The following is a 71,134-nucleotide window of genomic DNA, read 5'->3' as shown; positions in this document are numbered from 1 at the left end:
GCGTTAGGACAGACAATGCACACCCCTCCTTCTCGTGTGTGTAGAGGGAGAATGGTCTGGAGTAATCTGGGGTTCCTAGGACATAGGCCGAACAGAGTGCATCACGTCGCTCTTTAAAGGAAGTTTGACATTCAGGGGTCAAGGGGAGAGGTGAGGGGATATCTTTAGCTAGGAGGAAGAGAAGGGGTTTGACGATGAGGCTGAAGTTCGGCAGCCACTGTCGGCAAAAGGAGATGAGACCTATCAAGGAACGGACCTGCTTCTGACTTCTGGGGACCGAAGTGTCAAGGATTGTTTGTATTCTGTCGGGTGTGAGTTTCCTCCCTTCTTTGGATAAGAGGTGGCCTAGATAGGTTACTTGTGATTTACAAAATTGTAATTTCTTTCGGGAGACCTTGTGATCATTCTTGGCAAGAAAATGGAGCAGTTTGATGGTGGCTGTGACAGCTAGTGGTGTGGTGTCTGCTGCTAGAAGGATGTCATCTACATATTGTATTAGTGTCACACCGTCTGGTAATTGTATAGCGTCAAACTGTCTTTAAAGCGCTTGGCAATAGATGCTCGGGCTCTCTGTGTACCCCTGGGGCACTCTAAATAATCTATATGAGCGAGAATTTAGGGTAAATCCGAATAGATAGCGGCTATCCTGGTGAATAGGGATGAAGAAGAACGCATTTTTTAGGTTGATTACGGTAAAGGTGGTAGCAGTTGAGGGAATTAAGGTCACAACAGTAGTGATGTCCCGCAGGTCAATGATGAAGCGGTAGGCTTTTCCATCTCCCTCTCCCTGTCTCTTTATTATCTGTAGTATGGGGCTGCTACAAACGTTGCTCACTACTTCCTCTACCACCCCTGCCTCCATCAAAGAGTGTATGATGTCCGTCAGTGTCTTATCACCCTCTGGTGAGATTCTGTACTGTGGTACCTTCGGTAGGATTGCGTCTTGTCGTATTGTCACGTGTACTGGGTCAATCATCATTCGTCCTACGTTTGAATCAGCTCTGGCCCATATGTGTGATGGCAAAGTGTCCAGTAGGGATGTGTCAGTCTCAGAGATGGGATACATGTGCTGGGAAGGACTATCTCTATGGTGCTGGCGGTTGTCATATAGGATGACACGTACTCTGTCTGGCGAGCACCTGATTGTCGCATTGAAGTGCTTCAAAAGGTCGAGACCCATAATGGCTTCTGGGGTGTTAGATGAGAGGAGAAATGTTGTTTCAAAGATATTGCTGTCAAGGTTGAAAGGATCGGTCTAGACAAAGGGTTGGTTGAGGGCGTACCATCAAATCCTATTGAGGTCACATGTGAGCCAAACAAGGGTGCCCTTGGAATCAGTCGTTTGGATAGTGCACTACGTGTTGCTCCTGTGTCTACCAAAAAATGGCGACTTTGTGCCCAGGACCTTTGCGGTAACATAAGGGCCTTGCTGATCAACATAGAGCTTGACTGGATCCCTCCCTTGCCCCTGGCTGTCCTATGCAAAGTCATACGTGTTGTCGTAATCTGTCTGTTGATAATGGTTCTGTCTAGGACGGTCAAATGCATTCACTCTTCCTGGCCTTTCTTCGCTTGATTCACTTGCGTACCCTCTCCCACGTCCTCTTCCTCTCTGTTCATTTGCTATTTTCCTTGTCCCTCTGCCCCTACCAGTTACTGATAAGGCCAGGCATTGGGATTTCCAGTGCCCGTATTCCTTGCAGAAAGCGCATTGATCCTGTCCTAAGTCCTGGCGTCGTACATATGGTTTCAACGAGTCATTTCTAGGTGGCTGTACTCTAGAGACATTCTGTTGGTATCCTCCCTTATATTGTTCCCTCCCTGTATTCACCCCTTGGAGTTGGGCTATCATTACTCTTTCCTTCAAGTCCTTCTTTTTCTTTTCTGTAGCCCTGTCATTCTCGTTTTTCTGATGTTCATAGTACTGAGCCATTTGGAGAATGGCCGCCGGTTTTGATGCTGCCCAACTACTTTCGTTAGTTTGGAATTTCTGGGATACCTCCGGCAGCAGTCCCTTGACGTAATTTTGCACAAATAAGTGGTGTCTGGTTGCAGTGGACATGTCCTGTCCACTGTAATCGGAGAACACTGTTTCGAATCTCGAGAAATACTCGGAGAAATCCTCTTGTGGTTTCTGGCGGCACGCAGTTACTATGGACCAGTCTATCTTTTTCTCCGGTATCAGTGTTTTTACCTTCTGAACTATTTTATCAGGGAGGTCCAATATAGCTTTAACCGGTTTTTGACTAGGATTCCGCTGTTTGTCTGATGTGCTGAGTTGTTCCCAGGTATGACCGAGCAATTCTGTGTGGTCTATCTTACTAATCTGCTTCCACACATCGGCTGGCAAACATAACCCGAAGAACAAGTCGATCGCGGCAAGTGTCATTATTGTGGACCACAAAGGCGTTACCTAGTTCTGTGTAATAGGCGGTGGGATTCTTTCGTAAATCGGGCAGAGATTTACGGGACGTCAGGATGTCCTGTCTGTCCCATGGCTGATACACCCAATTGTAGACCACCCTCCCTTTAGCGTCCTGATGGTTTATGTCATCATTAGTCCCTTGTCCCCTAGGGGGAACCCAATACGGGGCGGCTTCCTTTATCGGCATCATGCTATCTAGCTTCTCTAATGGGGGTTTTACTAGCTTCAATGCCCTGTCTGTATCTATCCTCCCTTGTTCTATGAGGTGGCGGAATACTTCTATTGTGGACGAAACGAGTTCTGCTACATCGTTGTCGCTTTCGTCTCCGATGTCAACCTTTCTATAAAGAGCCATTAGTCTCCCGGGCCCTACATCCTGATATTTCTCTTCATAGGCAGTAAGCGCGTGATAACAGAAGCGCACAATAAAGAATCGTTTGTGGCTCTCTACATAAGAATTGCATATATCAGTCACATACTCTTCCGTTTCTCTTCTCTCCAACAGTGTTTTGACTATCTTGTCAATGTTTGCCCGCTCGTGCGTACTTAATCGTGGGACCCTGGGCAACCCTTTTTCTATTGATCCTATTTCTACTAATGCGTTTGTTGATGAGGCACTTGGTGCAAGTGGCTCGACAGGAGCGGAAACGGTTGTGGCGTCTCCGTTGGTACCTTGCTGTTCATGGCGTTGTACTACGGGATGAGTAGGGGCATAAGAAGGTGGCATGTAGATGATCGGGGGACCTAACAAGAGGTCATCATTTATTCTCTGTTTAGCCGGTAACTCGGGGTAAAGAGTTGAAGGCGTTCTAACAGGGTACTTACTTGATATTTTGATTCTTGTTCATTTTTATTGTTTTGCCTTTCTTTTATTTCATCTTCTAACCTTTTACAGGTCTGGTAAGCAGACTTTCGCATTTCTTTATCCTGCCTGGCTTTGTCTCTTTTCTTTCGTTGAGTTGCTTCTTTTCGCCAGAGGCCAAAGTTGTCAAGCATGGCTGGCGTAGCTTTCTTTTTGTGGAGCGCTATTTCTAATGTTTCTATTTTAGCAAGATCAAAAGATATCGTCAGTGGCCACTGATTTACCCGGTCCTTCCTAGTGTATTTGTGCCACCGTTTGCTATAAGCAACGATGGCTACTCCATATTTAACATACATGTCCTTGTTAGGGGTGCCCTCCGGCGGTGCTGGATGACTGACCTCTAACAAACGGTCCGGTCCAAAACAATCAACAATTTTGAGAAGACAGGCATGACGTACAAGCGGTCAATATGAATATCTCAATAGGTTGTGGACAAAGGTCCGCACTACCTGCCCTTCGCTGCCTGCAAAGAGGGAATATTCCTATTCTAAGTTGTTTGCAAGCAGGGAATGTCTCAATTACTACCAATAACTTCAAGAACGGAATACTAGTATTCGACCAAACAATTTCAATACAATCAGACAATCAATTTTGTCGTATTTCACGACCTTACCCGGACCATATGGACAGTACTTCGTCTTCCCCTTCCAGAGCCTGGTTGTCCTCTCACTCCGATATCGATACAGCAATCCTTTAGGGCTCCAGTCAGAACTGCAGCTCACTCGAGAGAGAGGTCCGCTCGGAACTGGTGAAGCTCAGGTTGATCGGCAGCCAGACAAGGGTCCCCTCAAGGTAGGTTAACCCCAATCAGTTAGTTTTTTACTCCGTCGTTGGGACCTCTCTTACTTGGACCGGCGAGTCGCTGATGGGCTCCACGCTTGGGGCGCCAATTATGGAAAAGCAGCGAATCTCCTAAGACCACCAATGCCGCCCAGCACAAAACACCTTTAATTCACCTTATGATTATCTATCAAAATAACAAGGCAGGCGCTGGGAACTGGAAGGCAAGAAACAGGTTTATTTCTCCAGAGGAGAACACATCACATCAGACACCGGAATATCATCAGGAGGTGTTCTAACTTCAACAGGCTACTTTTATACAGTGCTTCGATAATACAATCTTTATGAGCGGTGTCATGTAAGCTTGGTACCCCCGCCCCGGACAAGATGCCATACTGTGAGGGTTTCGTACCCGCACAAGGAACGCCCGACCAACTCAAGATGGCCGCCATAGAAGACGCCACTGGAAGTGCGGTTAGGGGTCTAGCGTAGGGCGGCGAAACCAAAGGAGAAACACCTGAAATAGCCGGACCGGGAGAAGGACGGCGTTCATCGGTGGAAGAGGAAGCGGACTGCGGCGAAACCGAGGAAACCTTCTGGGACACCACGCGAGGCGGAGGACGGAGACCTGACAAACGACGGCGGATCAGGGGAAAGCAGGCAGGACGATGAACCAGCACCCGGACCCGATTTCCACTCTAGGAGCAACGCGCACTGGACTTCAGAACTCCCCAACCGAGAGGAGTCGGATTCTCCCACCGCTACGGCCCAAGGGGGTCGTGGTAGCAGGCAAGTACAGTCTGCATGCCCGGGGATTTTTCGGGGATTGTGGGAGTGGGTTAAGGGCCACTAATTTGTCACCAAAACGTTTCCCTCACTTAGCCACATCACGTTAGGGACCCGGTGAAGGCACTTCCCCTCCCTTATTTCATCCCTATTGTTTGAAGGGCAATAACCTGACCCTTACTTCTTATCTCCTTATTTTTGGGTACCTGCAAGTCTCAAGTGGAAAGAAGACAGAAAAGACAGGAGAAAACCCTTTTTGTGACGTCCACCAGGAAAAGAGACCCTACACGTCCAGTGTTGTATTAGTTTTGTCTTTGTGTTTGGACTCAACCCAAAGTATACCAAGAGACTCAAAAATTCAGGTTTAACAATAAAGAAAATCATGAAGAAAACACTGGAGTTTGGGACCATATTTAGGGTCAGGGACTGGGCTTAACCATCAGGAAGGGAGGGGGTTCAGGAGCGACGCGACCACAGTGGTGTCAGAACTGGCATCTAGTCAGGCAAAGACAGGACCCCACCATGGAAGCCATCATAACCCAACTAGCCGAGGGTCAACGTCACCTGCAGCTAGTGTTCAGAGAACATACTAAACAAGCCCAAAAAGAGAGAGAAGCCGTACAGAATACACTGAAAGAGCAAGCTGCTCTTATGGCTACGAATCAACAAGTCCAAGATACAGCTGTACTACGCCTCACGGACGCCATTTCAAGTGCTAGGGTTCATCCCAATGTACCTGGTTCAGTATTGCAGAAGTTCCAGACAGGGGATGACCCGGACTATTTTTTTGTGAATTTCGAAAGAGTTGCTTCCACCGCCACATGGCCTCCAGAAAGATGGGGACAGTACATTGCGCCTTTATTATCGGGTGAACTTCAGGTCGCTTACCAAGCTGCTAACCCAGCAGGGGTTACCCCCTACACAGATATAAAGAAAGCGATACTAGAGTGGTTGGGTTGTTACCAGGGCTACTATCGGTCTAAGTTTAGAAAGGAAAAATGGACAACAGGGGACAAACCCAGGGCCCTATATTATAGAATCAGAGACATAGGGAACAGATGGCTACAGCCTACGGTATCCTCCGTAGAAGAACTCACGGAGAAGGTACACCTGGAACAATATTTAGAGGCCTTGCCATTTAACACTAGGGCTTGGATAAAGCAGCACCCTAACCTGACGGTTACCATGGCAGTAGATTTGGCCTGTGCGTACCACCGCTCCCCTGAGTTTAAGGCCCCCTCTCATAAACTACCCTCCAGACCTCCTCGGACCCCGATAAGACCCAGTTTGGTTCCAGTAGAACAGAAGGGACAACTAAACATAAAACCCCTAATCCGACCACCTGTACCTACTCCCGCCCTACCAGGACCGCAGTGTTTCCACTGTGCAGAGTGGGGACACATTGCTCGTAACTGCCCCTCCCGCCCTTCCACACAAGAGCCAATGGAAGTAGGGTATACTAGAGGGAGAGTAATGGTGACAGGGGACCCGCCAGAAAGATATAAAAAACTAATTTATGTGAACGGAAAGCCAGTAATAGCCTTCCTAGATACAGGATGCCATCTCACAGTTATAGACCAGTCATTGATCAGAGACTCCCAATTAGCGAAGGGTGAATGTATACAAGTCACCTGTGTTCATGGGGATAAGAAGCTGTATCCCCTGGCTGAAATCCTACTGGATATAGATGGGGAATCCCAGCTTAGGAAGGTGGGGGTGGTTCCAGATCTTCCGGAGACAGTCCTGTTAGGAACAGACCTTCCCAGGTTTCATAATTATTTGCAGTCATATACAACCGCCTCTCTTACATCTCTATGGTTGAATAGTGCCCCTTTCTTTGAAGAAGAGATAGTAGCACCACTAACTAAAACAAAAAAAACACGTAGCAAGAAAAGATACGACAGAGTGAGATATGCTCAAGACAATCCGATCTTACCCACTTGTATCTTTGCTTCCTCAGACCCTTCATAAGAGACAGGACTGAGTTTTCGCGCAGCCCAAAAGGACGACACCACACTCCAACACGCTTGGAACCAGGTTCAAGAAGACCAACCAGACAAGGTAGGCCCCTTCTTTTATATAAAGAAGGACCTTTTATATCGGGTCTCTCAGCAAGGAGATAAAAGGAAGGAACAACTATTGGTTCCCAGATCTTACAGGGAACAAGTCCTGTCCCTAGCCATAGTCAAACCGGGGGTGGACACTATGGCAAAGAGCATACCCTCACTTATTTGTTGCCCAAATTCTATTGGCCAGGGGTGTACCAGGAGGTAGCTAGATACTGTGCCGCCTGTCCTCGCTGTCAATTGATCAATGCTCCCGCTGTTCCTAAAGCACCCTTGCACCCCCTCCCCATCATCGACGTACCATTCAAGAGGGTAGGGATGGACCTGGTAGGTCCTCTCATTCCATCTGCTAGAGAACACCAGTACATTCTTGTATTGGTTGATTATGCTACCAGATATCCTGAAGCCATTCTCTTATCCTCCACTACCACTGCAGGGTATCATACGCAATGGTCACTTTCTTTTCCAGGGTAGGGTTCCCCCAGAAATTGTTAACTGATCAGGGCACCCCCTTTATGTGCCGCTTAATGAGGCAGATTTGCAACATCCTCAAGGTAAAACAGATACGTACATCGGTGTATCATCCCCAAACTGATGGGCTGGTAGAAAGATACAACCGCACCATCAAGACCATCCTACGAAAAAGCATAGACAAGGCATGGAGGGCCTGAGACAGGCAGCTACACCTAGTTTTATTCGCGATCAGAACACATACACAGAAATCAAATGGTTTTTCCCCTTTTGAGCTCCTATTTGGCAGACAACCCAGAACACTTCTGGATATGGCAGTGGAAAGATGGACAGAAGAGGGGGAGGAGGGCCAATCCTTATTGAAATATTCAGCTACCCTTAAAGAAACACTGTCTTCCCTATGGGAAGAGGTACAGGTCAACATAGAGGTAGCTCAAGATAAACAGAAACGCCTATATGACTGTCAGTCTAGACTCAGAGAGTTCAAGGTAGGAGACAAGGTACTTATTCTATCACCCAGCTCCGATAAAAAACTCCTGGCTACCTGGCAAGGTCCCTACAAGGTTATAGACAAGGTAACACCTGTACCTTACAGAATAGACGTTCCCCATAAAAAGAAGGAAAGTCAGATCTACCATGTAAATCTATTAAAAGCTTGAAAAGAACCTTTTACAGGTACTTCACAGGGAGGAGTCCCCATTCATCACATCACGATAGACAAGCCTATAGACGTAACTTTTCTACCTAGGGATAAGAAAGAGAGCTCCCAGGTTCAACTAGAACCTAGGGTAACAACCGAGCAAAAACAACAAATGATCCACCTTTGTGAGAAATATGCTGACGTAGTGTCTGGCAATCCTGGAAGAACCACATTAGTTCAGCATGACATCCTCATAAAAACTGAACACCCTGTAAAACTTAAACCCTATCGCATACCTGAAGCAAGAAGGGAAGCAGTGAACCAAGAGATCCAAGATATGCTAAAAGCAGACATAATTGAACCCTCTAACAGTGCATGGTCGTCTCCGGTGGTGCTCGTCCCAAAACCTGATGGGAGCATCAGGTTTTGCATTGACCCTTCGCCAGGTAAACGCGGTATCAACATTTGATGCATACCCAATGCCCAGGGTAGACGAACTGATCGAACGGTTAGGGGAGGCTAGGATGATAACCACCATAGACCTAACTAAAGGCAGATTCCCTTATCCCCCTCTGCTAAAGAAAAAACAGCCTTTTCAACGCCAACCGGTTTATATCAATTTATGGTCCTACCCTTTGGACTTCATGGGGCTCCAGTTACCTTTCAACGGTTAATGGATACCATACTCAGGCCCCATAACAGATACGCTGTCGCCTATTTGGATGAAATTGTCATACATAGCCCAGACTGGGAAACACACCTTGTACATCGAGAGGCAGTACTCCTATCCTTAAGACAAGCAGGACTTACCCTCAATCCCAAGAAAACCACCCTCGGGACAGACAGCATAGAGTACCTAGGGTACACCATTAGTGAAGGATGCATAAAACCGCAGGTTACAAAAATAGAAGCCATCACTAAAATTCCCCGGCCTGTCTGTAAAAAAGATGTGAGGTCATTCCTTGGACTAGTGGGTTACTATAGAAGATTCATACCCCAATTTTCTGAGCTTGCCAGTCCTCTTACGGACTTACTTACAAAGAAACACACAGGAAAACACATACCCTGGCTAGAGTCCCAAGAAGACAGTTTCCAGAAGCTAAAAACCATTCTGTGTACAAAGACAGTGCTCATCTGCCCTGACTTTAGGAAAACATTTGTTCTACAGACTGATGCATCCGGGAGAGGTCTTGGGGCCGTATTGTCACAACCAGACAATTCTGGGGACTTACGTCCTGTCCTTTACCTTAGCAGAAAATTGTTCCCAAGGGAAACCAATTATGCCACCATTGAAAAAGAATGTTTAGCATTAAAATGGGCTATGGAAGTACTCCAATATTACCTTTTGGGTCGTTCCTTTTTAGTTCTAACCGATCATGCTCCCCTGACTTGGCTTTCTCTACATAAAGACTCTAACCAAAAAGTCTTGCGTTGGTTTCTTGCATTGCATCCTTTCACCTTTGAAGCCATTCACATGCCTGGGAAACTGCAAACCAATGTGGACTATTTATCCTGCTTTCCCGTTCTAGAATGGCCCGACCATCCATTCCAAAGGGGGTGACAATGTGAGGGTTTCGTACCCGCACAAGGAACGCCAGACCAACTCAAGATGGCCACCATAGAAGACGCCACCGGAAGTGCGGTTAGCGGTCTAGCGGAGGGCGGCGAAACCAAAGGAGAAACAGCTGAAATAGCCGGACCGGGAGAAGGACGGTGTTCGTCGGCGGAAGAGGACGCGGACTGTGGCGAAACCGAGGAACCTTCTGGGACACCACACGAGGCGGAGGCAGAGGACGGAGACCTGACAGACGACGGCGGACCAGGAGAAAGCAGGCAGGACGACGAACCAGCACCCGAACCCGATTTCCACTCTAGTAGCAACGCGCACAGGACTTCAGAGCTCCCCAACCGAGAGGAGTCGGAGTCTCCCACCGCCACGGCCCAAGGGAGTCGTGGCTGCAGGCAAGTACAGTCTGCATGCCCGGGGATTTTTCGGGGATTGTGGGAGCGGGTTAAGGGCCACTAATTTGTCACCAAAACATTTCCCTCACTTAGCCACATCACGTTAGAGACCCGGTGAAGGCACTTCCCCTCCCTTATTTCATCCCTATTGTTTGAAGGGAAAGAACCTGACCCTTTCTTCTTATCTCCTTATTTTTGGGTACCTGCAAGTCTCAAGCGAAAGAAGACAGAAAAGACAGGAGAAAACCCTTTTTGTGATGCTCACCAGGAACAGAGATCCTACACGTCCAATGTTGTATTCGTTTTGTCTTTGTGTTTGGACTCAACCCAAAAGTATACCAAGAGACTCAAAAATTCAGGTCTAACAATAAAGAAAATCCTGAAGAGAACACTGGAGTTTGGGACCATATTTAGGGTCAGGGACTGGGCTTAACCATCAGGAAGGGAGGGGGTTCAGGAGCGACGCAACCGCACATACATTCCGGACAAGTTGGTTTGTACCCTCCCAACCATAAATAGTCGGACATATGATGTTTATTAGTCAGCTGGCCTTTGCCTCAGGGTCGAGAACATGTGAGACTGGTCAGGGTTTAACGTCCTTTACTGTTGATAGGAAAACAAGTTCCATTGTCCATCGGGAGGTGCATTCTTTGGGGTGCAATAAAAGAGGTTAATGCGGGACCTTTTGGTATCTACAATCTTTGGTTACATGCACAAGGATGAGGAGGAACAAGGAATGCAGAGGTTTGTGGCGTCAATAGAATGTCTTTTGAAGCTAACATCAACCGTGTGCATGTCCGCTAGATTATGGCCCTTAGCACACATACCAAGTCGGTCAGAGGGTTATACAGATACTTATGGAAGTGCAGGTGAAACAGAGGTGAACAACAGAAAACAAAATGGTTGCGGTCAATCAAAATGGCTGCGGCCTATGTGCGCGTAGAAAGGGCTATCAGGCAAGATGGCGCAGGTAATGTTCACGATTATCGGCCCAAGTTTCACAGGTGGGTGCGTTGAAAGTCTGCATGAGGGGCAGATTTGGTGTCCCTGTGCATAGTCCAGTTCCAACCAGTCCTGGGAGCCGTTGGCTCCCGCTCTAGCGCACAACTGGACAAAGGACATGGGAGTAACCTCCCCCTGTCCAGACCCTCCCCTGGGAGGGTCTCCAGAATCTTCCCAACCCTTTCCTTAGGGTAATTAAGGTCTTACTTGGGTGTAGGTCCCTAGATTCTTCATGGGCAAGATCCAGAACTGAAACCTCTGCACCTCTACCATCTGGGCACTCTGGACTTCACTTGGGCTTATGCACCATACAGGATCTGTGCAGGACCTGTGGGGCATCGAAGACACTTGAAGATAATCTCCCTTGAAGTGAAGGAGTCACCTCCCTGCATTTGCAGGCACCTCAACTCTGCTGACCAGTCTGATGATCCCGAGCTCCTGCAGACTCCGAAGGGTTCAGCAACACAGGTGGTGGTTATTTATGTCTCTTGAGGCCCGCGCTGCCTCTCACCGAGTTTGAGGTCAGAACCCCTTGTGGGGGCTGCATTAACCGCACCCCTGTGCACTGCGTACTTTTGCAAGTGCATAGGCTTTATGGCAACTGTCCGACAAGTGCATTGGGCTTCAAGTAGCCCCAACCTTCGCCAACTTTTTCCACCATGATCTTCAGCCATACACCTTGAAGACACTGTGACCTGCTCCTGAGCTGCTCGAGGTCTTCTCGCGACTCCTGTGCCTTCAGCCTGTGGGGCCATTTGAAGGTCACCTTTGTTTTCCTTGGATTCCCCTGAGTGTCCGGGGACTGCCCTGACTCCACTGCTTGTGGTGAGTCTCTTGGACCTTATGGGTCTCAACCGTGCACCTTCTTGATTTCCTGCGTGGGGTTGCATTTGCCAGGGCTTGTTGGTGCTCCCGCCAGACGCGACCCCTCAGCACTCAACATCCTTCATGGAGCATCTCGTATCCAGGTCCTGGTTGTCCTCAGCATCGCCTGGTCCTTGCAGCTGCAGAGTCATGGTCACTGTCATCTTTCCTGAAGCACCCGACATAAGAGGGCATCCGTCTTTCAAGTCTCCTGGTCACTCCTGAGTGACATAGACACTGTCCCCTCTGCTTTCAGGTACTCCTCTTCAAGAATCCATGTTTGGATTCCTCCCGACACTTTCTCCTTTTTCAGCAGTGGCAGTTTCCTGAAGTCCTCCATTGGGTTCAACGCCGGTTTCCAATGCCAATTCACCCCTATGTACCCGGCATCCCTGGGATAGGTAACTTGTGTACCACTGTATCAACGGAAGGAGTGGCTCTCCAACCTTCTGTCTTCGGCGGGGTGTCTTCAGGGTCCACTGGGAAGGATCCCTAATCTTTAAAATTCCAACCGTGACTTGCACATAGACTTGTACTGAGCACACGTTTGTGTTCAAACAGTGCACACGCTCTGCGTGGGGTCCCTCTCTACTTACCTTGGGTGGTTCTGTGAGTCCCTAGCAATTCTATGTCCCTTCGACATATTCCTGACTCGAGTCGTGGTTCTTATACCACTTTCTTAGTATATGGTTTGGACCCCCTGGGGCCCACTCTGTATTAGTGCTATTTACTGTGATTTATTTGCTAAAGTATTGTGTGCTTTTTGTCTATCTCTGCGTAGGAGATACTGCAATGTACTAGAGAGTGTTCTATAATAAATACATATTTTTATACATACTTTGTGTGGTTCCTTTTCATCTAATCTATACCATGAGATTGTAATCTGGTAAACCAAGCTGCTTTACACTCCTTCTGGACTAAGCCTGAAGGCTGCTCCCCACAGCTACCACTTGGATAGCTTTCTAAAGTTGTCTGAGACCTCCTAAATCACCACAAGGGTGGTCTGGACTGGTGCAAGGTGTCCATTTACATTAGTGGACATCATATACCAGGTCAGCCTCTCACAGTTGTGAAACCCAGAAAAGATTATTATAACCCTGAGGCCCACCTGCCTGTGAACAGCCTTTACTAGGAGGCTGAACGTCCTGCTGGACATTCACAATAAACACATTCACAGCGGGGCAGCAACAGCAGAACAAAGAGGCACGCTGTGTTGGTGGGTGTTTATGGCTGAGAGCAGTTCATCAGGAAGGGGTAACAACTGTAGGAAGGAAGGATCGCTATAAAAGACAGGGAGTACAGCAGAGTATTGAGGGTGGGAGAGACTGAACGCTGCATGAACCCAGAGGAAGAGAGTGCCTCAAGAGCCCATAGAGAGAGAAAATGCTATCAGAGTGGAGTAGTGCAGAAGGAGCTTACAGGGAGTGCTGGAGAAGTTGCAATGGAGTGCGGTAGCAGCCAGGCGAGGTGGAGTGGAGCGGGAGATGCAATAAGAGTCTTGAAGTAGGGAGCAATGCAGAGGACTTTAGGGCCACTGTAAAAGGTGTGCTAACGCAACCTTAAGGGGAGGGATATTGGCAGGATCCTGGAGGAAGTATCAACAGAGGTTTCACAGCACGGAAAGAGGCTGCAGAACGTGATTCTTCCCAAGGAAATGTTAACATTGTTTTGGGGGTGGACAGTCTGGCTGCTTGGGAGTCATTTTTTAATAAAGATGGGGACAGTGATGTTCCCAACAAAGTGTCAAACATGACCAGAATAAAGAGACACTGTCCAACATCCATTCACTGTGAGCTTAGCAGCTATTGGTTTAGAGAAAAGAATCAGAGGACTTTAATATCCCTATTTACCTAAATTGAAGCAGGTGAAGTTCTACGCAAGAGAAACTTAAATAACATATTGTTTCACATACGAAAAAAGTAATGCCAATTAAGTTGGGATTGCTGGCAAGTATGAACAACAGGGAGTGAGGAGCCCAACCTGGATATAGACCCTTTACACACAGTGTGATCTTTGCAAGGGGTGAATAAAGGTCATGTTTATCAGGGGAACTTGGTTTCTGTGCAGCACTGGTTGCATCCGACTGCGCCTACCCATTCCAACCTGTGTCAGACAGCTCCCACTCATGCCAGCCTGCGTCAGGCTGCTCCCACCCATGCCAGCCTGCGTCAGGCTGCTCCCACCCATGTCAAACTGTGTCAGACTGCTCCCACCCATGCCGGCTGCTTCACTCTACTCCCTCCCATGCCAACCTGTGTTAGACTGCTCCCACCCAGGCCAGTCTGCATCAGACTACCCCCACCCATGCCAAACTTTGTCAAAGTGCTCCCACCCAAGCCAACCTGCGCCAGACTGCACCCGCCAAAGCTAACCTGCGCCAGACTGCACCCACCAAAGCTAACCTGCGCCAGACTGCACCCACCCATGTGTGGCGGGGTGTCAGAAATAGACGGTAGACCAGGTCGTTTTAGAGAGGGTTTTATTTTGCCCAACATTTTTCTCTGTCTGCTCGTTAGTCTTTCTCTGGCGAATGTTGCGGGATCCGTCTTGATTCCGTGAGTGGAAGCCACACTAGAGGGTATTTGTGTCAGTACTGGCCTCCAAGGTCGGGTGTTCCGTGGCGTTCGCTGCAACCAAAAGAAAACACCAAAAAAAGAAATATCTGGACAGCCGTCCTATAATCTGTTTCCTATACCAGGGACCGGTTGTGAAGAAGCTATATCTCCACAGTGCTCAGCGTGTAATATCCTCACTCATGCGAAGGATGGTGCTCGAGTGCGCGTGATCGAAGGGACCGGGAAAAGGGTTGCATTTACAGGGGATATGTACAAGGAGTAGCGATTGGTGGAGGGGACTCGGCTATATGCATTCGGGCGGTCTTTCCTTCCTACCCAGCCCGCTACCTTGCCCTGTACCTGTTCCAGCCACGCTCCTCCTCTGGGAACGTGGCAGGGCGACTCGTGATGTCGTTGGCCTCCCGGCTCTGCAGCGCTGTTCTCGGAACCCAAGCCTCGCTCCTCATCGTCTGCTTCTTCCTCGCTATTTCGGTTTCTCGCTCTCGTTCTCCACTCCAAACCTCCTTCCTCGCTGGTAACGCCGTACGTCTTCTCCCAGAGATTACCTTCCTTTGACGAGCTGTAGGAAGGTGGCTATCTGACTATGGTTACCTCAGATTTTTTGCCTTGTGTTTAGCTGGTTTTCGACTTAGTTGGCCTGGTTCCCTGCTAATCAGGGCCCCAGGCTATCTGCTCTCTCTGTAAAATGGATTCCATGTACCCTAGGTGCATAACTAGATTGGCTTGGGTCACCTTATCAGCCCCTGTACAGAGCACTATAGGTGCCCAGGGCATAGGTGCATCCAAGGCCTACCAGGGGCTGCAGCATATCTTTTGCCACCCCTGGCTGGCTATCTAAAATTGACACAACTGGCTGATCACTCAGCTGGGGCAAGGTGGTGTAATCACCCCTAGCTTAGATGTAGTATGCCTATATCTAAACCTATCTGGACACATATATACCTATCAGTCACTCCTATGGCAGGCCTTAACAATCCTGGAGGCAGAGTGCTTGGTTTTATGTGAGATGGTGCTCTAGCATGAGCTGGGCCTGTCTGCAGCTGTCGGGACCAATTCCCTAAGCTGTTCCGGGATAATGCCATACCACATACTCTTAAGTGCATTATAATCCTCGCGGTTATATGTTAACTTTGGTTTGGCTTTATCAAAACATGTCGTGTAAGGTGTCATACGATTTGGAATACTACCCCCTCGCCAGTCCTGGCGACGGGGGTAGCATTCCACCCCTCTAGAGGGAGACGACATGTTACTTTGCTAAAACGCGGTTGATTTTAAAAAGAGCCTCAGATCCACAAAATGGATGCTTCTGCCACAGACACAAGTCTGACCTCCTGCTGCCGACCGAAACTCAGCAGAGGAGGCCTGGACAAAGGGTTTCCTGTCACAGGGAGGTTTGAAAGAAACCAGACACTGCCTGGGGAGCACAAGGCTGCCCCTTGCATAATCCGGCCAAACCGGTTCTGGGGCACACCAGCCCCAGTCCCAGCGCGGCCTGGATCAAAGGAAAGGGGTGTATCCACCCCCTTCCTGGGTCCCACCCATAGGAGGGGACCTAGCAGGTAATCCAGCCCCCTAGATTGGTATAAGAATGGGAGCAGTGCCAAAGCACTCAGATTATCCTGATGGAACATTTGAAACGAAACTCTGGACCCTTCGACATCCTACTCAACGTAGAAGACTGAAGAATCTCCCTTGTGGTCAAGGAGTGACCACCCTGTGCAAACAGGCACCATCCAGCACCTCGACGTCTGCTTTGTTGCAGTTCCCGCCGGAACTCGAACGACAGAGATCGACGAGATCAAGCTTGCCTGCCTTCTTACAGCCTGATCCACAGTCCCTGCAGAGCTGAGACCCGTGGAGGCGACCGGAAGCGTGGGGCACGCCATCTTGAAAAGACCACGAGATGCTGACCGTGCAGCCCACGAGTGACCCTCGAAGCTGTACACCGGGGTTTGAGAAGCCCCATCCTGAGCCACTCTTGCACCGAAGCTCACCCCTCTACACTCGACGAGTGCTGCGTGGGGCACTTCTGCTTGCTTTGGCTCGACGCGTTGGCCCGGTCACTTGCCAGCTGGCTTGTGGCCCCTGTGCTGACGAAAACCTAAAACCGACTTGCGATTCTGGTTGCTCCAGACTTGCACCAGCTCCTCTGAAAAGGAGCACCCGCTCTGACCCTCCTGGTCTGAGTGAGAAGCAATCCCCCGGTCCTGCGTGGATTGCTCTTGCCAAGTGTTGTTTGCTCCAATCTTGAAGCCGACTGCGCCGACGGTGAGAGCCTGCGTGGGACAGATCGTGACCTGCTCCTGGACATCGCAGATACCCCAGAGCCCACGTGACAGCGGAGAGAAGCTCCTCGACAACCACCTGATTGCGCCCAACATTGCCTGGTTCCGTCCTGGTTCCACCCTGGTCACTGCTGAGTGACCCAGACTCTGCCCCCTCTGCTTTCAGGTACTTTTCTACTCTGATCCACCCTTGGATCCCACCGGACACTTCTCCTTCACATCGCCTGCAGCATCTTCAGCTTCAAGCACCAAGAGCCTGCGTGTCAAAACCCGACGCCACTTTGACCCTATGCACACGCTTCCTGTGGGTGAGGTAACATTGCAACGCCGGTGTTCCCACACTGGTACACACCTCTAGGGTCTGTGTCTAAAGTTTGGTTCCTCTAGGTTCAGCTGAAGTGTCCTTAAACTCTATTTGTGTAACTTTTACGCACCATTGACATTGCATTGGTGCAAGCCGCACATTAAGTGCTGCACCCGAATCCCGCGGGGCTTTTCCCGACTTCAGCATTGCTTGTCCCGACTGCTCCCAGCGATTGCCTAGGCCCTAGGCCTAACCACTGTTCGATTGGTATCTCTTATACCACTTTTTTAATATATGGTTTGAGTAGCCACCCACCCTCATCCATAACTGTGCAACTTTGTATGTTATACTGTGCTTTTGATTTAACGCTTGTGCCCCTTTGCTCATAAAGAGTACTGGGGATTAATTTAGAAATAAATACATATATTTTTATAATATATACTTGTGTGGTGTCCTTTCATTTGATATTACAGGACTGTGATTGGTAAAACAGCTCGCTTAACACGACCTCTTGAGTTAAGCCTTTAAGGCTGCTTAGTCTATGCTACCCTTAAGATAGCTTGTCTATAAGGTTGACTTACAACCAGACACCATAAGGGATTGTTTGGACTGATGCAAGGTGGTTCCAGAATTGGAAACATCATATATCAGGCCAACTTCTCACACGAGCCGAGTGTGGTGATGTCATCTGAGGGAGGAGTCTCGTCCTGGAGGAAGCTCCAGTTAAAGGTACCCGCTCCTTGTTCTTCATCGGTGCTTAAAAAAGTTTGATTTTGTGGAAGCTATGTGTACTGCTGAAAGGGGACAAGAGGGGGTGAGATAGAATTTGCGGACCACCAGCCTCGTATATCTTCAGTTTCCTCATGGTGCCGCCCCGCCCCGTTACACCATGCCAGCCTGCTTCACTCTACTCCCTCCCATGCCAGCCTGCTTCACTCTACTCCGTCCCATGCCAGCCTGCTTCAGACTACTCCCTCCCAAGCATCTGTGCCTCTTGATGTCCTGTGAGATTAAACAAACACAGCAAAACGGTATAACCAGTGACAAAGTTCCAAGCCTGCAAAGCACTTATGCAGCATAGACATGTATAAATGTCTTGGGACAGAAGCACGCTGGGCAGTTTTCTTGCCTGAGACAACACGCAGATCCATCTTGTGCCAGACCATGCTGCAGTGTCCTCAGCACTATCAGTATGGTCCTCACAAGCTGAAATTGGTAGGCCTACATATGAGACGGCCCACTTCGCCCACCCCTGTACGCTGCTGTGAACAGCGAGTGAGTAGCTGCGCCAGGGCCTAAGAGAGTCCAGGTGGTCTGAGGTGAATTCTCTCCTGGAAGTTGTGTTTTAAAGGCATTGTAGCAGGGCACTGACACTTATTAGAGCTTATGGCTAAGGGACCAATGATGCTGGTCACAACAGCTTGGGCCATTGATTGGCATTAATGCATCACTGATGTATTTACCTCCTCGGATCAGAGATTACATGCGGCATATACTGTCACCTTTATTAATCCATATAGCACTAATGGATTTTGACGTATGGATTTTGTGAAATTGTTATTGCTCATACTGCCTGATGGATGCCTTTTATCAGCTAGGATGCAATACATTTTAAGCATTCAATATAAATGCCTTCACTATGTGGAACTGCTAGCAAAAAGTGTCACTCGAGGGACACAGAGGCATGCAAAAGAATCAGTCCTGCCAAGCGTCACGCAACAGGTGTGACACTCACGCATTTCAGTACATCACCGCACTGAAATGCATTGTCACGCATTTTGCCACCAGTGCCAGGCGCGCCACCAGCGGTGCTCTGACTGCTGCTCAAGACGTGCTGTGCGGCCTGCGCCAGAGTTCCTAAATAGTTAACAGCTCTAAGCCATTTGTGGAGTGGCTGAGAGCGCTACAATGTATCTGCAATCTGCCCAGGCAGGCTCAGCTGCCTGCTGTGTTGCCGTGGAAAGTGTCAATCACCGGCGTGGCACCATAGGGCCGTCACCTCCGGACTCGGAGGAAGTAGACAGAAGCGGCGGGGGAATCTGAAGTGCAGACAGGAAGTAGACTCCTCGGACTCTCTCTCATGCCCCATGGCCGCCCGCCGCGCCTGCCGGCAAGAGGGGGCATGAAAATGATCTTCGATTGCGGCGGCCGGCTGAGCCCAGCAAAACACTGCAGGCTGCACCTCAGCAGTTGTGCCTGTGACTCTGCCAGGCCCACCACCAGGATTGCGAGCGCCAGCGGCCACGCCGCCGGGGGCCGAGGAATCCCGAGACTGTCGTCGACTCGAGTGGCCAGCAGCTGCCTGGCTGGTCCGGATGAAGACAGGCAAAGTGACCACAAAATTGCTGCGCTACAACTTTAAATGCACTATCTCCATTCTCATATCTTGCAAAATATGATTTGAACATATGGCAGGCGGCAGCTTTCACACCCCAGCGGTCGGAGGGTGCAGCGGCGAGGGCAACTGACCTACCCGTACTTTCAGTGATGCAGGCAACTGTCATAAGGCGGGCCGGCCGCCCTCAGCACGAGCAGGCAGCGCAGATTTGCAGACAGTTTCTGCTCTCACCACACGTTGACTTATGCCCTGAATTACTGCCTTGATATCACGACCCCGTCACTCATGACCTGTACGCCAAACTGATGGTGCCTCAACAGGCACCGAAGCCTGTAGCGCTGCAGTGAGTGCAGCAGAAATCGGGGTATAATAAAATGCAGGGCCTGCGCCAGTCCTTGACTCGAGGCCTAGGCCGTGGCCTCTGCTCACGGTGCAGGAGGAAGTCGTGGCGGCTGGCTCGTACCGTGACAGCACTGCAGTGTTCCCTACCCCACAAGTAAGTGTCTCACACTACCTTTTAAGTAGGAAGCAGTCGGTTGTTTCACACAATAGTTGCTTGTATTATGGTCTCACTCGCCACTTGGCTTTAAAAGATGCCAGTTCCTCTTCATCGGGTGCGTGCTGCTTACAAATATCACTGGCTTACTGTTCTACTAAGCGATTGTTTCACTAATGGACATTCTTACTGTATAACCTACTTCATTTGTTAATGTTTGAATTCTAACATTGATACCGTTTATAATCATCCTAAAAAATTTACATAAATGTGCGCGCTATATAAAAATACACATAAATAAATAAAACATGTATTCCCTCCTTCTTCCCCCACCCCCCAGATCTAAGCCTCCATTTCTGTAACGTCAGCCCATCTCCTCTATTATAGGCACTATCTCTGCTGGAGGGCGGCTAGAGTACTGCAGGGGAAGCCTGAAACCTTTCACCATCTCAGTCGTGTTCTGTCTGCAGAGCAGTTGGGGATTTTCCAGGGTTTACACCAGAGTATTGGCACAGGCAGCCAGGGCCCATAAGGGCACAGGCAGCGAGAGTTTCCAGGTAGGCGCACTATTAGAACTGAGTTTGGGTACAAGACTAATAGCTAATAAACAGAAACAGCTAAGAGAAACAACAAAAGGCAGTGCTGTATCTACATACATTATAATTTTAAAATAACTCCAACATTGTTATCCAGATCTGTAGTGGTACTTTTTAAATAAAAAGATTGTTTTATTTGAATATTGTATTTACCATTGCTTCTCTGCTTATAACATTCTAGTTATTAGTCGCCATATATGACTAAGCAAAACATTTGCTTTCTTGCACCTGTGCATGTAGATTACTCTGAAGTTCTATGTCTGTGAAGGGAGATTATTCTAAGTATACGCTGTTTTAATAGCACAAAACAAGACAAGTGGAGTGATGTACAGGGTCAAGGCACGAGTATAGTCAGCGAGTGATGGGAGAGGTACCTGGGTTCTGTGAGTAGACGTGTAATATTACTGCATTGTGCTGTCCTGCTCTTTAAAAAGGTGCGTCTACAACTCTTTCCTCAGTAGGAGCAGTGTTGAGGCTGTCCTGATGGATACAGGGATGTTTTTCCAGATCCTTTATGCATAGATGGAGAAAGTCAGTTACCTGTTTTATAACTCTTTAGTGTTTTTGGTCAGAACTCTTTTAGCTTAACTATGTGTGTTTGAACACATGATCCCAAAGCCGATCTCATTGCTCAAATAGATGTAATTTCTAATATTTATACGTTTCCCCTCATCTTCATTGCTTGATTTTGCGCGCGAGGAAGTGTCACTCATAGTGGGTGAAATGTCACTCATAATTACACGGAAATTATGAAAATGTCACACATAGCAATCTAAAACCTTGGCAGCTATGAAGAATATGACACACATATGCCAACTAACACCTCGGCAGCTACTTCTTAGGTTGGAATTTATAAATTCTATTGCAAAAAATAGAATATAAAGAAGTGCGGTAAACCACCAAGGCTTGGGACGCACTAAGGAAGCTCTGTTGTGTTGGGCTGGCATTGTTTCAGGAAGTACAGAGCATGGCCCGCTTGCATGCCGGGAGTTGTGGTTCCATGGCTGAGATCCGCGATGCACAGACTGATGACTATGGAGCAGCGAGCAGCCTGCCGGGATATGTGGTTCTCTTCTTCCTACTAACCGGGCTGTTAGGGAACAAAGAACTATATTTCCAGAGTGCTCCGCGCCCGGCCTTGCTCTCCCGGGAGCCACTTGCACGCCGCCCTTGCCTTGAAGCTGTTTCCGGGCACGCTTGGATGGCCGGGAGGTGTAGTCCTCATCAGGCCTGCCTCCACGTACCGCTGGCCTCTGAGACTACTTCCGGTACCGTGTGCTTGGCTTGATGTGTATTCCTCCCATGGTCCTTCTGTCCTACGCAGTACTGTGACGTCACTGCCGGTGGCGCGGGGCGCGCCGGGGGTTGTAGGCCACCAGTGTACACTCCTACTCCTCTCCCAGGGAACACCGCGCCCGTCCTGCCGCTCTTGCCCTTGGTGCTGCTTCCGGTGCCGGTCTTCCCGTGTCCGCCATGCAGCTGTCAGTCGTCCGCCGCCTGCTCCGCCTCCGCGCCCCCCTCTGCCAGGCCAGGCGAGCGCTGGCGGCAGAGGCGGCCCCCGGGGGCCCGCAGCCCATGAGCTTCACCTTCTGTTCCCCGGCGGAGGTGAGGGCAGAGTGAGGCCATGATGGAGGTGGACGGGAGGCCATGGGGTACACCATGGGGTGTAGGGGCAGTGCTAGGGTACATGATGGGGGTGTAGGGGCAGTGCTGGGGTACATGATGGGGGTGTAGGGGCAGTGCTGGGGTACATGATGGGGGTGTAGGGGCAGTGCTAGGGTACATGATGGGGTGTAGGGGCAGTGCTAGGGTACATGATGGGGGTGTAGGGGCAGTGCTGGGGTACATGATGGTAGGGTGACCAACTGGCATGGGTGCAAATTCAGGACACTGAGTGTAAAACTTCAGGACAAAGGGTTAAAATTCAGGACAAAAATTCAGGACTGGAGGTCAAAATTCTGGACAAAACTTTGAGACAAAAGGTAAGTTTTACAAACACATCAGAGGAGGTAGCACAATAGTATATAAGCAAATAGACAGCCAACATAAGTACAAGTCAAAATAAGTTTATATTAGGTTGCGCAGCTTTGAGCAACTGTGCAGGTCTTTTGTATTGTGATCTATTTATATGGTTACTGCATTAGGTTGTCCAGTCTGATATTTCTTTTACAGTTCATGGTCCTGAGAAGGCATGTTCGGTGACAGAAGTGGTCGGGATGATCTGCTCGCATAGTCTTTGTTACTAGCATCTCATATCTGAGTGCCATTGTCAGATGTAAAGCAGCACACTTAGAATGCAGCTAATTGGTACCTGCAGTGCTGGACTAGAATGCTGTTTTCACACTCACTTCTCGTACTTGGCGTCAGGGCTTTAAGTGGGATGAAAAAACTAGCGGGCCTCTCAAAGGGGCGTGGTCAATGTAATTAGGGGCGTGGCTTCAACACACTTGCGCTAAAAATCTGTGGTTAGCATAGTGTGCCGCCCGACTTGTACTTTGCTGTTCCTGTCATTGCATCCAAATATGTGAGATAACAAGTCATATTACACCTACAACAAGTAAGGACTATTGGCTTTTTCAAGTGTTATTAGTTGCATAAGATAAATAATCTGCAACTATGGCTGGTTACATATAACATTGAAAAAGCTTCCAATTGAAGCCCTGGTGACCCTACTACAATGCTGCTACTTTTGCGTTTCAGAAAGAGAAGGGAAATCCAGAAAGAAAATGACTCTTGAAAGGATTTCCCTTCCCCGACAACGCTCCCCTGGCATGACGTCATGCCGTAACTTCTCCCCTAGTGAGAAGTGAGCAATGTGAGCACGTACACACCGATGTGCCTGCTGTCTTGAAGCGGGTCTCTATCAGGCTCTGTGCGCCCTGGCACTTTTTTTTGCCTGCACTGACAGCAAACTGCTGTCACTGCAGTCCGGAAAAAAAACGGAGCGCCTGTGCCAGGGCACAAAACAGAGCCCGATAGAGACCCGTTTCGAGGCCCCCTGAAAAAAACTGCCGGTGCTCAGACCCCTTGAGACCCGGCCCACTTAAAGCCCTGCTTGGCGTGATTAGCTTTTGTTGGCTTTTAGCAGTGCATGCTGGTGAGTTGCCCTTGAATTGAAGCTTGTGCTTATACGGCCGAAAAGAGCCTTTGTCATCAAATAGGACACCAAGATATTTCTAGTCCTTTACACATTTCTGTTATTGAACTTGTTAAAAACACACTTAACTTTTTCTGTATTCAATTTCTTACAGCCATGACTTTTTAAAAGTTTTTTAAAATGTATTTTCTTGCAGTTGTTTATTGTGTAGCTGAAGAGTTTGCCAATAAGATGCTGTAGGCCAACATTGTCCGCGTACAACAAATTAGAAATGTGCAAACATCCTAACTTAGGGGCTCAAGAATTTACCTCATTCAGAACTGGGGATATGTTGGTCAAAAATAAATGAACTATGTGCGGTGCCGGCACAACCCTTGATTTAGGCCCCGATTGGTATATATTGTCTTCGATAGAGAAATGCCATCACTGATTTATATTCATATCCAGGTTTCAGTGTAGAGCATCTGTATTGCTTTTAAAAAGCATGGAGGTGTGCCCAAAAATAACATTCCAAAGAAGGTTGCGTTGCACACAGTCGAATGTGTACTTGAAATCAACAAAGCACAGATCTATTGGTTACTTGTTGCCATCTTGTTGATTATAATCGAGTGCTAAGATATTTGTGGATGTGTCTGTACTTTGTGGAAAGCCATTCTTTAGGAGGGTGATGAGCAGGTCATTTTTGGGTTGTTGCTGGTCCCCTCCTTTCAAAAAGCGGGCTATTTATAGCACCCTTCCAAGATTGCAGGGCACTGTTTAAAACCCTCATCATTTTATTAGCCCAGAAATTAGGGTTAAAGTGAGATCAATTTTATACAGGCCTGTTCTGGTGGCTTAGTGGACTAATACGTCCACTGCAGGAGGTTGTGTGTGACCTCATGGTCACAGGTTCTAATCCTGGAGGGTCCATTCATCCTTCTGAAAGCGATCAAATAAATGCCACTGAGTTGGGTAACAAAAACAATCTGTTATTCAGTGCAATACCCTTGGGTGTACGTGCACTTTCCAAATACACGTTATGCTACAGTGCCAGGTGGATGTCATTTGGCCTTGGAGCTCTATTGCATCGACTCTCCTGTGTCACCTTGTGTATTTGACCTTGAGTGAAAATTAGTGTTTCATCCCCATTGGATTGCCTCAAATTGGTTGTTGAGGTTACACTCACTAGCCCAACCTCAGGATTTGCATTTTCTTCTGCGTCCTGTGGTGGTTCAGCAGCAGGAGTGGATGGGTCTTTCACAATGTGCCTTCTTTACACAGTTACACCTCAGAATCTGACAAGTGATGCTTTTTATGCCAGGAGATCTTCTGAAGTTTTTTTGCTTCAGGTATATTGCGGGTGTGTCCTTTATTATCCTTTATTAACGCTCTTAGTTGCACCTGATCTCATTTTTCTCTTGCAATCTTATTAAGGACTAGTTGTATTTTGGTGCGCAGTCTCGGAGCTACTCCTGCCCCAGAGTTATAGGACCGGCAGTGTCCTCCTGCTCTTTGGCTGAAATGCACACCTAAGTAGTGTGCCCATCTTGATTCGGTAATGTTTGAATTGTTTATATTATTTTGGTCATTCACCAGTTTCCAAACATCCATTGAGTTTGCGTTCCTGCGGAGATATAAAGACTTTGCTAAGGTAGCCTGTTCTGAAAGCCACCTTTCCTCCCACAAAAGCTTCCTGTAGGTTTTTAGGACTTCACAGGTTTAGTTGAAACGCAGATTTATTTGGGTGCTGTCGCCAGTTTCTCTGACCTTTGTTGAATTTCCTCTTTGCTACTAAACTTGAGAGGACTCAGAAAAAGGCTTTCTTACCGATTACTAAAATGTTAGTACCTTCTGTCGGCTTGTGAGGAAAATCCACTTTTCCGTTTCTTGTCAAGAAGACGGGGCATTTTTATTCGACCTGATGCTTCAGGGCCAATGAAAACAGCTTTAGGGTACCCTGCCACTATACTGCTGGACCGTGATGTGCAGAGCACGTTTCGAGCCTTTCGTTGTCGGCACATAATACAATTAGTGTTCCTTACAAGTCGATTCATATGAAATTGTAACATTTAACGTTATGCACAAATACAAATATACATAACGTTAAATGTTACAATAATAACAGTCCTGCAGTGGACCAGTGAGCTCTAGGATTGGCTGATGGCTTTCAAGCCAATCCTAGATAGCTTTGTTTGTTCTCAGAAACTTTTGGTCATTCAAAGGCTGATGATTACACCCAACAGAAGTGAAAATTACGGACAAATGGCGTCCGTAAAAGAATCCTTCACGGACAACGGACAGACTGCTAAAATTACGGACTGTCCGTGAAATTTAAGGACGGTTGGTCACCCTACATCATGCCATGGGTACTCACAAACTTTCTGTCGGGGGCCAAATTTACAGTGTGCTTTGTGGCCGAGGGCCGCACTGTTAGGGGTGGGGTTAGTGGGGGCGGGATCAGTGGGGGCGGAGCTAGAGTAAAAAAAACCTGTTTCAAAACATCAGACACAGCGACAATGCTGTTTTTCAAAATCAGATGTAACTACAAAGAGCAGGTTTTGATAATACATTTTTATTTGAAGGCCTTTAGTGAAAGTAGAATAGCAAGTACAAAGGCAAATGGAATGGGGAAAAGTCTTTTGCACGGCACATAGTTTATGCACTAAGTTTACACTTCATGTCCGCAATTAATTTCTTGTACTCTGGAACTCAGTTTCAATCTCTCATTTTCAATAACTTGCACTCACACATTAATTCTCTCTTTGACTAACTCTAATTCTCACTGATTCTCTCTCATTGTTACAATTCATTAAAACTTTTATTCTTACTCTCACTCACTTCACTTATTCCATTGTGGTCTGCTCTGCTTACTCTGGCTTATTCTTGTGCATTTATTCACACACATCGTTTCTCATACACTCAAGCTTTCTCACTCTTACTCTCAATCACTCATTCTCACTTTCTCACCTCCGCAGATGTACTCCTTTTTACTGAAAGTTGCGCTCACTGCCACTCATTCTCATTCACGCTTACTCTCATTCACATTCCCTATCATGCCCTCACACTCATTCTTACTCATTAATCCACTCTCACTCACTTGCAGTTACTTTTATCCTCACTTGCTCCGACATACTCATACTCACTTACTGACAGTCAATTTCATTAATTCTTGCTCACTACCTGTCACTAGGTCTCCCTCTCACTCACACACACACATGCATTCACACATACAGGCACAACACACACTTTAAATCTTTTTATTTACTTATCCCTGCTGCCAGTTAATGTCCAGCTCCTGGTTCCAATTTGTATTTCGCTATCAGTGAATAATAAGGTATTATTCACTATTAGTGTGATAACAAATGGATCCTTATGCCCATAATAAAGGCTTACCACTGCTGTGTTCTTGGCACTGATTTGCCACTTGTGGGGTCAGGGATCCCTAAGGCAACGTTAGGAGTTGCAAGAGGATAGCCAGTTGCCACAGCTGCAGAGGCCCTAAATATCTTAGATTTGCTGTTATTGGCACTCTGGACTGGCGAAAGACTGATTTCCAGAAGAGATTTTTTTAACGGTTTTTTTCGTGGGCTGGTGCATTCTGAGGTTAGCAGCTGAAACCACGCTCCATTACAGGCAGTGTCGAGGTTCCATGTATGTACGCAGGGTGCATCACCTACTCACCATGTCACAGTCAAGCATAGAACTGGGAAAACATGCACAAAAAACCGCTGTTTATTGATGTTGGTCGTGTAAGTTTAAAAACACACGATTCTCAAACGTACTTTAAAAAGAACAGCGCCATCTACTGTCAAATGCACATACTTAAATATGCAAAACCTCCCAATAAACATGTATATAACGTTTTAATCCCCTCGAAGATCCCGAAGAATATGTTCACATTTATGTCAAACACCGAAGGATATCTTTACATATTGGGTTATTAAGAAGGTCTAAAAATAGAACCAACAAAACGGGTGACCAGCAATAACAGTGATGTTAATTGCATACACTTACGTGTTTTGGAGGCGATGAGAGGCAGCAATTATTACCACGGGGCACTGGCTCTCATCTTCTTCAGTTGGGCACACTCTGCTTTCGTTGGCGCTATGGTGAGTCCGACGTAGGAGGGGAGGGCAAAGGCAGGTAGAATAAGTGAGCAACTTGCAGTGCCTTCTTTTTTAACCCTCACCTGCCGCAACGCAATCCTATGACGTCACAGTGGCAGGTGAAGGCGGGGCCCGCTGTACAGTATGCAAGTAGGTGAGGGCGGGGGCGCAGGTCAGCATGCAAGACACTAATTGTCTGCGCATGCCCATTTCTCGGTAAATGCGGCCCCCGAGGAATCACAACAGCAGTAATGGCCAAGTCCGTGACAGTTGTTGTTTTCCCTGGAGGGCCGCAAGGAGAGGTCTGGCCCTGGGGGGCCGCAAGGAGAGGTCTGGCCCTGGGGGGCCGCATGGAGAGGTCTGGCGGGCCGCAAATGGCCCGCGGGCCGTACTTTGAGTAACGCCGCCCTACATGATGGGGGTGCAGGGGCATTGCTGGGGTACATGATGAGGGTGCAGGGGCAGTGCTGGGGTACATGGTGCAGGGGCACTGCTAGGGTGCAGGGGCAGTGCTGGGGTACATGATGGGGTACATGAGGGTGTAGGGGCAGTGCTGGGGTACATGATGGGGTTGTAGGGGCAGTGCTGGGGTACATGGGGTTGTAGGGGCAGTGCTGGGGTACATGAGGGTGTAGGGGCAGTGCTGGGGTACACAAGGGTGTAGGGGCAGTGCTGGGGTACATGAGGGTGTAGGGGCAGTGCTGGGGTACATGATGAGGGTGCAGGGGCAGTGCTGGATTACATGATGAGGGTGCAGGGGCAGTGCTGGATTACATGATGAGGGTGCAGGGGCAGTGCTGGGGTACATGAGGGTATAGGGGCAGTGCTGGGTACATGATGAGGGTGCAGGGGCAGTGCTGTAGTACACAATGAGGGTGCAGGGGCAGTGCTGGGGTACATGAGGGTGTAGGGGCAGTGCTGGGGTACATGAGGGTGTAGGGGCAGTGCTGGGGTACATGATGAGGGTGCAGGGGCAGTGCTGGATTACATGATGAGGGTGCAGGGGCAGTGCTGGGGTACATGAGGGTGTAGGGGCAGTGCTGGGGTACATGATGAGGGTGCAGGGGCAGTGCTGGAGTACACAATGAGGGTGCAGGGGCAGTGCTGGATTACATGATGAGGTTTCAGGGGCAGTCCTGGGGTACATGAGGGTGTAGGGGCAGTGCTGGGTACATGATGAGGGTGCAGGGGCAGTGCTGGGTTACATGAGGGGGGTGTAGGGGCAGTGCTGTAGTACACAATGAGGGTGCAGGGGCAGTGCTGGGATACATGATGAGGGTGTAGGGGCAGTGCTGGGGTACATGAGGGTGTAGGGGCAGTGCTGGGGTACATGAGGGTGTAGGGGCAGTGCTGGGATACATGATGAGGGTGTAGGGGCAGTGCTGGGATACATGAGGGTGCAGCGGCAGTGCTGGGTACATGATGAGGGTGCAGCGGCAGTGCTGGGGTACATGAGGGTGTAGGGGCAGTGCTGGGATACATGATGAGGGTGCAGGGGCAGTGCTGGAGTACACGATGAGGGTGTAGGGGCAGTGCTGGGGTACATGAGGGTGTAGGGGCAGTGCTGGGGTACATGAGGGTGTAGGGGCAGTGCTGGGGTACATGAGGGTGCAGGGGCAGTGCTGGAGTACACGATGAGGGTGCAGGGGCAGTGCTGGAGTACACGATGAGGGTGCAGGGGCAGTGCTGGGGTAAATGAGGGTGCAGGGGCAGTGCTGGGGTACATGATGGGGGTGTAGGCGCAGTGCTGTAGTACATGAGGGTGCAGCGGCAGTGCTGGGGTACATGATGAGGGTGCAGGGGCAGTGCTGGGGTACATGATGAGGGTGCAGGGGCAGTGCTGGGGTACATGATGAGGGTGCAGGGGCAGTGCTGGGGTACATGATGGGGTGTAGGGGCAGTGCTGGGGTACATGGAGGGTGTAGGGGCAGTGCTGGGGTACATGGAGGGTGTAGGGCATGTGTTGGTGTATAGGGGAGGAGAGTAGGGGCATTACTTGGGGGCTGTGGTACATGGGGATGTAGGGGCAGTACTGGGGTACTTAATGGGGGATGTAGGGGCAGTGCTGGGTACTTTACGGGGGATGTAGGGGAAGTGCTGGGGTACTTAATGGGGGATGTAGGGGCTGTGCTGGGGTACATGATAGGGGTGCTGGGGTACATGAGGTATAGGGGCAGTACTGGGGAACATGATGGAGGTGTAGGGTTGATGCTGGAGTACATGATGGTGTAGGAACGCTGCTGAGGTACGGGGGTTATAGGGGCAGTGGAGGGGTACATGATGGGGGTATAGGGGGTGCTGGGGTGTAAGTGCAGTGCTAGGGTACATGGAGGGTGTAGGAGTGGTGGGGTGTACATGGGAGGGGAGTTAGGGCATTGCTGGGTTGCTGCGGTATATGGGGGGTAGGGGCAGTGCTGGGGTACATGGGAGGGGGCTGCATGTCAACACACAAGATTCAGACGGTAGACTCCCGATTTTTAAAAGACAAAATGTGTTTTAATGCTTACACATTTGATGTCTCCATTTTGTTGAAAGTCCATGGGAACAATTCACCTCCCATATTCATTTTTCAGTTTTTTTTCCCTGCTTCCAGTTTTGCAGCATGTGTGTTCCGGGTGGGGTACAACTAAATGTTAAAGATATTGCCCTGAAGAGGCCAAACTGGAGGCTGCTGACAGGGCAAAGGGGAGGTGGGCACTGTTAATACATAGCTGTCGCCAGTCTCCAGCCTCGAGCTTTCCATTTTCAAATCATTGTTTTCAGCTGTGATGGTCTAAATTGTTTATATGATGATCACCAGGACAATAACTTCCCGATTGCAGTGGTTTAAACAAATACACAGTATTAGAGTGGTGTCGCTGAAAAAATTGAATTATCTGACTCAATTAGATGTGAGGGACATGGAAGGAATCAAGAAGAACTTTGGGGGTGGGGTACAGCGGTCAATTGGGCTATACACTGAATTTATAGTCAGTATCCTAGGTTTGAGTAGTTGTGCGCTTTATACGTTCTGATTTCAGTCATTCATTGATCCAATTTTGTAGCGGGTTAATAAAAACGGTGTTCAATTCAGAGGAAGAATAACATCATGGTCCTTATCTTAACAGGCAGTGATGCCTCGGAAGTGCTGGTGGCCTCGTCAGGAGTGTTTGGTTTCTCAACACTTTATTTAGCTCTGTCTGCCAGACCTGGAATAAACGTGTATGTTTTAGGCCACATCTGAAGTGTATGTTCCTGAAACTGAAGGCCATGTCTGGCATGTATGTACCTGAAACTGGAGGCCATGTCTGGCGTGTACGTACCTGAAACTGGAGGCCATGTCTGACGTGTACGTACCTGAAACTGGAGGCCATGTCTGGCGTGTATGTGCCTGAATCTGGAGGCCATGTCCGGAGTGTCGGTGCTAGAGGTCATATCTTGAGGGTGCGTGCCTAGGGCTTGTGGCAGTCTCTTGAGTGCATGTACCCTGTGCTGGAGACTACATCTGGAATGTATTTTCCTGGTTCTGGGGGATAAGTATGGAGTGTTTGTACCTGAATCTTGAGGCCGCGTCTTGCGTGCGTGTGCCTGGGGCTGGAGGCCGTGTCCCGTGTGCTTGTGCCTGGTGCTGAAGGCCACGTCTTCAATCAATCAAGACATTTGTAGAGCGCACTACTTACCCGTGGGGTCTCAAGGCGCTTAGGGGGGGGGGGGGGGGGGGGGGGGTTGCCGTTACTGCTCGAACAGCCAGGTCTTGAGCTTTTTCCTGAAGGAGAGGTGGTCTTGGGTCAGGCGCAGGTCGGGAGGGAGGGAGTTCCAGGTCTTGGCGGCCTGGTAGGAGAAGGACCTTCCTCCTGTAGTCGCTCTTTGGATGCGTGGGACGGCGGCGAGGGCGTGGCTGGCTGATCGGAGGTGGCGTTTGGGAGCGTAGAAGTTGATTCGGTTGTTGAGGTAGCTCGGGCCTTGATCGTGTAGGGCTTTGTGTGCATGGGTGAGGAGACGGAAGGTGATTCTTTTGTTGACGGGGAGCCAATGCAGGTCTCTCAGGTGTCCGGAGATGTGGCTGTTTCGTGGGATGTCGAGGATGAGCCTGGCTGAAGCGTTCTGGATCAGCTGAAGTCTCTTCTGGAGCTTGGCAGTGGTTCCGGCGTAGAGGGCGTTGCCGTAGTCCAGACGGCTGGTGACGAGGGCCTGGGTGACGGTCTTCCTGGTCTCCGTGGGGATCCACCAGAAGATCTTCCGTAGCATGCGCAGGATGTTGAAGCACGCCGAGGAGACGGCGTTGACTTGTCTGGTCATGGAGAGGGAGGAGCCCAGGATGAAGCCCTGGTTGCGTGCGTCGTTCGTCGGTTTGGGTGCGGTGCACAGGGCGGGGGGCCACCAGGAGTCGTCCCAGGCGGTGGGCGTGGAGCCCAGGATGAGGACCTCCGTCTTGTCTGAGTTCAGTTTCAGGCGGCTGGTCGACATCCACTCGGCTACCTCCTTCATCCCTTCGTGCAGGTTGGCTCTGGCGGAGGCGGGGTCGTTGGTCAGGGAGAGTATCAGCTGGGTGTCGTCGGCGTAGGAGATTATGTTGAGGTCGTGTTGGCGTGCGATGGCCGCGAGGGGGCTCATGTAGACGTTGAAGAGGGTGGGGCTCAGCGAGGATCCTTGAGGGACGCCGCAGATGACTTCGGTGGCCTCTGACTTGTACGGTGGTAGGCGGACTCTCTGTGTTCTTCCGTCGAGGAAGGAGACGATCCATTCCAGTGCCTTCTCCTGGATTCCGACGTTGCTGAGGCGTTGCACTAGGGTGCGGTGGCAGACAGTGTCGAAGGCCGCGGAGAGGTCTAGGAGGATGAGGGCCGCTGTTTCTCCGTTGTCCATCAGGGCTCGGATGTCGTCGGTGGCGGCGATGAGGGCGGTCTCGGTGCTGTGGTTGGCTCGGAAGCCGGACTGCGAGGGGTCGAGGGATCCGTTCGTCTCGAGGAAGGCGGCCAGCTGTTTGTTGACGGTCTTCTCGATGACTTTGGCTGGAAACGGGAGTAGCGAGATTGGGCGGTAATTCTTGAGTTCGGTGGGGTCTGTTGTAGGTTTCTTGAGAAGAGCGCTGAGTTTGGCGTGCTTCCAGCTCTCAGGGAAGGTGGCGGTGTCGAAGGAGGTGTTGATGATGTCCCGCAGGTGGGGTGCGATGACAGCGTCGGCCTTGTTGAAGACGTGGTGAGGGCAGGGGTCGGTCGGAGATCCGGAGTGGACGGAGTTCATCATGCGGACGGTGTCTTCGGTGCTGATCGGAGTCCAGGCTTAGAGGGTGGTGGTGGGCGGCGTTGCTGGGATCGTGGCGTGCGTCGGTTGGGTGCTGAAGCTGTTGTGTATGTCGGCGATCTTGTTGTGGAAGTAGGAGGCGAGGGAGTTGCAGAGGTCTTGCGAGGGGGTGATGTCGTTGTTTCCGGCGTTGGGGTTGGAGAGCTCTTTGACGATGTTGAAGAGTTCCTTGCAGTTGTGTGCGTTGTTGTCCAGCCGGTCCTTGAATGCAGTTTTCTTGGCGGCGCGGATCAGTTGGTGGTGCTTCCGGGTGGCGAGTTTGAGGGTGGTCATGTTGTCCGGTGTAGGTTCCTTTCTCCAGACTTTCTCGAGGGCTCGGCAGTTCTTCTTGGAGCTCTTGAGTTCGTCGGTGAACCATGGGGCTTTCTTGCTGCCGGGTCTGCTGGGCGGGGTCCTCAGAGGGGCGAGTTCATCCGCGCAGTTGCTGATCCACTTCGTGAGGTTGTCGGCGGCCTGGCTGGGGTTCGCTGAGCTGGCAGGAGGGCGCTGGCTCAGGGAGGTGGCGAGCTGGTCGGCTGTGATCTTGTTCCAGCTTCTGCGGGCAACCTGTTGCTGGTGGCGGTGGATCGTCGTTCTTTTGAAGGTGAAGTGTACGCAGCTGTGGTCCGTCCAGTGGAGTTCTGTGGCGTGGCTGAAGGCGATGTCTTTGCTGGATGAGAAGACGGCGTCGAGTGTGTGTTCGGCGAGGTGGGTGGGGGTGTTCACCAGTTGCTTGAGTCCAAGGTTGGCGAGGTTGTCGAGCAGGGTGCTGGTGTTGCGGTCGTTGTTGTTCTCCAGGTGGAAGTCTTGAGTGCTTGTGCCTGATGCTGGAGGCCAAGTCTTGAGTGCTTGTGCCTGGTAATGGAGGCCGCGTCTCGGGTGCCTGTGGCCCCATGCCGCGTATCGGGTGCCTGTGGCCCCAGGCCGCGCCTGGAGTGCCTGTGGCCCCAGGGTCTGGCCAGTGTCTGGAGTGTGTGTCTGGAGTGTATGTTCCGAGACCTGAAGGCCCCGTCTGGAGCTTTCCCCTATTTTCTGAAGGCCACACACAGTTCGGTTTTGTCCAAACCTGGATGTTAAATGGGCCTGTTTGTTGTGTTAGGATGTGTGTAGTTCGCTTTGGTTGCCAACACTACATCAGATAGCACAACAAGTTGCAGAAAGTCCAAAGCCGGCGCACCTTCCAGCATCTATGAGTGACACACAACTCAGCCTTTAAGTGTAATAATCTAGAGGATGTTCATACAAAGGTCCATGCAGCTGGGAATCTGTGGCGTTTGATGGCCGTTGATGTTTCCTCTTTTCCTCCAGGTCTTCTTTAATGGTGCAAGTGTGAAGCAAGTGGATGTCCCCACCATGACCGGATCCTTTGGTATCCTCCCTGCTCATGTCCCAACCCTCCAGGTCCTGGCCCCTGGTGTCGTTACCGTGTTCAGTGATGAAGGGGTTGCTTCCAAGTACTTTGGTGAGTATGTTAGTTGAGATGGAGTGCTTTGGCATGTAGTACCCTGTGTGTGTTACCCACATACTCTTGAGTATTAAACAGTCTGGAGACCAGAAGACTAGTGCCTTAAGTCCTTATTGCGGGCTGGTTGAGGTTTGACCTTCTACATTACTCATGTCCTCTGCTTATGACATTGGTCACCCACTGAGAACCAGGTTAACCCGAAGATTTGTCTTAAAAAACCCTACTTAGTATTAAACACTTTGTCTTTTTTTTTTACCCTGCTAAATTTATGATGACCCAGTTCGTCAGGCGTATTATTTCTCATACATTTATCAATTTGACCCTCCGTTGTCTTTAGCAGTTTTTGTAAGGTAGATGTTTCCATGCACATTGCTCGTGTTGGGACTCTGTTCTTTCTAATTCCCTTTTTAGTTTAAGGTTTCATGTTCTTTGAACAGTTCGCTTGATGTGGACGGGGATTCATGGGCTGGAGGTTTGATGGTGGCTCTGTAGCTCACAGTTAGCTTGATATGGACGGGGATTCATGGGCTGGAGGTCTGATGGTGGCTCTGTAGCTCACAGTTAGCTTGATGTGGACGGGGATTCATGGGCTGGAGATTTGATGGTGGCTCTGTAGCTCACAGTTAGCTTGATGTAGACGGGGATTCATGGGCTGGAGGTTTGATGGTGGCTCTGTAGCTCACAGTTAGCTTGATGTAGACGGGGATTCATGGGCTGGAGGTTTGATGGTGGCTCTGTAGCTCACAGTTAGCTTGATGTAGACGGGGATTCATGGGCTGGAGGTTTGATGGTGGCTCTGTAGCTCACAGTTAGCTTGATGTAGACGGGGATTCATGGGCTGGAGGTTTGATGGTGGCTCTGTAGCTCACCTTGTTCCCTTTCTGTTTGTTTGTTTGCAGTGAGCAGCGGCTCGGTTACGGTCAACCCAGACTCCTCTGTGCAGCTGCTGGCAGAGGAAGCGTATCCTTTAGACATGCTGGACATCAACGTAAGTAATGCCCAGCTCCTTGGATTGTGTTTGGGGAGACAAGCACTACAGTAGAAGTATTGTTCCTGTTGCATGGTCTGGTGGATGCAGCGCAGGCATTGCTGGGGTTGGGTGGTGTTACCCCGAGCAGCCTTCGCTCTCCTCCCATCCCTGGCATGGCTCATAGGGTCTGGAGACCTCTGTCTGGGGGGGCAGACGAGGGCTCGTGAATTGCTGCTGTTTCTTCAGCATTGGATCATCGAATTCATCAGCATCAGGCGGTTTCTGCGGTGAGCCGGTCGATCCCAGAACCTGTTTTAGCTGATCTAATGTTCAGTTCATTGAATGATCTCATAAGCATGCATAACAATTTCTTTTTAAAGTAATACCTTAGCCACCTTGAAATCCCCCAGGCTGGAAGGTGCACAGTAAAGTGCCACTGTGGAAACCTCTTTTCACCTGGAGGAATGTTAACACTACTAGCTCAGGATCCGGCTCACTTACTACTTCCCTCTAAATGGCACTGGTGGCAGATTTTGTCAGACAATTTTCTTTTCCTTTTTTTATAACCCCATCCATTCTGGGGCGGAGGGCAGATCATGTCACTTGTCAGAAGGATTCTGACTCGGTTGGAGAAGTGACTGGTTGCCGCCTATTTCCGGCAAATTTTACGGGCTATCATACCTGTGGCCTTAATATGAGGCCATGCTATTTTAAAACCTGCCAGCTTTGTGCATGAAGGAGAAACATATTGCGCTGATACACATCATACTCTTCACAGGAGGAGGCCTGGGATTAAATTGAACTCAGCTGAATTAATATTGCCAGAGCCCTGATGAAGTTAAAGTGCAAACTGAACGAAACGAGTTGGCTGGATGTTGTGCGTTGATGCAAAGAACTTGTATTGATTTAATAAAAGAGAGGATTAAAAGTAATACTTGTCCGTACGCATTTCAGCAGCCCCCAAGCAAGCTATCAGTACATAACTGCCATCTTTGGTCAGAAGAGGTGCAAAAGCATATTTGTCTTCAGCCATGAACGGTCTAAACCCAAAAGATGTCTGTCGCCGCAGAAAACAACTAATCTGAGGGCAGATAGATGGCAACTAGTCTTGTCTTCGTGGTTTTGTGTAGCTACAGAGTCCCTGTCACCATACAAGACCTAGGTATATGCAGCACTCTAGTGTCACTGGCAGACAATACCACCAGTTGGTGTTACTTGAACGGATTGCCAAAATCGAGAGCCCTTGAAGGAAGATCAAAAAATGTGGCGTTTTGTTGTCCCAGAATCTCCAGATAACAGCAAGTCATCGGTTGGGCTTCAGAACAGCAAAGCAGACCTGCTGAGAGGCTCCGTTTGGAAGGCCATGAGTGGGTGCTGACCAACTATGTGACGGAAGACATCCTCTCTAAGCGGCAAATGTAAAATCTTGACGTTCTTACCACAAGAAAGCAAACAGCGTTTGTGTCCAAGGTCTCAGATACTTTAATCACATGTTTGCTCTTTTCTGCCATCTCCTCTTCTCCCATTATGACCTTCAACCTAAAGTAACAAAGGACAGAGGTGACCGCCTTCTCCAGACCTGTTGCACCATCAGTGCTCCTAACTTTCTTTTGCTGTCTCAAGCGCTACATGGAAGCTTCTGTGAAGGCAGAACGGCCTGTCCGGGAGGGTGAACAAGAACCCACCCCACGGCCCTCAGCCTTTGAGTTGGATCCATGGCTCCAGAGTACTCTGCTGGGGACTCCTCCGGCGGGCCTTGCTTGAAGAAGAGGGTGAACAAGAACCCACCCCACGGCCCTCAGCCTTTGAGTTAGATCCATGGCTCTAGAGTACTCTGCTGGGGACTCCTCCGGCGGGCCTTGCTAGAAGAAGAGGGTGAACAAGAACCCACACCACGGCCCTCAGCCTTTGAGTTGGATCCATGGCTCCAGAGTACTCTGCTGGGGACTCCTCCGGCGGGCCTTGCTAGAAGAAGAGGGTGAACAAGAACCCACCCCACGGCCCTCAGCCTTTGAGTTGGATCCATGGCTCCAGAGTACTCTGTTGGGGACTCCTCCGGCGGGCCTCGCTAGAAGAGGGTGAACAAGAACCCACCCCACGGCCCTCAGCCTTTGAGTTGGATCCATGGCTCCAGAGTACTCTGCTGGGGACTCCTCCGGCGGGCCTCGCTAGAAGAAGAGGGTGAAAAAGAACCCACCCCACGGCCCTCAGCCTTTGAGTTGGATCCATGGCTCCAGAGTACTCTGTTGGGGACTCCTCCGGCGGGCCTCGCTAGAAGAGGGTGAACAAGAACCCACACCACGGCCCTCAGCCTTTGAGTTGGATCCATGGCTCCAGAGTACTCTGTTGTGGACTCCTCCGGCTGGCCTTGCTAGAAGAAGAGGGTGAACAAGAACCCACCCCACGGCCCTCAGCCTTTGAGTTGGATCCATGGCTCCAGAGTACTCTGTTGGGGACTCCTCTGGCGGGCCTCGCTAGAAGAAGAGGGTGAACAAGAACCCACCCCACGGCCCTCAGCCTTTGAGTTGGATCCATGGCTCCAGAGTACTCTGCTGGGGACTCCTCTGGCGGGCCACGCTAGAAGAAGAGGGTGAACAAGAACCCACCCCACGGCCCTCAGCCTTTGAGTTGGATCCATGGCTCCAGAGTACTCTGCTGGGGACTCCTCCGGCGGGCCTCGCTAGAAGAAGAGGGTGAACAAGAACCCACCCCACGGCCCTCAGCCTTTGAGTTGGATCCATGGCTCCAGAGTACTCTGCTGGGGACTCCTCCGGCGGGCCTCGCTAGAAGAAGAGGGTGAAAAAGAACCCACCCCACGGCCCTCAGCCTTTGAGTTGGATCCATGGCTCCAGAGTACTCTGCTGGGGACTCCTCCGGCGGGCCTTGCTAGAAGAAGAGGGTGAACAAGAACCCACACCACGGCCCTCAGCCTTTGAGTTGGATCCATGGCTCCAGAGTACTCTGCTGGGGACTCCTCCGGCGGGCCTTGCTAGAAGAAGAGGGTGAACAAGAACCCACCCCACGGCCCTCAGCCTTTGAGTTGGATCCATGGCTCCAGAGTACTCTGCTGGGGACTCCTCTGGCGGGCCTCGCTAGAAGAAGAGGGTGAACAAGAACCCACCCCACGGCCCTCAGCCTTTGAGTTGGATCCATGGCTCCAGAGTACTCTGCTGGGGACTCCTCCGGCGGGCCTCGCTAGAAGAAGAGGGTGAACAAGAACCCACCCCACGGCCCTCAGCCTTTGAGTTGGATCCATGGCTCCAGAGTACTCTGCTGGGGACTCCTCCGGCGGGCCTCGCTAGAAGAAGAGGGTGAACAAGAACCCACCCCACGGCCCTCAGCCTTTGAGTTGGATCCATGGCTCCAGAGTACTCTGCTGGGGACTCCTCCGGCGGGCCTCGCTAGAAGAAGAGGGTGAAAAAGAACCCACCCCACGGCCCTCAGCCTTTGAGTTGGATCCATGGCTCCAGAGTACTCTGCTGGGGACTCCTCCGGCGGGCCTTGCTAGAAGAAGAGGGTGAACAAGAACCCACACCACGGCCCTCAGCCTTTGAGTTGGATCCATGGCTCCAGAGTACTCTGCTGGGGACTCCTCCGGCGGGCCTTGCTAGAAGAAGAGGGTGAACAAGAACCCACCCCACGGCCCTCAGCCTTTGAGTTGGCTCCATGGCTCCAGAGTACTCTGCTGGGGACTCCTCCGGCGGGCCTCGCTAGAAGAGGGTGAACAAGAACCCACCCCACGGCCCTCAGCCTTTGAGTTGGATCCATGGCTCCAGAGTACTCTGCTGGGGACTCCTCCGGCGGGCCTCGCTAGAAGAAGAGGGTGAAAAAGAACCCACCCCACGGCCCTCAGCCTTTGAGTTGGATCCATGGCTCCAGAGTACTCTGCTGGGGACTCCTCCGGCGGGCCTCGCTAGAAGAAGAGGGTGAACAAGAACCCACCCCACGGCCCTCAGCCTTTGAGTTGGATCCATGGCTCCAGAGTACTCTGCTGGGGACTCCTCCGGCGGGCCTCGCTAGAAGAAGAGGGTGAAAAAGAACCCACCCCACGGCCCTCAGCCTTTGAGTTGGATCCATGGCTCCAGAGTACTCTGCTGGGGACTCCTCTGGCGGGCCTCGCTAGAAGAAGAGGGTGAACAAGAACCCACCCCACGGCCCTCAGCCTTTGAGTTGGATCCATGGCTCCAGAGTACTCTGCTGGGGACTCCTCCGGCGGGCCTCGCTAGAAGAAGAGGGTGAAAAAGAACCCACCCCACGGCCCTCAGCCTTTGAGTTGGATCCATGGCTCCAGAGTACTCTGCTGGGGACTCCTCCGGCGGGCCTCGCTAGAAGAAGAGGGTGAAAAAGAACCCACCCCACGGCCCTCAGCCTTTGAGTTGGATCCATGGCTCCAGAGTACTCTGCTGGGGACTCCTCCGGCGGGCCTCGCTAGAAGAAGAGGGTGAAAAAGAACCCACCCCACGACCCTCAGCCTTTGAGTTGGATCCATGGCTCCAGAGTACTCTGCTGGGGACTCCTCCGGCGGGCCTCGCTAGAAGAAGAGGGTGAAAAAGAACCCACCCCACGGCCCTCAGCCTTTGAGTTGGATCCATGGCTCCAGAGTACTCTGTTGGGGACTCCTCCGGCGGGCCTCGCTAGAAGAGGGTGAACAAGAACCCACCCCACGGCCCTCAGCCTTTGAGTTGGATCCATGGCTCCAGAGTACTCTGCTGGGGACTCCTCCGGCGGGCCTCGCTAGAAGAAGAGGGTGAAAAAGAACCCACACCACGGCCCTCAGCCTTTGAGTTGGATCCATGGCTCCAGAGTACTCTGCTGGGGACTCCTCCGGCGGGCCTCGCTAGAAGAAGAGGGTGAACAAGAACCCACCCCACGGCCCTCAGCCTTTGAGTTGGATCCATGGCTCCAGAGTACTCTGCTGGGGACTCCTCCGGCGGGCCTCGCTAGAAGAAGAGGGTGAAAAAGAACCCACCCCACGGCCCTCAGCCTTTGAGTTGGATCCATGGCTCCAGAGTACTCTGCTGGGGACTCCTCCGGCGGGCCTCGCTAGAAGAAGAGGGTGAAAAAGAACCCACCCCACGGCCCTCAGCCTTTGAGTTGGATCCATGGCTCCAGAGTACTCTGCTGGGGACTCCTCCGGCGGGCCTTGCTAGAAGAAGAGGGTGAACAAGAACCCACACCACGGCCCTCAGCCTTTGAGTTGGATCCATGGCTCCAGAGTACTCTGCTGGGGACTCCTCCGGCGGGCCTTGCTAGAAGAAGAGGGTGAACAAGAACCCACCCCACGGCCCTCAGCCTTTGAGTTGGATCCATGGCTCCAGAGTACTCTGCTGGGGACTCCTCCGGCGGGCCTCGCTAGAAGAGGGTGAACAAGAACCCACCCCACGGCCCTCAGCCTTTGAGTTGGATCCATGGCTCCAGAGTACTCTGCTGGGGACTCCTCCGGCGGGCCTTGCTAGAAGAAGAGGGTGAACAAGAACCCACCCCACGGCCCTCAGCCTTTGAGTTGGATCCATGGCTCCAGAGTACTCTGCTGGGGACTCCTCCGGCGGGCCTCGCTAGAAGAAGAGGGTGAACAAAAACCCACCCCACGGCCCTCAGCCTTTGAGTTGGATCCATGGCTCCAGAGTACTCTGCTGGGGACTCCTCCGGCGGGCCTCGCTAGAAGAAGAGGGTGAACAAGAACCCACCCCACAGCCCTCAGCCTTTGAGTTGGATCCATGGCTCCAGAGTACTCTGTTGGGGACTCCTCCGGCGGGCCTTGCTAGAAGAAGAGGGTGAACAAGAACCCACCCCACGGCCCTCAGCCTTTGAGTTGGATCCATGGCTCCAGAGTACTCTGCTGGGGACTCCTCCGGCGGGCCTCGCTAGAAGAGGGTGAACAGGAACCCACCCCACGGCCCTCAGCCTTTGAGTTGGATCCATGGCTCCAGAGTACTCTGCTGGGGACTCCTCCGGCGGGCCTCGCTAGAAGAAGAGGGTGAAAAAGAACCCACCCCACGGCCCTCAGCCTTTGAGTTGGATCCATGGCTCCAGAGTACTCTGCTGGGGACTCCTCTGGCGGGCCTCGCTAGAAGAAGAGGGTGAACAAGAACCCACCCCACGGCCCTCAGCCTTTGAGTTGGATCCATGGCTCCAGAGTACTCTGCTGGGGACTCCTCCGGCGGGCCTCGCTAGAAGAAGAGGGTGAACAAGAACCCACACCACGGCCCTCAGCCTTTGAGTTGGATCCATGGCTCCAGAGTACTCTGCTGGGGACTCCTCCGGCGGGCCTCGCTAGAAGAAGAGGGTGAACAAGAACCCACCCCACGGCCCTCAGCCTTTGAGTTGGATCCATGGCTCCAGAGTACTCTGCTGGGGACTCCTCCGGCGGGCCTCGCTAGAAGAAGAGGGTGAAAAAGAACCCACCCCACGGCCCTCAGCCTTTGAGTTGGATCCATGGCTCCAGAGTACTCTGCTGGGGACTCCTCTGGCGGGCCTCGCTAGAAGAAGAGGGTGAAAAAGAACCCACCCCACGGCCCTCAGCCTTTGAGTTGGATCCATGGCTCCAGAGTACTCTGCTGGGGACTCCTCCGGCGGGCCTCGCTAGAAGAAGAGGGTGAAAAAGAACCCACCCCACGGCCCTCAGCCTTTGAGTTGGATCCATGGCTCCAGAGTACTCTGCTGGGGACTCCTCCGGCTGGCCTCGCTAGAAGAAGAGGGTGAACAAGAACCCACCCCACGGCCCTCAGCCTTTGAGTTGGATCCATGGCTCCAGAGTACTCTGTTGGGGACTCCTCCGGCGGGCCTTGCTAGAAGAAGAGGGTGAACAAGAACCCACCCCACGGCCCTCAGCCTTTGAGTTGGATCCATGGCTCCAGAGTACTCTGCTGGGGACTCCTCCGGCGGGCCTCGCTAGAAGAGGGTGAACAGGAACCCACCCCACGGCCCTCAGCCTTTGAGTTGGATCCATGGCTCCAGAGTACTCTGCTGGGGACTCCTCTGGCGGGCCTCGCTAGAAGAAGAGGGTGAACAAGAACCCACCCCACGGCCCTCAGCCTTTGAGTTGGATCCATGGCTCCAGAGTACTCTGCTGGGGACTCCTCCGGCGGGCCTCGCTAGAAGAAGAGGGTGAAAAAGAACCCACCCCACGGCCCTCAGCCTTTGAGTTGGATCCATGGCTCCAGAGTACTCTGCTGGGGACTCCTCCGGCGGGCCTCGCTAGAAGAGGGTGAACAAGAACCCACCCCACGGCCCTCAGCCTTTGAGTTGGATCCATGGCTCCAGAGTACTCTGCTGGGGACTCCTCCGGCGGGCCTCGCTAGAAGAAGAGGGTGAACAAGAACCCACCCCACGGCCCTCAGCCTTTGAGTTGGATCCATGGCTCCAGAGTACTCTGCTGGGGACTCCTCCGGCGGGCCTCGCTAGAAGAAGAGGGTGAACAAGAACCCACCCCACGGCCCTCAGCCTTTGAGTTGGATCCATGGCTCCAGAGTACTCTGCTGGGGACTCCTCCGGCGGGCCTTGCTAGAAGAAGAGGGTGAACAAGAACCCACCCCACGGCCCTCAGCCTTTGAGTTGGATCCATGGCTCCAGAGTACTCTGCTGGGGACTCCTCCGGCGGGCCTCGCTAGAAGAGGGTGAACAAGAACCCACCCCACGGCCCTCAGCCTTTGAGTTGGATCCATGGCTCCAGAGTACTCTGCTGGGGACTCCTCCGGCGGGCCTCGCTAGAAGAAGAGGGTGAACAAGAACCCACCCCACGGCCCTCAGCCTTTGAGTTGGATCCATGGCTCCAGAGTACTCTGCTGGGGACTCCTCCGGCGGGCCTCGCTAGAAGAAGAGGGTGAACAAGAACCCACCCCACGGCCCTCAGCCTTTGAGTTGGATCCATGGCTCCAGAGTACTCTGCTGGGGACTCCTCCGGCGGGCCTCGCTAGAAGAGGGTGAACAAGAACCCACCCCACGGCCCTCAGCCTTTGAGTTGGATCCATGGCTCCAGAGTACTCTGCTGGGGACTCCTCCGGCGGGCCTCGCTAGAAGAAGAGGGTGAAAAAGAACCCACCCCACGGCCCTCAGCCTTTGAGTTGGATCCATGGCTCCAGAGTACTCTGCTGGGGACTCCTCCGGCGGGCCTCGCTAGAAGAAGAGGGTGAACAAAAACCCACCCCACGGCCCTCAGCCTTTGAGTTGGATCCATGGCTCCAGAGTACTCTGCTGGGGACTCCTCCGGCGGGCCTCGCTAGAAGAAGAGGGTGAACAAGAACCCACCCCACGGCCCTCAGCCTTTGAGTTGGATCCATGGCTCCAGAGTACTCTGTTGGGGACTCCTCCGGCGGGCCTTGCTAGAAGAAGAGGGTGAACAAGAACCCACCCCACGGCCCTCAGCCTTTGAGTTGGATCCATGGCTCCAGAGTACTCTGCTGGGGACTCCTCCGGCGGGCCTCGCTAGAAGAAGAGGGTGAACAAGAACCCACCCCACGGCCCTCAGCCTTTGAGTTGGATCCATGGCTCCAGAGTACTCTGCTGGGGACTCCTCCGGCGGGCCTTGCTAGAAGAAGAGGGTGAACAAGAACCCACCCCACGGCCCTCAGCCTTTGAGTTGGATCCATGGCTCCAGAGTACTCTGTTGGGGACTCCTCCGGCGGGCCTCGCTAGAAGAAGAGGGTGAACAAGAACCCACCCCACGGCCCTCAGCCTTTGAGTTGGATCCATGGCTCCAGAGTACTCTGCTGGGGACTCCTCCGGCGGGCCTCGCTAGAAGAAGAGGGTGAACAAGAACCCACCCCACGGCCCTCAGCCTTTGAGTTGGATCCATGGCTCCAGAGTACTCTGTTGGGGACTCCTCCGGCGGGCCTCGCTAGAAGAAGAGGGTGAACAAGAACCCACCCCACGGCCCTCAGCCTTTGAGTTGGATCCATGGCTCCAGAGTACTCTGCTGGGGACTCCTCCGGCGGGCCTCGCTAGAAGAAGAGGGTGAACAAGAACCCACCCCACGGCCCTCAGCCTTTGAGTTGGATCCATGGCTCCAGAGTACTCTGCTGGGGACTCCTCCGGCGGGCCTCGCTAGAAGAAGAGGGTGAACAAGAACCCACCCCACGGCCCTCAGCCTTTGAGTTGGATCCATGGCTCCAGAGTACTCTGCTGGGGACTCCTCCGGCGGGCCTCGCTAGAAGAAGAGGGTGAACAAGAACCCACCCCACGGCCCTCAGCCTTTGAGTTGGATCCATGGCTCCAGAGTACTCTGCTGGGGACTCCTCCGGCGGGCCTTGCTAGAAGAAGAGGGTGAACAAGAACCCACCCCACGGCCCTCAGCCTTGGAGTTGGATCCATGGCTCCAGAGTACTCTGCTGGGGACTCCTCCGGCGGGCCTCGCTAGAAGAGGGTGAACAAGAACCCACCCCACGGCCCTCAGCCTTTGAGTTGGATCCATGGCTCCAGAGTACTCTGCTGGGGACTCCTCCGGCGGGCCTCGCTAGAAGAAGAGGGTGAACAAGAACCCACCCCACGGCCCTCAGCCTTTGAGTTGGATCCATGGCTCCAGAGTACTCTGCTGGGGACTCCTCCGGCGGGCCTCGCTAGAAGAAGAGGGTGAACAAGAACCCACCCCACGGCCCTCAGCCTTTGAGTTGGATCCATGGCTCCAGAGTACTCTGCTGGGGACTCCTCCGGCGGGCCTCGCTAGAAGAGGGTGAACAAGAACCCACCCCACGGCCCTCAGCCTTTGAGTTGGATCCATGGCTCCAGAGTACTCTGCTGGGGACTCCTCCGGCGGGCCTCGCTAGAAGAAGAGGGTGAAAAAGAACCCACCCCACGGCCCTCAGCCTTTGAGTTGGATCCATGGCTCCAGAGTACTCTGCTGGGGACTCCTCCGGCGGGCCTCGCTAGAAGAAGAGGGTGAAAAAGAACCCACCCCACGGCCCTCAGCCTTTGAGTTGGATCCATGGCTCCAGAGTACTCTGCTGGGGACTCCTCCGGCGGGCCTCGCTAGAAGAAGAGGGTGAAAAAGAACCCACCCCACGGCCCTCAGCCTTTGAGTTGGATCCATGGCTCCAGAGTACTCTGCTGGGGACTCCTCCGGCGGGCCTCGCTAGAAGAAGAGGGTGAACAAGAACCCACCCCACGGCCCTCAGCCTTTGAGTTGGATCCATGGCTCCAGAGTACTCTGCTGGGGACTCCTCCGGCGGGCCTCGCTAGAAGAAGAGGGTGAACAAGAACCCACCCCACGGCCCTCAGCCTTTGAGTTGGATCCATGGCTCCAGAGTACTCTGCTGGGGACTCCTCTGGCGGGCCTCGCTAGAAGAAGAGGGTGAACAAGAACCCACCCCACGGCCCTCAGCCTTTGAGTTGGATCCATGGCTCCAGAGTACTCTGCTGGGGACTCCTCTGGCGGGCCTCGCTAGAAGAGGGTGAAAAAGGTGTACGGGCGTTTCATGAGATAAATGTTCCTTCAAGAAGGGTCTGCATTTGGTGCCTCGAAGAGCCGACTAGCTCCCGAACATGTCAATAATAAACCCTCCACCGACCTTTCATGGTGGGCTGAGTCCCGTCATCTGTTAAATACATTACTTTCAACCCAAAAAGATCTAGAGCGTTTTGTTTTTACTGCCCAGAAGCCTAAAGATTTCTTTGAGGGCTTTAGTTGCCTCCCTCGTCCAGACGGGCTACATACCTTTCTGACATACGGTGTAAATCTGGACCCATTCGAAGAGTCGGTGGGGCTGGGTCCTGGAAGGTTCCTTTCTGGTGCTCCCGACGTCAGATAAAGGGTGAATGGGGTCCATGCTTTATACTCTCCTGGGCCGCAGTAATCCACCACAAAGGCTGTTTAAAATGAACCCCATCTGCCCAAAGATCCTATCAATTGTTCACATTAATTGCACGGTTTTCCGCCAGCAGTGCTGTAAAATGATTGATATGTGCAAACGAGTTGGGTTTCTATTGTTGGAGCAGACTTTGCCAGTTACCCTCCTCCAAACAATCCATTGCAGCGATGGATACCTGCTACCAACAAGCCAAGCGGACTCTGCTATAGAAACATACACCCCCCTCCTGATGAAACCAGCCCACTGTGGCCCTTATGGAAAACGCCCATGTGGCTGACGGCTGCAGAGCGGCACCCTACGAAGCCGATTCTTTTACATCGCATAACTCGATTATTTTAAAACCATTTTTATTTGCGTCCCCATTATAGTTATTATATCAGTGACAAGATACGTTTACATTGAGTGTGTGCCCACCCCTCATGTAGTATCCGCATACATCGTGCAGAGATGAGTGGGGGTCTTTGGTTCTTTCTATTAACATGCAAACACAGGAGCTCAAGTGTAAGTACAGTCACTGACGCGAGGCCTTTCCATCCTAGATCTGCACTGCTCTCCCTGAAGTTTAGTGTTATATTCGAAATGGCAGCAAGACCAATGCAGCCTCCTGCAGAAAGATCATGGCATCCAATTGGGTGTTGGAGTGGGGGGGGGCGTTGTCGCGCATTGGAGGGGCGTTGTCACGCATTGGAGGGGCGGTGTCACGCATATAGGAGAAGGCAGAGGATACTATCTGTATGAGGAAACAGGGTGCCGTAAACACGTACAATCTCGCAAGCACAGAGAGGTGAGACCAGAGGACCGCAGCATCCTAGACCCACAAAGGGTTCCATGCGTCTATGAGAATGAGGGACAATTCTGGTCAACCATATCCTCACTGGAGCTTTGCAAGTCGACTGACTGCGCCTCTCAATCCGCCACTATGGGATATCTGGCAGACCACAAGCTTCCGCAATTTGAGTTGCGCCTTGCACCAGTGAGCTTTACTTGGTGGTGTCCAGGCTTCCCAGTGCATAGTTAGTCTGCGTGCGATCAGCAACGCCAACACATAACTCCACTGAATGACCCTAAAATAACCCCGATGGACCATGGTTCGGCCTTTTGATTGCTTCATACACAGCCCTCTTTTCTACTGCTCACCCTCTTCCTGGTAAGAGGAGAGAATTTGTTATTCTGTTTTAATGGTAATGAGGAGCCCATGATGAGGCTGTAATCACAGTGCTCCATTATAGGTGTTTGTGGTGATTTCCACCCTCCACAGTCTAACCAGTACTTTACACTGAAATTGGTTTGATTTTTTTGTTTTTATTTTGTTGCCTGGGCTTTCCTATAGAACTTTACTGACCTCGCATTGCATTCTGGGACGCCTGAGCTCTTACATCCCGTAAAACGGTGTGACCGACGACCATCACAGTTAACGATAATGTCTTTATGCGCTATTTCCTTGCTTTGTTTTCGTTTTTTTGGGTTCCATTCAGTTTTTCTTTTTATCCAAATGCATTTTGTAGTGCTAAACTGCATTTATTTAAAAATACAATGTAGCAGCTCTAGGCAGGTTTCTTTTGTAAGATAGTTTTCATGAATGAAAACCTAATGTATGGAAATGTGCAGTGGGATCCTGCTTGTAGGCAGAGATTTTATAGTCTGGAAAATATGTGAGTACGTACTCCTCTTTGGCGAACGTTAGTATACTTTTAACTAAGAAAATGTTAGATTCCAATTGGTATTTATTTTTTTCTTCATATTTATTTTTGATTTATGAATTTACATCAATCTCCAGAGTGTTATAGGGATTACTTCTATACATTCGACAGCCGACAGGTGTTTCGCCCTTTAGCAGTCATTCGGGCCAGGGCTTTATCAAGGCTGTAATCGATGTAATGAACATCATGAGTTTAGATGTCATTTGGGACCCGTCATAGCCACCACAGAGTGCTATGTAACAGGAGTGCAGCAAATTATTTTTAGAGAATAGAGCGGTGGGTCCTGAGAACATTGAAAAAGTAAATAACTAGTGTAGTAAGGTTGAACTTAAGAAAAGGGGGTGAAAATAAACTACAAGAGTACTGGCACAGTTGAAATAAACTGCACTGTGGTATAGTGTGTGTGACTTATAATAGGCACTTCATGCACTATGAGTTAAGTTCGTAATCTGCGTGTCGCATTTTTTTCACGTACGCTTTGCTTATAGTTTGGATGCAGGTGTCTGAGGCTCCAAGCCTTACAGAAGAGAAGAGTCGTTACTGTTGCAGAGAATATTAGTGCTGTGTGCCCATTTTTGTTTCCAATTGTGTGTTTAGTTATAAGGTAAAAAGTAGAATATGCAAAGATTTAAAACAAGTAGCTTTTGTAAATTTATCAGCAACACTTATTATGTAGCATAGTATTAGACAAAATATATTGCATCAGGGAAATCAAGGGTAAACAAATATCTGAGGAAAGGAAAAGATGTGATTTTGCATTTCCCTACATGAAGGAGTTCAGAGAAACGGCGTATCTCGTTTTGATCTATAACCATCTTTTTTTAAACTTAGGCTGCTTCAGGGTGCCGAAAGTGGGGGAAAAAGGTGTTCCTTAGGCAGAGGTTTGCTTGGTTCCAATCGATTTGTTAACTCTCACAGACTGTTCCCACTGTTTAGGTTAAAAACAATGACGTAGAAGTATGGAGACGGGGTCACTAATGTACGCGCTTTTGGACAGGCTGAGATGAAAGGAAATAAGTGATGGATTTAAAACTGAAGAACTGATGTGCTTCCGCTGTTCTAAAGTCTAACGTTTCAAAAGTTAATTAGCAAGCCAGAAGCACCACAGGAAGCGAATGCGCACAACAGGCCGTGAGTTAACAAATCGTGCATGTGAAAAAAGGTGTCACACAGTTTACAAACTTAACTCATAGTGCATGAAGTGCCTATTATAAGTCACACACACTATACCGCAGTGCAGTCTATTTACATTGTGCCAGCACTCTTGTAGTTTTTCTCTCCCCTTTCTAAAGTTCAACCTCGATGCACACATTTTTTGCTTTTCAGGGTTCTCAGGACCCATCGCTCTATTCTCTAAAAATAATTTGCTGCACTCCTGTTACATAGCACTCTGTGGTGGCTATGACGGGTCCCAAATGACATCTAAATTCATAATGTTCATTACATCTATTACAGCCTTGAGAAAGCCCTGGTCCGAATGACTGCTAAAGGGCGAAACACATGTCGGCTGTCAAATGTCTAAAAGCAATCCCTGTAACACTCTGGAGATTAATGGAAATTCATGAATCAAGAATAAATATGAAGAATAAAAGTAAAAAATAAATACCATTTGGAATCTTAGTTTCTTACATACTAACACTCGCTAAGGAGGAGTACGTACTCACATGTTTTTCTTACTATTTATAATAGAGGACAGTAAGGTCCAGTACCTCGAGTCAACATCCTCCTGTCACTTTCAAGAATAGGCTGTAATACCCAGAAAGAGAATCTTTGGACCTTTCATCCTACATCAAGATTTTATATTGTTTATGAATTCAAAAAAGTATGTGAATGAAGGAGAAATAGGATTCCAAGAGTAACTTTTCATTCTTCCTCAGGCTGCAAAGGCAAACTTGGAGAAGGCGCAGACGGAGCTGTCGAGCGCATCAGACGAGGTGGCCAAAGCGGAGGCCCAGATTAATCTGGAAGCGACCCAGGCCATCGTGAAAGCTCTGGAGTGATCTAGGTGCGCCCCGGTGCAGGTTAAGTGGAACCAGAATGGTGCATTAAATGTAGCTCAACCCCTGGTGCACAACTCTGTCACCACAGCGCAGGCAGTGCCTGGAAGCTTTGTTGCATGCGGAGCATTGCTGGGTGACTAGTATGTGCCGCTTTATTGGGTAGAAATGGGACCTGGGAACACTTTCCAAACGTGCTGCATGACCGGGTGAGTGGAAGATTTGGAAGCATTGTGTGTTTGCAGTATTTGTTGGTGGGCGTATGTAGGACTTGGACAATGTGTGCTACCTTCTGGGTACACTCAGGACCTGGAGAAAACCTTGCGTCTCCTGTCTTGAACGTTACCAACCGCTCCAGGTACTTGCCTTGTGTGTCCCTTCTCTCTGTGTGCATGCAGGACACTAGTCCATGCCACATCTATGCTGAATCTGTTTGTCACCCTTGCTATGATATCTGGGTACGGACATTTGACATTTAATCCTTTCTTTTGTTTTTTCCTCAGGCTCATCAAGCCCAGATGTGCCCTCCATGGCTCCTCCACTTCACCCCCTTTGTACAGAGTATTATATTGTAGACTGACGAGACACAATAAATGGAAAAACAACCACCCCAGTCTGGTTTATTTTGTCTTTGTGCGTGTGTCAAGGTTTACTTTCACAATACTGGTCTTGTGGCGAGGACAGTGGTGCACAGTCCTCTGTGTCTCACTTCTTCTTGTGATTGCCTTTGTGACTGTGCCGCCTCTGTGCTCCTACTGCTCGCTGTGCTCATCCTGCTTTCTCTTCATCACTTTGTGCCTTCTCTGTGCCCTGATGCTCCCTCCTTCCTATTCCTCACTGCTCGTGTCCCTGCTTCCTCCCCCATGTCCTGGTGCTCCCTGCTCCGTGTTCACCTGTCTGCATCCTCCTTGTGTGCTAGCATTTGAAAGTGCCTTTCTTTATTCCTTAACTTTGATACAGATTTTTTAAAATCTAGCAGAGTTATGATGCTTGTACTTTTTGTTGGTATCCAATGTATGGGAAGACGCGTTGCAGCCTTTTCGTTGGGTAGAAGGTGCCCCATGTGACCCCATTGGCATGTGGTATCGGGGACAGATCCTAGTCCATATTTAGGTTTCTCAGTTCTCTTGCTGCAGCTCGCGGGGCATTGAGTTCCTTCGGCCATATGTTGGTTGGCTGGTGTTTGTGCCATTGTCTTCTGGTCATGATCTGTCTTTGCGAGGTTGAGCTATAGATGGTTAATCATCATTCCTGCACCCCAGGCACGCAGCCGATCACTACATCTTGACATGTAGAGGTTTTCTGAGCCACATTTGATAGGCTCATAATTGCATAATTTAAAGTTAAACAGTCCATTCGGGTGCGTTAAGGAGTAACATAGATGTGGAATAGGAGAAGAGAGATGATGGACCGATGGTGGGCCCTTTCTGTGAGGTACGAGTCGGTCTGCTTTAGGGCGTCTTCACATATTCCGGAGTGATGGGAGTCTCTGTAGAAGGGTCTGACCGAGAGCAGTGTCAAATACTATAAGTATCTACGCTGTACGGCAGCCACTTATTGTCCACTGTGAATGTTCGTGCATCTCATGTGGCTATGAGGGTCACTGTATCTGTTGGGTATCTTCAAACTCTGTGGTTCCAGGAGGCGGTCTATAGATGAAAGGAACAGTCGATGGTTGTAGTCGGGTGAGATCTTACCTCTACGGATTCAGTGGCGCTCTGGGTGATGTCATGGGATGGGTAGGAATGGCTGTGGGAGGTGCAACCTTGGAATGCAGTGGTGTGCTCATAACTTGACCTAATCTTTAACTCCCTCCTGGAACATGACATGGTTAGTGTTTGCTGTTTTTGTTGAGGTCTTCCTGTGTGTCCTTGGTTAAATTAATCCCCAGAGCTCAGTGTGTTTATTTTTCTCACCCTGTGGATGTGTATATGGTTTGTAGCCATTAGTACTGTCTTTCTTCAGTCAGCGACTGCTCTTGCCTCAGTGGCTTTACCTGAGGTTTGTACCCAGAGGTGCTAGTGTTGTACTGCCTGCGACTGCTCTACTCTTTATGGATCTATGTGAGTTAGCCTGGTATATGATATCCACTGATTAAAGTGGGCACCTTGCACCAGTCCAAACAACCCTCATGGTGATTTAAGGGGTCCAAGATAACCTCTGAAAGCTCTCCAAGTGGTAGCTGTGAAGAGCAGCCTTCAGGCTTAGTCTTAAAGGAATGTTAAGCAGCTGTTTTACCAGAATGCAACCTTAATGTAAATGAAAGGAGAACCACACAGTAGTTGTAAAAATATGCTTTTATTATTATAACACCTTAAATACCTCACAGGATCTGCTACACGCAAATAAACACAAAGCACACAATACTGAAGCACGTACGTAGCACTAATTCACAGTGGGCTCCAGATGGAGACCAAACCATATACTGAAATTGTGGTATTAGAACCACGATTTAAGTCAAGACAGTGTCTAGAGGATGTAGAATCACTGGAGCCACCCACGGTGAGTAAGAAGGGACCACACAGTGGACAGGTGCAGTGTGAGAACACGACTGCCTGCTACTTGCAATTCAATGGGAGAGTCACAGTTGCAGTTTTGGTGTTAAAGGACCCTTCCCACTGGATAATGGAGAAACCCTTTGGAACTTAAAAGGTTGGAGAGCCACCCCACCCGTGGATACGAAGTACCAGTTACCTATCCCAGGGAAGCCGGGTGCATCGGGTCGAAGTGGCGACTGAAACAGCGGTCGTTCTCAATGAGTCTTCAAAGAAATGCCACTGCTGGAAAGAACAAAAGTGTCTGGTGGAACCCACTAGTGGCTTCTTGAAGGAAGGAACCTGAAAGCAGGTGGGACAGAGTCTGGGTCGTCCAAGAGTGACCAGGGGCTCGGTAGACAAATGCCCACCGATGTCGGGTGCTTCAGGTGTGAAGAGGGAGACCTTGACTCTGCAGCCAAGGGGACCAGGAGACACGAGGTTGTCCAGGAGCCGGATGCGAGTTGTTCCACGAAGGATGTAGAGTGCTTAGGGGTCGGTGTCTGGCGGGAGCACCAACAAGCCTTGGCAAAAGCAACCCACGAAGAAGGTTGAGGAAGGTCACGGTCTGGTCCAGCAAGGACCAGGAGATTCACCACAGCAAGGAGAGTCAGGGCAAGCCTGGAGCAACCAGGGGAGCCCAAGAAAATCAGCGTTGTCCCTCAAATGGACCCACAGGCCGTTGGCACAAGAGTCGCGAGGGGACCTCTAGCAAAGTCAGTAAGTCCCAGCTTGCAGGGCACAGAGTGCTAGGAGGCCGAAGTACTTTGTATGAAAGGTGCGCAGAGGTTGGGGCTATCGATAGCCCAATGAACTTGGTTGGGCAACGCAAACAAGCATATGCACTTGCAAATGTACGCGGTGCACAGGGGTTCGGGTTATGCAGTCCCCACGAGGGATACCGGCCTCAAACTCTGTGAGAGGGCAGCTCGACCTCAAGGAACATAGGAACGCACCTCCTGTGTTGCTGGAGCCTTCATGCTCCGCAGCAGCTCAGGCTCAGCAGACCGGTCAGTTGCTTTACGATGCCTACAAACACAGGGAAGTGATCCTTCACTCCAAGGGAGATACTTCAGATGTCTTTGATGCTCCACAGGTCCTGCACGGAGCCTGGATGATGCACGGGCACAGACAATGCTTTAGACGGAGAGGGAAACTAAGTCGGGTCCAGTCGAAGTCCTGTGAAATCCAGAGTGTCCAGACGGTCGAAGTTCAGTGGTTTCTTGTTCAGAATCTTGTCCATGTTGAATCAAGGGTCCTACAGCCAGGTAAGCCCTTTTCTACCCACAGGAGAGGATTGGACAGATTCAGGGGACTCCCAGGGGAGAGTCAAGGCAGTGGGGAGGATACTCCCATGTCCTTTGTCCAGTTTCCTGACCGAGCAGGAGCTAGGAGCAGAACTGGCTTGAGCTTGACCATGCACAGGGACACTGTTCCCCTCGTGCAGACTTTCAGGCACTTTGGAAGTGTACTCACCCAGCCCCAATACACTAAATCCTGTCTGGGAGGTGGTCACACCTATACACTAAATTTTGTCTGGGAGGTGGTCACACCTACCTGTGACAAGATGCCTATTCTGCCTTCCCCTGCTCGAGCTTGGCTCCGCAGCAGGAGGGCAGAAATGTCTGGTTGGCAGCAACCATTTTGTGCTGTCAGGGTCAAGAAGGCTGGTACCGGGAAGACCAGGGACCTTACGAAGTTTGCTTCAGAAGGGTGGAATCATACCTCGGTGTGGAGGTATGATTCCAAAGTGTTGGATACCAAACAGAAAAAGAACAATTGATGGACAGAATGCAGAACAATGTCATACATTCACAACAGTACAGAGATCTGGGCCTAAATTCATTGTTTTTTTGCTCACCATGCCATTCCAGTTTGGACCCAGCCATATGTAAATCAGTCTTGACCCTGCGCCCAATGGGAATAGTCCAACCCGAACTGCCAGGCCAGGTATGCCCAGACGTGGGTCCTGGGCTCACTGTGCCACTGGATTCAAGCTATCCTGGCTGAAGAGGGGTGAAACCTCGAAACCAGTCTTAGGATGCTTGTTTCCGGTTCAGATAGGACCTGGTTTGACAGTTCGGGCTGGACTGTTCCCATGAGGCACAGGGTCAAGACTGATTGGCATATGGCCAGGTCTAAACTGGGGTGGCATGGTGAGCAAAAGAATGATTGATTGAATCCAGATCTCTTGACTGGGGGTGAATGTTATGATTAGTTCTGCATTCCGTCCATCAATTGTCTCTTTTGGATACCAAACACGACTTGTTTTGTTTCAGCCGTTTTCGTGATAGCCTTTACTGCGAGGTTATATTGCACCTCTACCTATGTGTCTGGCTGTGTCACAGACAACCTAGGAGAATGGTCTCAGAAGATTGCAGAGGGGCTCTGCTCATGCAGGGGCATCCTCTCATGTAAAACCCAACACCCTTCCTCCAGGATTGTCAAGGCCTGCTATAGGGGTGACTTATAAGTTTTAAGTGTAGTGAACTATAGATATAGTAAACCTATATCTATCATAAGTGGTGCATGCACCAACTTACACAGGCAGCAATGGCAGGCATGTAGTTCAATTTTGCATGGCCTCTCATGGGTGGCATAATACATACTTTAGCCTATTGGAGGCCTCTGGGATACCTATACCCTGGGTGCATGTGTACCATATATGAGGGACTGACAAGGGTACCCCTGTATTCAATCTGGAGTGTACCTAGTACATACATAACATTTTAGGGCGAGAGCAGATAGACTGGGGTCCGGATTAGCAGGACTCCAGTCAGACTAGTCAAAAACAGTGTAACATCAAGGAAAAAAGTGGGGGTAACCATAAGAAGCAGATCCTACTTTCCTACAATCTACATGAGCCTTGTACCATGAAGCCCTATTCTATTCCTTCTTTTCCTGTATCAAGTTTGTCCCCAGAAGTGCTGCTCCCCGACATTTAATGATAGCTGTTCCCTGCAGTCGTGAATGGCTGCTGAAGGCCTTGAGGAGGAGGGCAGAGGTTCTGACCCCAGCTCTTTCCAGGCCCAAACAGGCAGCAGCCGTAACCTCTCGCAGTGTACCCGGATGCTCTAATGGTTATGTAGCTACTGAGTGAATTACTTCTGAGAATAGGGCTTACTCGGCCCTTGTCCACCGAGAGAACCTTTAGTGCCATTGTTGGTTTGATTTCGGGTCAGACTGCCATTCCATAATCTGGCAAACTGCTTCCGAGAGCTCTCCCTTTGGAGTTGAAGTGCGGGCGCCTCTCCCATGGACCTTTAGTATGGACTCTTGAGCAGAGAGTCCTAGGTGCAGTCCTCTTTCTGTTGTACTTCCTCATGTATTGATTTATGATCTCGGCGTAGCATTGCCGTCTCTCATGGTGTGCATGAACCTCGACCCTTACTTCCAGCCCCCGTACTGTGGCCCATGCACAGCCAGTGGGTGGCACCACTCCTTGGGTGCAGCATTGCCGTCTCTCATGGTGTGCATGAACCTCGACCCTTCCCTCCAGCCCCCGTACTGTGGCCCATGCACAGCCAGTGGGTGGCACCACTCCTTGGGTGCATCTCTGCAGATGTCTCAGGTTTGAGCTGTGCTCGGCTGGCTAACCCTGTAATTCCTTGAAACCCCTGCCTCCCTTTCAGCCACTGGACCATCACTACCACAGGCCACATGCTCCTCAGCCCCACCCTCAGACCTCCCTGTGGCGCCTCATGGCTCTACAAACAGTGCTCAGAGTTGGCTCAGAGCACTGCACAACACTTCCAAGGTCTTTCGGTTTCTGAAGCAGAGGCTGTGCAGGACGGTGTAGCGATTGTAGGCGCTTGAAGCAGCGCTTGCAGTTTATAACAAGTGTGAGCTGTGTGCAGTCTAGTCACAATGACTCCTCCTTCTGGGGAACCCTTCAGCTTCTTTTGGGTGGGTGGAAATCCATTTGTTAGTTACCTTGCTTTCTTCAGAGCTGGTGTGTGGCACGAAACCAGCTCTAATGACTTGCTGTAGAAGTCCTGACCATGACTTGGGCAAGCTGTACCACTCTGCCTGGCGTGATCTTGATAACCCTGACGCCTGCTGGACTGACTCTACCTTTCAGCAAGGGATGCATGTTGAAAGGAAGTACAACCAGTTGGCTCTCCCCCATAGTGATGGTGTCTATTGCCTCTTATCACTAGGTGTTGTGTTGACCGGCGGTGTTTGTACCACATCAGAGTCCAGGGCAGAGGGCATTTCCCACCCGAGCCCCCGGCAAGGACGCAGTGTACTGGCTCTCGCCTGTGAAGGTCCAACCTTTACTCATAAACAGGGCGCCTGCATTTCCTGGTCTGGACAGGCTTCTGTGTGTGCTTGATTATATTAAACAGAAGGACTGAAATTTGATTGGGTTTGTTCGCCTGAAAAGCATCGCTCCTGTCTGTGTGTTTGTGGTGGATGTCACAAGCAGCCCTTTGCTGCTTTTGTTCAAATGTATCCCTTCAGGGCAGTGAAAGCACCCCCACCGTTTTATGCTGCTGGAAGCAGGAGCTCTGGTTTGACCAGTCTGGCTCCATTAAAAAAAATGACCATTCCTTTTCCAGGTCTCTCCAGCTGCAGTAAGTCCATCATTGTAAGAACAAAGGGTGAGATGCAGTTTCTCAGGAATGCATAAAAGATATTGCGCTCTTTAGAAAACTACTTCAAGACCGTTCACATCCGCTGTAGGACTAACGTTTGCCAGTAACAAAGGCATTGCTGGCTGAAACAAACCTTGAGCCCTGTGACTCACCAGGAGAATTTAATCATACAATATGTAGAACAGCTAGACCCTGATTGTCAAAGCAGACCCTTCTACAGAAAATCTGATGAAAGATCTGCGTAGAGGTGGCCTCATTGCAGTGGGCCCAGAGGGTCTGCATACGGCCCTCCTTGCTGAAAATCTAAGTGGACTGAGCTGAGAGGACCTGCATAAAGCCCAGCTGACCAAAGATCTGCATGGACGTCGCCTCAGAGGACCTGCATAAAGCCCAGCTAACTGAAGACCTGCATGGACGTCGCCTCAGAGGGCCTGCATAAAGCCCAGCTGACTGAAGATCTGCATGGACGTCGCCTCAGAGGACTTGCATAAAGCTCAGCTGACCAAAGATCTGCATGGACGTCGCCTCAGAGGACCTGCATAAAGCCCAGCTGACTGAAGATCTGCATGGACGTCGCCTCAGAGGACCTGCATAAAGCCCAGCTGACTGAAGATCTGCATGGATGTCGCCTCAGAGGACCTGCATAAAGCCCAGTTGACCAAAGATCTGCATGGACGTAGCCTCAGAGGACCTGCATAAAGCCCAGCTGACTGAAGATCTGCATGGACATCGCCTCAGAGGACCTGCATAAAGCCCAGCTGACCAAAGATCTGCATGGAGGTCGCCTCAGAGGACCTGCATAAAGCCCAGCTAACTGAAGATCTGCATGGACCTCGCCTCAGAGGACCTGCATAAAGCCCAGCTAACTGAAGATCTGCATGGACCTCGCCTCAGAGGACCTGCATAAAGCCCAGCTGACTGAAGATCTGCATGGAGGTCACCTCGGAAGAGTGAGCGGAGAGGACCTGAGTACAGCCCACCTGGCTAAAGATCTGCATGGTCTCCTCCGAGGACCACCCAAACGAGCAGAGTACAGTTCAGCTGACCCAAGATCTGCATGGAGGTCTCCTCGGAGGACCACCCAAACAAGAGCAGAGTACAGTCCAGCTGACCCAAGATCTGCATGGAGGTCCCCTCCGAGGACCACCCAAAGAAGAGCAGAGTACAGTCCAGCTGACCCAAGATCTGCATGGAGGTCCCCTCCGATGACCACCCAAAGAAGAGCAGAGTACAGTCCAGCTGACCCAAGATCTGCATGGAGGTCCCCTCCGAGGACCACCCAAAGAAGAGCAGAGTACAGTCCAGCTGACCCAAGATCTGCAAGGGGGTCACTTCAGAGGAACATGCTAAGAGGACCTGGGTACAGTCTGCCTGACTGAAGATCTGCATGGAGGTCACCTCGGAGGACCACCCAAAGAAGAGCAGAGTACAGTCCAGCTGACCCAAGATCTGGATGGAGGTCGCCTCCGAGGACCACCCAAAGAAGAGCAGAGTACAGTCCAGCTGACCCAAGATCTGCAAGGGGGTCACTTCAGAGGAACATGCAAGAGGACCTGGGTACAGTCTGCCTGACTGAAGATCTGCATGGAGGTCGCCTCGGAGGACCACCCAAAGAGCAGAGTACAGTCCAGCTGACCCATGATCTGCATGGAGGTCCCCTCAGAGGACCACCCAAAGAAGAGCAGAGTACAGTCCAGCTGACCCAAGATCTGCATGGAGGTCCCCTCCGAGGACCACCCAAAGAAGAGCAGAGTACAGTCCAGCTGACTCAAGATCTGCATGGAGGTCCCCTCCGAGGACCACCCAAAGAAGAGCAGAGTACAGTCCAGCTGACCCAAGATCTGCATGGAGGTCCCCTCCGAGGACCACCCAAAGAAGAGCAGAGTACAGTACAGCTGACCCAAGATCTGCATGGAGGTTGTCTCCGAGGACCACCCAAAGAAGAGCATAGCACAGTCCAGCTGACCCAAGATCTGCATGGAGTCCCCTCCGAGGACCACCCAAAGAAGAGCAGAATACAGTCCAGCTGACCCAAGATCTCCATGGAGGTCCCCTCCGAGGACCACCCAAAGAAGAGCAGAGTACAGTCCAGCTGATCCAAGATCTGCATGGAGGTTGCCTCTGAGGACCACCCAAAGAACAGCAGAGTACAGTCCAGCTGACCCCAGATCTGCAAGGGGGTCACTTCAGAGGAACATGCTAAGAGGACCTGGGTACAGTCTGCCTGACTGAAGATCTGCATGGAGGTCGCCTCGGAGGACCACCCAAAGAGCAGAGTACAGTCCAGCTGACACAAGATCTGCATGGAGGTCCCCCCCCCGAGTACCACCCAAAGAAGAGCAGAGTACAGTCCAGCTGACTCAAGATCTGCATGGAGGTCCCCTCCGAGGACCACCCAAAGAAGAGCAGAGTACAGTCCAGCTGACCCAAGATCTGCATGGAGGTTGCCTCTGAGGACCACCCAAAGAAGAGCAGAGTACAGTCCAGCTGACCCCAGATCTGCAAGGGGGTCACTTCAGAGGAACATGCTAAGAGGACCTGGGTACAGTCTGCCTGACTGAAGATCTGCATGGAGGTCGCCTCGGAGGACCACCCAAAGAGCAGAGTACAGTCCAGCTGACCCAAGATCTGCATGGAGGTCCCCTCCGAGGACCACCCGAAGAATAGCGGAGTACAGTCCAGCTGACCCAAGATCTGCATGGAGGTCCCCTCCGAGGACCACCCAAAGAAGAGCAGAGTACAGTCCAGCTGACCCAAGATCTGCATGGAGGTCCCCTCCGATGACCACCCAAAGAAGAGCAGAGTACAGTCCAGCTGACCCAAGATCTGCATGGAGGTCCCCTCCGAGGACCACCCAAAGAAGAGCAGAGTACAGTCCAGCTGACCCAAGATCTGCAAGGGGGTCACTTCAGAGGAACATGCTAAGAGGACCTGGGTACAGTCTGCCTGACTGAAGATCTGCATGGAGGTCACCTCGGAGGACCACCCAAACAAGAGCAGAGTACAGTCCAGCTGACCCAAGATCTGCATGGAGGTCCCCTCCGAGGACCACCCAAAGAATAGCGGAGTACAGTCCAGCTGACCCAAGATCTGCATGGAGGTCCCCTCCGAGGACCACCCAAAGAAGAGCAGAGTACAGTCCAGCTGACCCAAGATCTGCATGGAGGTCCCCTCCGATGACCACCCAAAGAAGAGCAGAGTACAGTCCAGCTGACCCAAGATCTGCATGGAGGTCCCCTCCGAGGACCACCCAAAGAAGAGCAGAGTACAGTCCAGCTGACCCAAGATCTGCAAGGGGGTCACTTCAGAGGAACATGCTAAGAGGACCTGGGTACAGTCTGCCTGACTGAAGATCTGCATGGAGGTCACCTCGGAGGACCACCCAAAGAAGAGCAGAGTACAGTCCAGCTGACCCAAGATCTGGATGGAGGTCGCCTCCGAGGACCACCCAAAGAAGAGCAGAGTACAGTCCAGCTGACCCAAGATCTGCAAGGGGGTCACTTCAGAGGAACATGCAAGAGGAACTGGGTACAGTCTGCCTGACTGAAGATCTGCATGGAGGTCGCCTCGGAGGACCACCCAAAGAGCAGAGTACAGTCCAGCTGACCCATGATCTGCATGGAGGTCCCCTCAGAGGACCACCCAAAGAAGAGCAGTGTACAGTCCAGCTGACCCAAGATCTGCATGGAGGTCCCCTCCGAGGACCACCCAAAGAAGAGCAGAGTACAGTCCAGCTGACTCAAGATCTGCATGGAGGTCCCCTCCGAGGACCACCCAAAGAAGAGCAGAGTACAGTCCAGCTGACCCAAGATCTGCATGGAGGTCCCCTCCGAGGACCACCCAAAGAAGAGCGGAGTACAGTACAGCTGACCCAAGATCTGCATGGAGGTTGTCTCCGAGGACCACCCAAAGAAGAGCATAGCACAGTCCAGCTGACCCAAGATCTGCATGGAGGTCCCCTCCGAGGACCACCCAAAGAAGAGCAGAATACAGTCCAGCTGACCCAAGATCTCCATGGAGGTCCCCTCCGAGGACCACCCAAAGAAGAGCAGAGTACAGTCCAGCTGACCCAAGATCTGCATGGAGGTTGCCTCTGAGGACCACCCAAAGAAGAGCAGAGTACAGTCCAGCTGACCCCAGATCTGCAAGGGGGTCACTTCAGAGGAACATGCTAAGAGGACCTGAGTACAGTCTGCCTGACTGAAGATCTGCATGGAGGTCGCCTCGGAGGACCACCCAAAGAGCAGAGTACAGTCCAGCTGACACAAGATCTGCATGGAGGTCCCCTCCGAGTACCACCCAAAGAAGAGCAGAGTACAGTCCAGCTGACTCAAGATCTGCATGGAGGTCCCCTCCGAGGACCACCCAAAGAAGAGCAGAGTACAGTCCAGCTGACCCAAGATCTGCATGGAGGTTGCCTCTGAGGACCACCCAAAGAAGAGCAGAGTACAGTCCAGCTGACCCCAGATCTGCAAGGGGGTCACTTCAGAGGAACATGCTAAGAGGACCTGGGTACAGTCTGCCTGACTGAAGATCTGCATGGAGGTCGCCTCGGAGGACCACCCAAAGAGCAGAGTACAGTCCAGCTGACCCAAGATCTGCATGGAGGTCCCCTCCGAGGACCACCCAAAGAATAGCGGAGTACAGTCCAGCTGACCCAAGATCTGCATGGAGGTCACCTCCGAGGACCACCCAAAGAAGAGCAGAGTACACTCCAGCTGACCCAAGATTTGCATGGAGGTCCCCTCCGATGACCACCCAAAGAAGAGCAGAGTACAGTCCAGCTGACCCAAGATCTGCATGGAGGTCCCCTCCGAGGACCACCCAAAGAAGAGCGGAGTACAGTACAGCTGACCCAAGATCTGCATGGAGGTCCCCTCCGAGGACCACCCAAAGAAGAGCGGAGTACAGTCCAGCTGACCCAAGATCTGCAAGGGGGTCACTTCAGAGGAACATGCTAAGAGGACCTGGGTACAGTCTGCCTGACTGAAGATCTGCATGGAGGTCACCTCGGAGGACCACCCAAAGAAGAGCAGAGTACAGTCCAGCTGACCCAAGATCTGGATGGAGGTCGCCTCCGAGGACCACCCAAAGAAGAGCAGAGTACAGTCCAGCTGACCCCAGATCTGCAAGGGGGTCACTTCAGAGGAACATGCAAGAGGACCTGGGTACAGTCTGCCTGACTGAAGATCTGCATGGAGGTCGCCTCGGAGGACCACCCAAAGAGCAGAGTACAGTCCAGCTGACCCATGATCTGCATGGAGGTCCCCTCAGAGGACCACCCAAAGAAGAGCAGAGTACAGTCCAGCTGACCCAAGATCTGCATGGAGGTCGCCTCGGAGGACCACCCAAAGAGCAGAGTACAGTCCAGCTGACCCAAGATCTGCATGGAGGTCCCCTCCGAGGACCACCCAAAGAATAGCGGAGTACAGTCCAGCTGACCCAAGATCTGCATGGAGGTCCCCTCCGAGGACCACCCAAAGAAGAGCAGAGTACAGTCCAGCTGACCCAAGATCTGCATGGAGGTCCCCTCCGATGACCACCCAAAGAAGAGCAGAGTACAGTCCAGCTGACCCAAGATCTGCATGGAGGTCCCCTCCGAGGACCACCCAAAGAAGAGCAGAGTACAGTCCAGCTGACCCAAGATCTGCAAGGGGGTCACTTCAGAGGAACATGCTAAGAGGACCTGGGTACAGTCTGCCTGACTGAAGATCTGCATGGAGGTCACCTCGGAGGACCACCCAAACAAGAGCAGAGTACAGTCCAGCTGACCCAAGATCTGCATGGAGGTCCCCTCCGAGGACCACCCAAAGAATAGCGGAGTACAGTCCAGCTGACCCAAGATCTGCATGGAGGTCCCCTCCGAGGACCACCCAAAGAAGAGCAGAGTACAGTCCAGCTGACCCAAGATCTGCATGGAGGTCCCCTCCGATGACCACCCAAAGAAGAGCAGAGTACAGTCCAGCTGACCCAAGATCTGCATGGAGGTCCCCTCCGAGGACCACCCAAAGAAGAGCAGAGTACAGTCCAGCTGACCCAAGATCTGCAAGGGGGTCACTTCAGAGGAACATGCTAAGAGGACCTGGGTACAGTCTGCCTGACTGAAGATCTGCATGGAGGTCACCTCGGAGGACCACCCAAAGAAGAGCAGAGTACAGTCCAGCTGACCCAAGATCTGGATGGAGGTCGCCTCCGAGGACCACCCAAAGAAGAGCAGAGTACAGTCCAGCTGACCCAAGATCTGCAAGGGGGTCACTTCAGAGGAACATGCAAGAGGACCTGGGTACAGTCTGCCTGACTGAAGATCTGCATGGAGGTCGCCTCGGAGGACCACCCAAAGAGCAGAGTACAGTCCAGCTGACCCATGATCTGCATGGAGGTCCCCTCAGAGGACCACCCAAAGAAGAGCAGAGTACAGTCCAGCTGACCCAAGATCTGCATGGAGGTCCCCTCCGAGGACCACCCAAAGAAGAGCAGAGTACAGTCCAGCTGACTCAAGATCTGCATGGAGGTCCCCTCCGAGGACCACCCAAAGAAGAGCAGAGTACAGTCCAGCTGACCCAAGATCTGCATGGAGGTCCCCTCCGAGGACCACCCAAAGAAGAGCAGAGTACAGTACAGCTGACCCAAGATCTGCATGGAGGTTGTCTCCGAGGACCACCCAAAGAAGAGCATAGCACAGTCCAGCTGACCCAAGATCTGCATGGAGGTCCCCTCCGAGGACCACCCAAAGAAGAGCAGAATACAGTCCAGCTGACCCAAGATCTCCATGGAGGTCCCCTCCGAGGACCACCCAAAGAAGAGCAGAGTACAGTCCAGCTGACCCCAGATCTGCAAGGGGGTCACTTCAGAGGAACATGCTAAGAGGACCTGGGTACAGTCTGCCTGACTGAAGATCTGCATGGAGGTCGCCTCGGAGGACCACCCAAAGAGCAGAGTACAGTCCAGCTGACACAAGATCTGCATGGAGGTCCCCTCCGAGTACCACCCAAAGAAGAGCAGAGTACAGTCCAGCTGACCCAAGATCTGCATGGAGGTCCCCTCCGAGGACCACCCAAAGAAGAGCAGAGTACAGTCCAGCTGACTCAAGATCTGCATGGAGGTCCCCTCCGAGGACCACCCAAAGAAGAGCAGAGTACAGTCCAGCTGACCCAAGATCTGCATGGAGGTCCCCTCCGAGGACCACCCAAAGAAGAGCAGAGTACAGTACAGCTGACCCAAGATCTGCATGGAGGTTGTCTCCGAGGACCACCCAAAGAAGAGCATAGCACAGTCCAGCTGACCCAAGATCTGCAAGGGGGTCACTTCAGAGGAACATGCTAAGAGGACCTGGGTACAGTCTGCCTGACTGAAGATCTGCATGGAGGTCACCTCGGAGGACCACCCAAAGAAGAGCAGAGTACAGTCCAGCTGACCCAAGATCTGGATGGAGGTCGCCTCCGAGGACCACCCAAAGAAGAGCAGAGTACAGTCCAGCTGACCCAAGATCTGCAAGGGGGTCACTTCAGAGGAACATGCAAGAGGACCTGGGTACAGTCTGCCTGACTGAAGATCTGCATGGAGGTCGCCTCGGAGGACCACCCAAAGAGCAGAGTACAGTCCAGCTGACCCATGATCTGCATGGAGGTCCCCTCAGAGGACCACCCAAAGAAGAGCAGAGTACAGTCCAGCTGACCCAAGATCTGCATGGAGGTCCCCTCCGAGGACCACCCAAAGAAGAGCAGAGTACAGTCCAGCTGACTCAAGATCTGCATGGAGGTCCCCTCCGAGGACCACCCAAAGAAGAGCAGAGTACAGTCCAGCTGACCCAAGATCTGCATGGAGGTCCCCTCCGAGGACCACCCAAAGAAGAGCAGAGTACAGTACAGCTGACCCAAGATCTGCATGGAGGTTGTCTCCGAGGACCACCCAAAGAAGAGCATAGCACAGTCCAGCTGACCCAAGATCTGCATGGAGGTCCCCTCCGAGGACCACCCAAAGAAGAGCAGAATACAGTCCAGCTGACCCAAGATCTCCATGGAGGTCCCCTCCGAGGACCACCCAAAGAAGAGCAGAGTACAGTCCAGCTGACCCAAGATCTGCATGGAGGTTGCCTCTGAGGACCACCCAAAGAAGAGCAGAGTACAGTCCAGCTGACCCCAGATCTGCAAGGGGGTCACTTCAGAGGAACATGCTAAGAGGACCTGGGTACAGTCTGCCTGACTGAAGATCTGCATGGAGGTCGCCTCGGAGGACCACCCAAAGAGCAGAGTACAGTCCAGCTGACCCAAGATCTGCATGGAGGTCCCCTCCGAGGACTACCCAAAGAATAGCGGAGTACAGTCCAGCTGACCCAAGATCTGCATGGAGGTCCCCTCCGAGGACCACCCAAAGAAGAGCAGAGTACAGTCCAGCTGACCCAAGATCTGCATGGAGGTCCCCTCCGATGACCACCCAAAGAAGAGCAGAGTACAGTCCAGCTGACCCAAGATCTGCATGGAGGTCCCCTCCGAGGACCACCCAAAGAAGAGCAGAGTACAGTCCAGCTGACCCAAGATCTGCAAGGGGGTCACTTCAGAGGAACATGCTAAGAGGACCTGGGTACAGTCTGCCTGACTGAAGATCTGCATGGAGGTCACCTCGGAGGACCACCCAAAGAAGAGCAGAGTACAGTCCAGCTGACCCAAGATCTGGATGGAGGTCGCCTCCGAGGACCACCCAAAGAAGAGCAGAGTACAGTCCAGCTGACCCAAGATCTGCAAGGGGGTCACTTCAGAGGAACATGCAAGAGGACCTGGGTACAGTCTGCCTGACTGAAGATCTGCATGGAGGTCGCCTCGGAGGACCACCCAAAGAGCAGAGTACAGTCCAGCTGACCCATGATCTGCATGGAGGTCCCCTCAGAGGACCACCCAAAGAAGAGCAGAGTACAGTCCAGCTGACCCAAGATCTGCATGGAGGTCCCCTCCGAGGACCACCCAAAGAAGAGCAGAGTACAGTCCAGCTGACTCAAGATCTGCATGGAGGTCCCCTCCGAGGACCACCCAAAGAAGAGCAGAGTACAGTCCAGCTGACCCAAGATCTGCATGGAGGTCCCCTCCGAGGACCACCCAAAGAAGAGCAGAGTACAGTACAGCTGACCCAAGATCTGCATGGAGGTTGTCTCCGAGGACCACCCAAAGAAGAGCATAGCACAGTCCAGCTGACCCAAGATCTGCATGGAGGTCCCCTCCGAGGACCACCCAAAGAAGAGCAGAATACAGTCCAGCTGACCCAAGATCTCCATGGAGGTCCCCTCCGAGGACCACCCAAAGAAGAGCAGAGTACAGTCCAGCTGACCCCAGATCTGCAAGGGGGTCACTTCAGAGGAACATGCTAAGAGGACCTGGGTACAGTCTGCCTGACTGAAGATCTGCATGGAGGTCGCCTCGGAGGACCACCCAAAGAGCAGAGTACAGTCCAGCTGACACAAGATCTGCATGGAGGTCCCCTCCGAGTACCACCCAAAGAAGAGCAGGGTACAGTCCAGCTGACTCAAGATCTGCATGGAGGTCCCCTCCGAGGACCACCCAAAGAAGAGCAGAGTACAGTCCAGCTGACCCAAGATCTGCATGGAGGTTGCCTCTGAGGACCACCCAAAGAAGAGCAGAGTACAGTCCAGCTGACCCCAGATCTGCAAGGGGGTCACTTCAGAGGAACATGCTAAGAGGACCTGGGTACAGTCTGCCTGACTGAAGATCTGCATGGAGGTCGCCTCGGAGGACCACCCAAAGAGCAGAGTACAGTCCAGCTGACACAAGATCTGCATGGAGGTCCCCTCCGAGTACCACCCAAAGAAGAGCAGAGTACAGTCCAGCTGACCGAAGATATACATGGGGGTCCCCTCCGAGGACCACCCAAAGAAGAGCAGAGTACAGTCTAGCTGACCCAAGATCTGCATGGAGGTCGCCTCCGAGGACCACCCAAAGAAGAGCAGAGTACAGTCCAGCTGACCCAAGATCTGCATGGAGGTCGCCTCCGAGGACCACCCAAAGAAGAGCAGAGTACAGTCCAGCTGACCCAAGATCTGCATGGAGGTTGCCTCTGAGGACCACCCAAAGAAGAGCAGAGTACAGTCCAGCTGACCCAAGATCTGCATGGAGGTTGCCTCTGAGGACCACCTAAAGAAGAGCAGAGTACAGTCCAGCTGACCCAAGATCTGCATGGAGGTTGCCTCTGAGGACCACCCAAACGAGCAGAGTACAGTCCAGTTGACCCAAGATCTGCATGGAGGTTGCCTCTGAGGACCACCCAAAGAAGAGCAGAGTACAGTCCAGCTGACCCAAGATCTGCATGGAGGTTGCCTCTGAGGACCACCCAAAGAAGAGCAGAGTACAGTCCAGCTGACCCAAGATCTGCATTGAGGTCGCCTCCGAGGACCACCCAAAGAAGAGCAGAGGACAGTCCAGCTGACCCAAGATCTGCATGGAGGTCGTCTCCGAGGACCACCCAAAGAAGAGCATAGTACAGTCCAGCTGACCCAAGATCTGCATGGAGGTCCCCTCCGAGGACCACCCAAAGAAGAGCAGAGTACAGTCCAGCTGACCCAAGATCTGCATGGAGGTTGCCTCTGAGGACCACCCAAAGAAGAGCAGAGTACAGTCCAGCTGACCCAAGATCTGCATGGAGGTTGCCTCTGAGGACCACCCAAAGAGCAGAGTACAGTCCAGCTGACCCAAGATCTGCATGGAGGTTGCCTCTGAGGACCACCCAAAGAAGAGCAGAGTACAGTCCAGCTGACCCAAGATCTGCATGGAGGTCCCCTCCGAGGACCACCCGAAGAATAGCGGAGTACAGTCCAGCTGACCCAAGATCTGCATGGAGGTCCCCTCCGAGGACCTCCCAAAGAAGAGCAGAGTACAGTCCAGCTGACCCAAGATCTGCAAGGGGGTCACTTCAGAGGAACATGCTAAGAGGACCTGGGTACAGTCTGCCTGACTGAAGATCTGCATGGAGGTCGCCTCGGAGGACCACCCAAAGAACAGAGTACAGTCCAGCTGACCCAAGATCTGCATGGAGGTCCCCTCCGAGGACCACCCAAAGAAGAGCAGAGTACAGTCCAGCTGACCCAAGATCTGCATGGAGGTCCCCTCAGAGGACCACCCAAAGAAGAGCAGAGTACAGTCCAGCTGACCGAAAATATACATGGGGGTCCCCTCCGAGTACCACCCAAAGAAGAGCAGAGTACAGTCCAGCTGACCCAAGATCTGCATGGAGGTCCCCTCCGAGGACCACCCAAAGAAGAGCAGAGTACAGTCCAGCTGACCCAAGATCTGCAAGGGGGTCACTTCAGAGGAATATGCTAAGAGGACCTGGGTACAGTCTGCCTGACTGAAGATCTGCATGGAGGTCACCTCGGAGGACCACCCAAAGAAGAGCAGAGTACAGTCCAGCTGACCCAAGATCTGGATGGAGGTCGCCTCCGAGGACCACCCAAAGAAGAGCAGAGTACAGTCCAGCTGACCCAAGATCTGCAAGGGGGGTCACTTCAGAGGAACATGCAAGAGGAACTGGGTACAGTCTGCCTGACTGAAGATCTGCATGGAGGTCGCCTCGGAGGACCACCCAAAGAGCAGAGTACAGTCCAGCTGACCCATGATCTGCATGGAGGTCCCCTCCGAGGACCACCCAAAGAAGAGCAGAGTACAGTCCAGCTGACTCAAGATCTGCATGGAGGTCCCCTCCGAGGACCACCCAAAGAAGAGCAGAGTACAGTCCAGCTGACCCAAGATCTGCATGGAGGTCCCCTCCGAGGACCACCCAAAGAAGAGCAGAGTACAGTACAGCTGACCCAAGATCTGCATGGAGGTTGTCTCCGAGGACCACCCAAAGAAGAGCATAGCACAGTCCAGCTGACCCAAGATCTGCATGGAGGTCCCCTCCGAGGACCACCCAAAGAAGAGCAGAATACAGTCCAGCTGACCCAAGATCTCCATGGAGGTCCCCTCCGAGGACCACCCAAAGAAGAGCAGAGTACAGTCCAGCTGACCCAAGATCTGCATGGAGGTTGCCTCTGAGGACCACCCAAAGAAGAGCAGAGTACAGTCCAGCTGACCCCAGATCTGCAAGGGGGTCACTTCAGAGGAACATGCTAAGAGGACCTGGGTACAGTCTGCCTGACTGAAGATCTGCATGGAGGTCGCCTCGGAGGACCACCCAAAGAGCAGAGTACAGTCCAGCTGACACAAGATCTGCATGGAGGTCCCCTCCGAGTACCACCCAAAGAAGAGCAGAGTACAGTCCAGCTGACTCAAGATCTGCATGGAGGTCCCCTCCGAGGACCACCCAAAGAAGAGCAGAGTACAGTCCAGCTGACCCAAGATCTGCATGGAGGTTGCCTCTGAGGACCACCCAAAGAAGAGCAGAGTACAGTCCAGCTGACCCAAGATCTGCAAGGGGGTCACTTCAGAGGAACATGCTAAGAGGACCTGGGTACAGTCTGCCTGACTGACGATCTGCATGGAGGTCACCTCGGAGGACCACCCAAACAAGAGCAGAGTACAGTCCAGCTGACCCAAGATCTGCATGGAGGTCCCCTCCGAGGACCACCCAAAGAATAGCGGAGTACAGTCCAGCTGACCCAAGATCTGCATGGAGGTCCCCTCCGAGGACCACCCAAAGAAGAGCAGAGTACAGTCCAGCTGACCCAAGATCTGCATGGAGGTCCCCTCCGATGACCACCCAAAGAAGAGCAGAGTACAGTCCAGCTGACCCAAGATCTGCATGGAGGTCCCCTCCGAGGACCACCCAAAGAAGAGCAGAGTACAGTCCAGCTGACCCAAGATCTGCAAGGGGGTCACTTCAGAGGAACATGCTAAGAGGACCTGGGTACAGTCTGCCTGACTGAAGATCTGCATGGAGGTCACCTCGGAGGACCACCCAAAGAAGAGCAGAGTACAGTCCAGCTGACCCAAGATCTGCATGGAGGTCCCCTCCGAGGACCACCCAAAGAAGAGCAGAATACAGTCCAGCTGACCCAAGATCTCCATGGAGGTCCCCTCCGAGGACCACCCAAAGAAGAGCAGAGTACAGTCCAGCTGACCCCAGATCTGCAAGGGGGTCACTTCAGAGGAACATGCTAAGAGGACCTGGGTACAGTCTGCCTGACTGAAGATCTGCATGGAGGTCGCCTCGGAGGACCACCCAAAGAGCAGAGTACAGTCCAGCTGACACAAGATCTGCATGGAGGTCCCCTCCGAGTACCACCCAAAGAAGAGCAGAGTACAGTCCAGCTGACTCAAGATCTGCATGGAGGTCCCCTCCGAGGACCACCCAAAGAAGAGCAGAGTACAGTCCAGCTGACCCAAGATCTGCATGGAGGTTGCCTCTGAGGACCACCCAAAGAAGAGCAGAGTACAGTCCAGCTGACCCCAGGTCTGCAAGGGGGTCACTTCAGAGGAACATGCTAAGAGGACCTGGGTACAGTCTGCCTGACTGAAGATCTGCATGGAGGTCGCCTCGGAGGACCACCCAAAGAGCAGAGTACAGTCCAGCTGACACAAGATCTGCATGGAGGTCCCCTCCGAGTACCACCCAAAGAAGAGCAGAGTACAGTCCAGCTGACCGAAGATATACATGGGGGTCCCCTCCGAGGACCACCCAAAGAAGAGCAGAGTACAGTCTAGCTGACCCAAGATCTGCATGGAGGTCGCCTCCGAGGACCACCCAAAGAAGAGCAGAGTACAGTCCAGCTGACCCAAGATCTGCATGGAGGTCGCCTCCGAGGACCACCCAAAGAAGAGCAGAGTACAGTCCAGCTGACCCAAGATCTGCATGGAGGTTGCCTCTGAGGACCACCCAAAGAAGAGCAGAGTACAGTCCAGCTGACCCAAGATCTGCATGGAGGTTGCCTCTGAGGACCACCCAAAGAAGAGCAGAGTACAGTCCAGCTGACCCAAGATCTGCATTGAGGTCGCCTCCGAGGACCACCCAAAGAAGAGCAGAGGACAGTCCTGCTGACCCAAGATCTGCATGGAGGTCCCCTCCGAGGACCACCCAAAGAAGAGCAGAGTACAGTCCAGCTGACCCAAGATCTGCATGGAGGTTGCCTCTGAGGACCACCCAAAGAAGAGCAGAGTACAGTCCAGCTGACCCAAGATCTGCATGGAGGTTGCCTCTGAGGACCACCCAAAGAGCAGAGTACAGTCCAGCTG

The 71,134-nt window shown here is 51.7% G+C and overlaps 1 protein-coding gene across 2 annotated transcripts; it reads left to right on the top strand.

The window, feature by feature from the left end:
- Positions 1-21,805: 21,805 nt before the first annotated feature.
- On the top strand, positions 21,806-50,439 carry ATP5F1D (ATP synthase F1 subunit delta). 2 transcript variants are annotated; one of them, XM_086946306.1, is made up of 5 exons: positions 21,806-22,058; positions 34,206-34,359; positions 35,262-35,350; positions 49,712-49,839; positions 50,335-50,439. In XM_086946306.1, the coding sequence occupies exons 1-4, from the start codon at positions 21,927-21,929 to the stop codon at positions 49,832-49,834; spliced, it is 498 nt and encodes a 165-aa protein (XP_086802432.1). In that variant the 5' UTR covers positions 21,806-21,926; the 3' UTR covers positions 49,835-49,839; positions 50,335-50,439. The 2 variants fall into 2 exon arrangements, with proteins under 2 accessions (XP_086802432.1, XP_086802433.1); XM_086946307.1 differs by having other exon boundaries at positions 21,863-22,058; positions 49,712-49,855.
- Positions 50,440-71,134: the final 20,695 nt, after the last annotated feature.

This window comes from Lissotriton vulgaris, chromosome 12 (genome assembly GCF_964263255.1).
Source record: "Lissotriton vulgaris chromosome 12, aLisVul1.2, whole genome shotgun sequence".
Lineage (NCBI taxonomy): Eukaryota > Metazoa > Chordata > Amphibia > Caudata > Salamandridae > Lissotriton > Lissotriton vulgaris.
Note: the sequence above shows the minus strand (reverse complement) of the source record. Positions and strands in the feature narration are given on the sequence as shown.

Excerpts from the sequence above, each read along its gene's own strand:
- ATP5F1D (XM_086946306.1), top strand. The coding sequence starts at position 21,927 with ATGCAGCTGTCAGTCGTCCGCCGCCTGCTCCGCCTCCGCGCCCCCCTC. Across the intron at positions 22,059-34,205 it reads CCTTCTGTTCCCCGGCGGAG|GTCTTCTTTAATGGTGCAAG; the intron begins GTGAGGGCAGAG and ends CTTTTCCTCCAG. Across the intron at positions 34,360-35,261 it reads GGTTGCTTCCAAGTACTTTG|TGAGCAGCGGCTCGGTTACG; the intron begins GTGAGTATGTTA and ends GTTTGTTTGCAG.